This window comes from Ranitomeya imitator, chromosome 2 (genome assembly GCF_032444005.1).
Source record: "Ranitomeya imitator isolate aRanImi1 chromosome 2, aRanImi1.pri, whole genome shotgun sequence".
NCBI lineage: Eukaryota > Metazoa > Chordata > Amphibia > Anura > Dendrobatidae > Ranitomeya > Ranitomeya imitator.
The window spans coordinates 446,289,627-446,361,715 of NC_091283.1; the positions used below are offsets into that span (position 1 = coordinate 446,289,627).

Sequence of the window (72,089 nt, forward strand, 5' to 3'; positions counted from 1 at the left end):
CTAAAGAAGCTGGCTGTCATGCTGCTGCAATGCAGGTAGGTGCAGGCTTCACTAGATGGCAGTAGAGAGGAAGCAGGTCTGCACCTAAACAGAGCTAACCTGCAGTGCAACAGTGAGGCTACCAAATGTGGCAGCAGAATAGTCAAAACAAGCTGGGTCAAATCCTAGATTGTAGCGCAGTACCAAAGGAATAAGCAAACTCACGGTCAGAGACAAGCCAGGGGATCAGTAACTGTCAGGAGCGGATAAGCCAAAAGACAAAGGACAGAAACAGGTCAGGATACACGCCAAGTCAAACCAGGGAATCTGCACACTAAAAAGAAACACTGAGTCAAGACAGGAACAGGGGAAACAGAGCCACGGGTTCAGACAGCAAACGCAGCAGGACAAATCAGAGGAATCAGTCAGCTACAGCAGCACTAGGCAAAAGCTGTAACTGACATTATCTGCAGGACATAGCGGGGATAAATAGTAAACCTAAGACCAGACTGAGGCTAATAAATAATAATAATAATAATCTTTATTTATATAGCGCCAACATATTCCGCAGCGCTTTACAGTTTAACAGTTTCAAACACAACAGTCATAGGTAACAATGTTAACAATACAGTAATAAAGCAGAATAAGACGACCCTGCTCGTGAGAGCTTACAATCTACAATGAGGTGGGGGAGAAACAAAGTACAGGTGTGTATTTACAATGATGTATTTACAATGATGGTCCAGCCATCTTCAGGGGGGGTAAATAAAATTTAACCCCTGACATGATCAGACCAGGAAAAAAGACAGGATTCAAAACCCGGTCTGGATCATGACACTGGCTGTTCACAGAGTTCTGTATGCAGGCATATTAATGGAAAGTTGAGAGGAAGGAAAAAGTGTGGTAGAAAAAGGAGCATGAGCAACCGAGATAACTGCAGCCTTGAAAGGATTGTTAAGAAAAGGCCATTCAAAAATTTGGGGAGATTCACAAGGAGTGGACTGCTGCTGGAGTCATTGCTTCAAGAGCCACCACACACAGATGTATCTAGGACATGAAAATCCTATATAGAAAAGAAATACTAAATATTTGATAAATGACCAAAAGTAAATATTACCAATAAATATATACCCCCAAAAATATTTACTAACTAAATGAATCAATTAAATATTATTTTATTAACAATCAATTAAATATTATTTTATTAACATAAAAGGTGATATGACACAATACATAAATTAAAAAGCAATATTTTATTAAAAATAATAAAATTAATAACAATTGAATAAATTCGATATGTGGGGGGTGGGGCACGTCAGATTAATTGGTAAAAAATATATATTTTTTTTAAAATATACTAAATAATATATATAATATAATAAAGAATATAATAATTGTAAAAATTAATAAAATATAATGAATGTCACATGACTGGAATGAAAAAATAATGAGTAGAAAAAAACAATTGACAGCAAAATCCACTTAATATTTCATATCAAGATAAAATGCAAATGACAATAGTGCAATAAAGGTATATATTGGCAGCCAAATACATTCATTATTCCATATAAAAACAAAATCCAATCTTTAAAGTACAATGATAAATATAACCAAAGGAAAAAGGCAAATACTGTGCAAAAAATAATACTGTGCAAAAAAATAATAATATAATAAAGTGCAATGGCAATAGTGCAATAAAGGTATATATTGGTAGCCAAATACATTCAGTATTCCATATAAAAACAAAATCCAATCTCAAAAGTGCAATTGAAAAACCAAAATAAAAATGCAAATAGTACTGTGCAGAAAGTAATACTGAGCAAAAATATATATATAATACTGTGAAATTTATATATTAATGTTAGAGAGGTGAAAGTGATAGATTGTTATTGTAATTATTAAAAAAATATATATATGAAATATATATGGTGGGCACTGAATATATTACCGTATATGAAATATAAAGAATAATAAATGGATATACATTAATTTAAAAGTGGATATACATTAATTTAAAGTTGACCACTAAATATATTATATGAAATATAAAAAAATAAAAAATAATAAATGGATATACATTAATTTAAAAGTGCATAGTCCTGAAAAAATCAATAATGAAAATATGGTTAAAAGGTGAATCTATTAAAGCATGAATCAGTGAATGTAATTCATAGGTATAATAGTGTATGATATATGTAGATACATATATCCTGAAAAATTTTATCCATCAAAAATATATAAGGGCCAGAGGAAGAAATTAAATCAGTTAGAGATAAAAAAAAGCCAGTCATGTGTACCAACCAAAATGACGTGCCGCAACCCCTGCACACACCACACCAACGCACGTTTCGCAACCGCTTCGTCAGGGAGTGGTGTCATGTGACATTCATTATATTTTATTATTATTCTCTTTGTTATAATATATATATATATATATATATATATATATATATATATATATATATATATATATTTTATATATATTTTTTACCAATTAATCTGACGTGCCCCGCCCCCACATACAGAATTTTTTCAATTGTCATTAATTTTATTATTTTTAATAAAATATTGCTTTTTTATTTATGTATTGTGTCATATCGCCTTTTATGTTAATAAAATAATATGATTTAATTGATTCATTTATTTAGTAAATATTTTTTCGGTATGTATCTAGGAAATGGCCTACAAGTGTCGCATTCCTTGTGTCAAGCCACTCATGACCAATAGACAACGCCAGAAGCGTGTTACCTGGGCCAAGGAGAAAAAGAACCGGACTGTTGCTCAGTGGTCCAAGGTGTTTTCAGATTAAAGTAAATTTTGCATTTCATTTGGAAATCAAGGTCCCAGAGTCTGGAGTAAGAATGGAGAGGCCACAATCCAAGCTGCTTGAGGTCTAGTGTGAAGTTTCCACAATCAGTGATGGTTTGGGGAGCCATGTCATCTGCTGGTATAAGTCCACTGTGTTTTATCAAGATCAAAGTCAGCGCAGCCGTCTACCAGGAAATTTTAGAGCACTTCATGCTTGCCTCTGACGACAAGATTTTTGGAGATGGAAATTTCATTTTCCATCAGGACTTGGCACCTGTCCACACTGCCAAAAGTACCAATACCTGGTTTACAAACAACAGTACCACTGTGCTTGATTGGCCAGCAAACTCGACTGACCTTAGCCCCATAAAGAATCTATGGGGTATTGTCAAGAGAAAGATGAGAGACACCAGACCCAACAATGCAGACGAGCTGAAGGCTGTTATCAAAGCAACCTGGGCTTCCATAACCCCTCAGCAGTGTCACAGGCTGATCGCCTCCATACCACGCCACATTGATGCAAAAAGAGCCCTAAAGTATTAAGAGCATTTACTGAACATACGTTTCAGTAGGCCAATATTTCAGATTGTAAAATCATTTTTCAAGCTGGTGTTATAAAGTATTCTAATTTACTGAGATAATGACTTTTGAGTTTTCATTGGCTGTAAGTCATAATCATCAACATTAACAGAAATAAACACTTGAAATAGATCACGCTGTTTGTAATTACTCTATATAATATATGAGCTTCACTTTTTCCATTTGCAGAACTGCAATAAATTAACTTTTTGATCATATTCTAATTTTGTGAGACGCAACTGTCTTTAAAGTTATTTTGTCAGCTCGTTGCTCCTGCTGTGGCATGTATTTGTTTCAGAGGATTGTTATTTGGTCATATAGTATGTCGACCTCTGTGATTGCAGCTCAGATCCATTGAAGTAAACAGAGAGCTGCAATACCATACACAGCCTGTGGACAGGTGTGGCACTGTTCTTTGAAGACAACAGTTTTTCTTAATTGTGTAACACTCCTTTAAGACATGGCAACAATCAGTCAAAGTGGTGGAATAGGCAGAAGCAGGTCACACCCCATGACTGATCAGAGGCTGCACCACACTCCCCCTTCTGTCCTACACTCCAATCCTAACCCTATGTCTGTCTCGTGCAAATTATTAACTACAGCCTCAGGCCATTTTAGACATCCTTATATTCCTGGTTAAGAATTAGGATTGCAGTAGAAACTTTAGACAGCAAATGAGAAGAGACCCGGGGCAGTATAGAAGAGACCAGGGGCAGTAGAGAACAGACCTGGGCAGTGGAGAAGACATCAGGGGCAGTGGAGAAGAGACCCGGGGCAATAATGCACAGCAAGGAAGACCTCAGGTGAGACTTCTCCCCTAGGGGTAAAACATATGGTGATTTAAATGGAGGGAGGTAAATACTTATATCCCTGTCACTATACACACACACACATTATATATAGTGTAGGGTATAGAGTGTAGGGTATAGAGTGTAGGGGGTATATATATATATATATATATATATATATGTTCCAGATGAAGAGCTTTATAATATTTTCCTTGGGATTTCATCTAGAATGGTTGAGTGGTTCCAGTAGATCCGATCATTATCCAAGCTGTGAAAACATCCCAACAGGTGTCAGAATTTCCACTGCCCCAAATTTTTAGGGACCGATTCATGAAAGGGCCAGTACTTATGGAAATGTGCTTTAACGTGTAGTATTCATGGCAGATGGGGCGTTAACAGACAAAGTGGGATGGGGCTTAAAGGGGTTTTCCCAAGAACAAAGTGAATTTTAAAGTTGATTTTAATCAATAGATCTTGGAACAATAATTATTTCTACAATTGGATGTGTTTTAAAAAAATGTTCCTGTGCTGAGATTATCTTATAAATGTGCCCCTGCTGTGTACTGTGTAAGTGCTGTGTCTGACCGTGCAGGAACATGGTCTGATCAAACCACAGCTCCTGGGCGGGGGGGGGGGGGGGGGAACAGTATACAGACATTACAGTACGGGATCACAGCTGATTCTTTTTTTGAAATAGAACATTTCCCTGACCGTTTATTAAAAAAATATGTTTTACCTCAAAGAAAAAAATATTTGTGATCCCGTGCTGTAATGTCTGTATCCTATTTTGCTTCCTCCCCTGCCCAGGAGCTGTGGTATGATCAGACCATGTTCCTGCACGGTCAGACACGGCCATTACACAGTACACAGCAGGGGCACATGAATAAGATTATCTCAGCACAGGGACATTTTATTTACACACATACAATTGTGGAAATTACTATTATTCCAAGATCTATTGATTAAAATAAACTTAGCTAATGGGAAAAAATGCCTCAATCTGTGTTTTAAATGATATTACGTATGATAGTATAGTAGAAAGATTGGTGAAAGGGGCAGATGGGCCATAACCTGTGTACAGCGCTGTACCACAGGTTGGCGCTGAAAACAATAGTATATACAAAACTCTACTGTATTTTGCATAGAATACATTGAAATACTGTACCTTCTTCTTGTCATATGCTGACCCCTCCTGTGCGCGCTCTGTATATCCGATTGTCTCCTTCATTGGCTGTTCTGTTGTGATTGCTTCATTCTGCAACTTCTTTCCAAGGGTATTCCTTGTTCCATGAAATTGGCTGTAAAAGGGGCACAGACTAAGTAAATGTCCGAAATAGCGGTATGTACCTTATAATGTTCCACAAATGTTGTCGGGAGGTATTCAGCATTTATGTGACTGCAGAGAGGGGACAAGGATCCTCTGATGAGGTGGTAAGTATATGATATTAATACATATGATGTTCATGTGTAGGAATCAGGTAAAACTATGAAGATGTTACCCATTCCAACCATTCTCCAATTTTATACTCGCACATTTTCAGAATTTTCCCCCATAATTCCCAAACCTTCCGCCATGACGTCTGATCCTTTCTAACACTTACCCAACAGATATGAAGACTGTGAGGAGACGGCTCAGTGGCTCCTGGACCGGATCCATTGTCCTCCAGACATTGCCATCATCTGTGGTACTGGCTTGGGACTCCTGGCAGAGACATTAAGCAGCCACAAAACCTTTAACTACAGCCAGATCCCACATTTTCCAGAAAGTACAGGTGTGTAGCCGCCACATAGCCTGCGAGTGATTTATACATCACTATTAGGGCTCGTGCAGACAACCGTTTTAGGCGAATGAGTGATATCTGTGGTTTTGACGGATCGCACTCGTACCAATGTTATTCTATGGGGTTGTGAACACGTCTGATTTCTTCCTCAGACCAAGTGGCTAAAGAGAAAAAATAACAAAAATGGCAGCATGCACGATTTGCCTCTGACAATCAGATGGCACTCGCCCATTCATGTCTATAGGTCAGTGAAAAATAACAAAAGTCAGACTGGACCAGCATTTTATCCAAATGCGGTCCCAATTTCACGGCTTGACATCATGGAGAAGGTGGAAATTTTTATCTTTTCATGATTTCCACCTTCAAGAAAATAGGATCCGACTCTGAACAAACCGGAAATAGAGAGAGAAAAAGGTGGTCTGCACATGCCCTTAGGGGGTGTTCACATGTAGCAGATTATCTGCAGATATTCCATCTGGATTTTGTTAGGATATATTTGCAGTGTATGAGAAATTCCAACTACGGTAAGTGATTGCGATTTGCAAACTTTGCCAGGCTCTGTGTCTTTTTTTTAATGCCAATTTATGCAGTGTATTTTCTTCCGCCTTATTGCGGTTATCAGCACAGTGACTTTAATAAGTTAGTAAAATCCACAGTCTTATATTTATCAATCTTCCCAACGTTTTCAAGTATAAATTCGCAGTTTCCACCTTTTTTTTTCAATTAATTTTCTGTTGGCGTTCTCAGGGTTAATCAGCAGTTGGAATTTCTCATTGATTTTTGCACATATCTGTTGTAAAATCCAGAAGAAAATCTGCATAAAGTACTTCAGATAAGCAGCTGCAAAACTGGCACAAAACTGTGGAAGTGGCACTTAGACATTTTGCAACAAGTGGACAAAGGGAGGGGTACACATAGGTGGGAGCTGTATACAGCAATGTGCACCACATTTCAGGTTCCAACATTTTTACATTTCAATGAACATTTTACGTTTCTACTCTATTCTTTGACCCTTTTTGTCAGCAAAATTTGTGGTGCGTGGACAGTCCCAAATACGGCAAACTTTCCCAAAAAGTGATGTACCTGATGGATTTTCTTTCATTTCAGTGGTGGGACACTCGGGGCAGCTGGTGTTTGGCAATCTGCAGGGCAAGTCATGCGTCTGTATGAAAGGCCGATTCCATGTGTATGAAGGATATTCCTTGTGGAAGGTAAGACCAGAGTTCTCTGCATGTGACAACCACCTGATCTGCTGTGTGTTGTGCTGTTACCTGCTTGCCCTCAAGACCACACCTTCATAAAGGGCAGTTGTTGCGTGACCCCTGCCAAGCTGCTTGTCTCCCTCCTGCATGTGACAGCACGGGGTTAGATTGGCTGTCAGTCTGACTACAAGGGGTAAGATGCCTAACAAGCACCATGTGAAAGGGGTTTTCAGGTTGCACAACTCTAGCAACCTAAGGTCAAATAGGAGCAAGGAATTTTAGGAGGAATTTAGGCAACTCAGCTTTGGCAAGTTCCTGAACAGCTACAGTTTGGAGAACGCTGCACAATATCACGCCTTCTATTCTGCATACATGTATACTGCACAGTACCAATTCTCCTCCTTTATTCTGTATATATGGACACCGCAGAGTACCACTTCCATTATTCTGCATATATGCACACTGCACAGTACCACTTCTCCTATTCTCCTCCTTTATTCTGTATATATGGACACAGCACAGTACCACTTTTCTTATTCTGTATATATGGACACTGCACAGTACCACTTCTCCTATTCTGTATATATGGACACTGCACAGTACCACTTCTCCTATTCTGTATATATGGACACTGCACAGTACCACTTCTCCTATTCTGTATATATGGACACTGCACAGTACCACTTCTCCTATTCTCCTCCTTTATTCTGTATATATGGACACAGCACAGTACCACTTCTCTTATTCTGTATATATGGACACTGCACAGTACCACTTCTCTTATTCTGTATATATGGACACCGCACAGTACCACTTCTCTTATTCTGTATATATGGACACAGCACAGTACCACTTCTCCTATTCTGTATATATGGACACTGCACAGTACCACTTCTCTTATTCTGTATATATGGACCCTGCACAGTACCACTTCTCTTATTCTGTATATATGTACACAGCACAGTACCACTTCTCTTATTCTGTATATATGGACCCTGCACAGTACCACTTCTCTTATTCTGTATATATGGACACAGCACAGTACCACTTCTCTTATTCTGTATATATGGACACTGCACAGTACCACTTCTCTTATTCTGTATATATGGACACCGCACAGTACCACTTCTCTTATTCTGTATATATGGACACAGCACAGTACCACTTCTCCTATTCTGTATATATGGACACTGCACAGTACCACTTCTCTTATTCTGTATATATGGACCCTGCACAGTACCACTTCTCTTATTCTGTATATATGTACACAGCACAGTACCACTTCTCTTATTCTGTATATATGGACCCTGCACAGTACCACTTCTCTTATTCTGTATATATGGACACAGCACAGTACCACTTCTCTTATTCTGTATATATGGACCCTGCACAGTACCACTTCTCCTATTCTGTATATATGGACCCTGCACATTACCACTTCTCTTATTCTGTATATATGGACACAGCACAGTACCACTTCTCTTATTCTGTATATATGGACACAGCACAGTACCACTTCTCTTATTCTGTATATATGGACCCTGCACAGTACCACTTCTCTTATTCTGTATATATGGACACAGCACAGTACCACTTCTCTTATTCTGTATATATGGACCCTGCACAGTACCACTTCTCCTATTCTGTATATATGGACACTGCACAGTACCACTTCTCTTATTCTGTATATATGGATACTGCACAGTACCACTTCTCTTATTCTGTCTATATGGACACTGGACAGTAGCACTTCTCTTATTCTGTTTATATGGACACTGCACAGTACCACTTCTCTTATTCTCTATATAAGGACACTGCACAGTACCACTTCTCTTATTCTCTATATATGGACACTGCACAATACCACTTCTCTTATTCTCTATATATGGACACTGCACAATACCACTTCTCCTATTCTGTATATATGGACCCTGCACAGTACCACTTCTCCTATTCTGTATATATGGACACTGCACAGTACCACTTCTCTTATTCTGTATATATGGATACTGCACAGTACCACTTCTCTTATTCTGTCTATATGGACACTGGACAGTAGCACTTCTCTTATTCTGTTTATATGGACACTGCACAGTACCACTTCTCTTATTCTCTATATAAGGACACTGCACAGTACCACTTCTCTTATTCTCTATATATGGACACAGCACAGTACCACTTCTCTTATTCTCTATATATGGACACTGCACAGCACCACTTCTCCTATTCTGTATATATGGACACTGCACAGTACCACTTCTCTTATTCTGTATATATGGATACTGCACAGTACCACTTCTCTTATTCTGTCTATATGGACACTGGACAGTAGCACTTCTCTTATTCTGTTTATATGGACACTGCACAGTACCACTTCTCTTATTCTCTATATAAGGACACTGCACAGTACCACTTCTCTTATTCTCTATATATGGACACTGCACAATACCACTTCTCTTATTCTCTATATATGGACACTGCACAGCACCACTTCTCCTATTCTGTATATATGGACACTGCACAGTACCACTTCTCTTATTCTCTATATATGGACACTGCACAGCACCACTTCTCCTATTCTGTATATATGGACACTGCACAGTACCACTTCTCCTATTCTGTATATATGGACACTGCACAGTACCACTTCTCCTATTTTCTATATATGGACACTGCACAGTACCAATTCTCCTATTCTGTATATGTAGACACTGCACAGTACCACTTCTCTTATTCTGTATATATGGACACTGCACAGTACCGCTTCTCTTATTCTGTATATATGGACACCGCACAGTACCACTTCTCCTATTCTGTATATATGGACACTGCACAGTACCACTTCTCCTATTCTGTATATATGGACACTGCATAGTACCACTTCTCTTATTCTCTATATATGGACACTGCACAGTACCACTTCTCCTATTCTGTATATATGGACACTGCACAGTACCACTTCTCTTATTCTCTATATATGGACACTGCACAGTACCACTTCTCCTATTCTGTATATATGGACACTGCACAGTACCAATTCTCTTATTCTGTATATATGGACACTGCACAGTACCACTTCTCCTATTCTGTATATATGGACACTGCACAGTACCACTTCTCCTATTCTGTATATATGGATACTGCACAGTACCACTTCTCCTATTCTGTATATATGGACACTGCACAGTACCACTTCTCCTATTCTGTATATATGGACACTGCACAGTACCACTTCTCCTATTCTGTATATATGGACACTGCACAGTAACACTTCTCTTATTCTCTATATATGGACACTGCACAGCACCACTTCTCCTATTCTGTATATATGGACACTGCACAGTACCACTTCTCCTATTCTCTATATATGGACACTGCACAGCACCACTTCTCTTATTCTCTATATATGGACACTGCACAGTACCAATTCTCCTATTCTGTATATGTAGACACTGCACAGTACCACTTCTCTTATTCTGTATATATGGACACTGCACAGTACCGCTTCTCTTATTCTGTATATATGGACACCGCACAGTACCACTTCTCCTATTCTGTATATATGGACACTGCACAGTACCACTTCTCCTATTCTGTATATATGGACACTGCATAGTACCACTTCTCTTATTCTCTATATATGGACACTGCACAGTACCACTTCTCCTATTCTGTATATATGGACACTGCACAGTACCACTTCTCTTATTCTCTATATATGGACACTGCACAGTACCACTTCTCCTATTCTGTATATATGGACACTGCACAGTACCAATTCTCTTATTCTGTATATATGGACACTGCACAGTACCACTTCTCCTATTCTGTATATATGGACACTGCACAGTACCACTTCTCCTATTCTGTATATATGGATACTGCACAGTACCACTTCTCCTATTCTGTATATATGGACACTGCACAGTACCACTTCTCCTATTCTGTATATATGGACACTGCACAGTACCACTTCTCCTATTCTGTATATATGGACACTGCACAGTACCACTTCTCTTATTCTCTATATATGGACACTGCACAGCACCACTTCTCCTATTCTGTATATATGGACACTGCACAGTACCACTTCTCCTATTCTCTATATATGGACACTGCACAGCACCACTTCTCTTATTCTCTATATATGGACACTGCACAGTACCAATTCTCCTATTCTGTATATGTAGACACTGCACAGTACCACTTCTCTTATTCTGTATATATGGACACTGCACAGTACCGCTTCTCTTATTCTGTATATATGGACACCGCACAGTACCACTTCTCCTATTCTGTATATATGGACACTGCACAGTACCACTTCTCCTATTCTGTATATATGGACACTGCATAGTACCACTTCTCTTATTCTCTATATATGGACACTGCACAGTACCACTTCTCCTATTCTGTATATATGGACACTGCACAGTACCACTTCTCTTATTCTCTATATATGGACACTGCACAGTACCACTTCTCCTATTCTGTATATATGGACACTGCACAGTACCAATTCTCTTATTCTGTATATATGGACACTGCACAGTACCACTTCTCCTATTCTGTATATATGGACACTGCACAGTACCACTTCTCCTATTCTGTATATATGGATACTGCACAGTACCACTTCTCCTATTCTGTATATATGGACACTGCACAGTACCACTTCTCCTATTCTGTATATATGGACACTGCACAGTACCACTTCTCCTATTCTGTATATATGGACACTGCACAGTACCAATTCTCTTATTCTGTATATATGGACACAGCACAGTACCACTTCTCCTATTCTGTATATATGGATACTGCACAGTACCACTTCTCCTATTCTGTATATATGGACACTGCACAGTACCAATTCTCCTATTCTGTATATATGAACACTGCACAGTACCACTTCTCTTATTCTGTATATATGGATACTGCACAGTACCAATTCTCCTATTCTGTATATATGGATACTGCACAGTACCACTTCTCTTATTCTGTATATATGGACACTGCACAGTACCACTTCTCCTATTCTGTATATATGGACACTGCACAGTACCAATTCTCTTATTCTGTATATATGGACACAGCACAGTACCACTTCTCCTATTCTGTATATATGGATACTGCACAGTACCACTTCTCCTATTCTGTATATATGGACACTGCACAGTACCAATTCTCCTATTCTGTATATATGGACACTGCACAGTACCACTTCTCCTATTCTGTATATATGGACACTGCACAGTACCACTTCTCCTATTCTGTATATATGGATACTGCACAGTACCACTTCTCCTATTCTGTATATATGGACACTGCACAGTACCACTTCTCTTATTCTGTATATATGGACACTGCACAGTACCACTTCTCCTATTCTGTATATATGGACACTGCACAGTACCAATTCTCTTATTCTGTATATATGGACACAGCACAGTACCACTTCTCCTATTCTGTATATATGGATACTGCACAGTACCACTTCTCCTATTCTGTATATATGGACACTGCACAGTACCAATTCTCCTATTCCGTATATATGAACACTGCACAGTACCACTTCTCTTATTCTGTATATATGGATACTGCACAGTACCACTTCTCTTATTCTGTCTATATGGACACTGGACAGTAGCACTTCTCCTATTCTGTTTATATGGACACTGCACAGTACCAATTCTCCTATTCTGTATATGTAGACACTGCACAGTACCACTTCTCTTATTCTCTATATATGGACACTGCACAGTACCACTTCTCTTATTCTCTATATATGGACACTGCACAGTACCACTTCTCCTATTCTGTATATATGGACACTGCACAGTACCAAATCTCTTATTCTGTATATATGGACACTGCACAGTACCACTTCTCCTATTCTGTATATATGGACACTGCACAGTACCACTTCTCCTATTCTGTATATATGGACACTGCACAGTACCAATTCTCTTATTCTGTATATATGGACACTGCACAGTACCACTTCTCCTATTCTGTATATATGGACACTGCACAGTACCACTTCTCCTATTCTGTATATATGGACACAGCACAGTACCGCTTCTCTTATTCTCTATATATGGACACTGCACAGTACCACTTCTCCTATTCTGTATATATGGACACTGCACAGTACCACTTCTCCTATTCTGTATATATGGACACTGCACAGTACCACTTCTCCTATTCTGTATATATGGACACTGCACAGTACCACTTCTCTCATCCTGTATGCATGGACACAGCACAGTACCACTTCTCCTATTCTGTATATATGGACACAGCACAGTACCACTTCTCTTATTCTGTATATATGGACACAGCACAGTACCACTTCTCTTATTCTGTATATATGGACACAGCACAGTACCACTTCTCTTATTCTGTATATATGGACACAGCACAGTACCACTTCTCTTATTCTGTATATATGGACACTGCACAGTACCACTTCTCTTATTCTGTATATATGGACACTGCACAGTACCACTTCTCCTATTCTGTATATATGGACACTGCACAGTACCACTTCTCCTATTCTGTATATATGGACACTGCACAGTACCACTTCTCCTATTCTGTATATATGGACACTGCACAGTACCACTTCTCTCATCCTGTATGTATGGACACAGCACAGTACCACTTCTCCTATTCTGTATATATGGACACAGCACAGTACCACTTCTCTTATTCTGTATATATGGACACAGCACAGTACCACTTCTCTTATTCTGTATATATGGACACTGCACAGTACCGCTTCTCTTATTCTGTATATATGGACACTGCACAGTACCACTTCTCTTATTCTGCATATATGGACACAGCACAGTACCACTTCTCTTATTCTGTATATATGGACACTGCACAGTACCACTTCTCTTATTCTGTATATATGGACACCGCACAGTACCACTTCTCCTATTCTGTATATATGGACACAGCACAGTACCACTTCTCTTATTCTGTATATATGGACACTGCACAGTACCACTTCTCTTATCCTGTATATATGGACCCTGCACAGTACCACTTCTCTTATTCTGTATATATGGACACAGCACAGTACCACTTCTCTTATTTTGTATATATGGACACTGCACAGTACCACTTCTCTCATCCTGTATGTATGGACACAGAACAGTACCACTTCTCTCATCCTGTATGTATGGACACCGCACAGTACCACTTCTCTCATCCTGTATGTATGGACAAAGCACAGTACCACTTCTCTTATCCTGTATGTATGGACACTTATCACTTCCAAGATACTGTTTATTCCTTGAATGTACAGAAAGGTTCACAGTATCATTACTATTAACCTGTATATACAGACACAGGTCAATATCACGTCTGTTATTCTGTATATCTGGACACTGCACGGTACCAATTGTCTCATTCTGTTCATGCATCTTCAGGTAATATTGTGGACTGTTCAGTGCCACTTAAGAAAGATGTGGTGCTTAGTTTACCTATTTTTAATATGAATTACACAGTGCTGCTTCCTTATAATTACGGGTACAGGTATGAATTCTCAGGATTTGCACAGATAATTGCACAGCACAGTACGATTTATAAGATACAGTTTATTCCCTGAATGTAAAGGAAGGATCAGCACTGTACTTATTACCATTACCCTCTAAGTCCGTGACATTCTGGCATTCTCGCTCCAGGTCACTTTCCCAATCAGAGTGTTTAAGTTGCTGGGAGTAAAGGTCCTGATGGTGACAAATGCGGCAGGGTCGCTCTGTGAGACGTACAGACCGGGAGACCTGATGATAATCCGGGATCATATCAACATGCCGGGACTGGCAGCTCTGAACCCTCTAAGAGGACCCAACGATGAGAGGTGACCACCAAGAGGGTGATCTAAACTAGTAATGAACTACAAGTTCCAGCACACCTATACAGCATTTGCTTGGCACTATTCAAAACCTGGAGAGTAAAAATAAAATGTCTAGATAAGATCTACAGATACATGGCACTTTATATATGTAACTTATAATAATATCTTGATATTGTATAGAGATTCAGAAGCAACAAAGGTAAAGGTATCGTGCTGTGAATCACAGCTGCTGCAGAATTTTTCATATTTATTCTTTTGTTAAAATTAGGCAGCACCTGCCGTGTATATGTACCATATACTTGTAAGAAATATGTATTATATATTGGATGTATAGTACACGGACACAGCTGCTGCTTCAGAACCTCTTTGAGAACAATATTTCCTTCAAGCATGGTCTATTGAGGCGCAAGATATTTTTTAAATTCTCTTGCAGGTTTGGCCCACGATTTCCCTCCCTCTGGGACACGTATGACCGTGACCTGCGCATCACTGCTCTCCAGATCGCACAAAAGCTCGGTCAAGCGGATATCACTCATGAAGGCGTTTACTGCATGGTGGGAGGGCCAAACTTTGAGTCAGTTGCAGAAGCCAAATTTCTACAGAGACTGGGGGCAGATGCTGTAGGTAAGTGTAGTAAGGATGGGAACTGGGAAGCATTGCAAGTATGTTTATTATACTACCGTCCCTATGTACAAGAATATAACTCCTATAATACTGCTCCTATGTACAAGAATATAACTACTATAATACTGCTCCTATGTACAGGAATATAACTACTATAATACTGTCCCTATGTACAAGAATATAACTACTATAATACTACTCCTATGTACAAGAATATAACTACTATAATACTGCCTCCCTATGTACAAGAATATAACTACTATAATACTGCCCCTTATGTTCAAGAATATAACTACTATAATACTGCCCCTTATGTACAAGAATATAACTACTATAATGCTGCTCCTATGTACAAGAATATAACTACTATAATACTGCCCCTATGTACAAGAATATAACTACTATAATACTGCCCCTATGTACAAGAATATAACTACTATAATACTGTCCCCTATGTACAAGAATATAACTACTATTATACTGCGCCTATGTACAAAAATATAACTACTATAATACCGCCCCCTATGTACAAGAATATACCTACTATAATACTGCCCCCTATGTACAAGAATATAACTACTATAATACTGCCCCCTATGTACAAGAATATACCTACTATAATACTGCATCCTATGTACAAGAATATAGCTACTATAATACTTCCCCTATGCAGAAGAATATAACTACTATAATACAACTCCTATGTACAAGAATATACAGTTATATGAAAAAGTTTGGGCACCTCTAGTAATCTTAAGCTTAATGATTTATAAAAATTGTTTTTTTTGCAACAGCTATTTCAGTTTCATATATCTAATAACTGTTGGACACAGTAATGTTTCTGCCTTGAAATGAGGATTATTGTACTAACAGAAAATGTGCAATCTGCATTCAAACAAAATTTGACAGGTGCATAAGTATGTGCACCCCACCAGAAAAGTGACATTAATATTTAGTAGATCCTCCTTTTGCAAAAATAACAGCCTCTAGTCGCTTCCTGTAGCTTTTAATGAGTTCCTGGATCCTGGATGAAGGTATTTTTGACCATTCCTCTTTACAAAACAATTCCAGTTCAGTTAAGTTTGATGGTCGCCGAGCATGGACAGCCCTCTTCAAATGATCCCACAGATGTTCAATGATATTCAAGTCTGGGGACTGGGATGGCCATTCCAGAACAGTGTAATTGTTCCTCTGCATGAATGCCTGAGTAGATTTGGAGCGGTGTTTTGGATCATTGTCTTGCTGAAAGATCCATCCCCTGCGTAACTTCAACTTTGTCACTGATTCATGAACATTATTGTCAAGAATCTGCTGATACTGAGAGGAATCCATGCATCCCTCAACTTTAACAAGATTCCCGGTGCCGGCATTGGTCACACAGCCCCAAAGCATGATGGAACCTCCACCAAATTTTACTGTGGGTAGCAAGTGTTTTTCTTGGAATGCTGTGTTTTTTGGCCGCCATGCATAACGCCTTTTTGTGTGACCAAACAACTCAATCTTGGTTTCATCAGTCCACAGGACCTTCTTCCAAAAAGAAATTGGCTTCTCCAAATGTGCTTTTGCATACCTCAGCCGACTGTTTGTGGCGTGCTTGCAGAAACGGCTTCTTTCGCATCACTCTCCCATATAGCTTCTCCTTGTGCAAAGTGCGTTGTATAGTTGACCGATGCACAGTGACACCATCTGCAGCAAGTTGATGCTGCAGCTCTCTGGAGGTGGTCTGAGGATTGTCCTTGACTGATCTCACCATTCTTCTCTGCCTTTCTGATGTTTTTCTTGGCCTGCCACTTCTGGCCTTAACAAGAACTGTACCTGTGTTCTCCCATTTCCTTACTATGTTCATCACAGTGGAAATTGACAAGTTAAATCTCTGAGACAGCTTTTTGTATCCTTCCCCTGAACAACTATGTTGAATAATCTTTGTTTTCAGATCATTAGACAGTTGTTTTGAGGAGCCCATGATGCCACTCTTCAGAGGAGATTCAAACAGGAGAACAACTTGCAAGTGGCCACTTTAAGTACCATATATACTCGAGTATAAGCCGAGATTTTCAGCCCAAATTTTTGGGCTGAAAGTGCCCCTCTCGGCTTATACTCGAGTCAAGGTGGGCGGCAGGGTCGGCGGGTGAGGGCGCTGAGGTATACTTACCTAGTCCCAGCGATCCTGGCGCTGTCCCTGCCGTCCCACGGTCTTCGGTGCTGCAGTTCTTCCCCTCTTCAGCGGTCACGTGGGACTGCTCATTAGAAAAATGAATAGGTGGCTCCACCTCCCATAGGGGTGGAGCCGCGTATTCATTTCTCTAATCAGCGGTGCCGGTGACCGCTGATAGAGAAAGAGGCTGCGGCACCAAAGACCAGCTGTGACAGGCAGAGTGAGCGTCAGGATCGCTGGGACTAGGTAAGTATGTAATATTCACCTGTCCGCGTTCCAGCCGCCGGGCGTCGCTCCATCTTCCCGGCGCCTCCATCTTCCCGGCGTCTGCGCTCTGACTGTTCAGGTCAGAGGGCGCGATGACGCATATAGTGTGCGCGGCGCCCTCTGCCTGATCAGTCAGAGCGGAGAGAGACGCCGGGAAGATGGAGGCGCCGGGACCGGACGCCGGGAGCTGCAAGCAAGAAAGGTGAGTATGTGTTTTTTTTTTTATTGCAGCAGCAGCGGCCATGGCACAGATTTATGTGGAGCATCTATGGGACAAAATGAACGGTGCAGAGCATATATGGGGCACAGATATGGGACAATAATGAACGGTGCCGAGCACAGTATGGGGCACAGCTATGGGGCAGTATGAACGGTGTAGAGCATTGTATATGGGGCACAGATATGGGGCAATAATGAACGGTGCCGAGCACAGTATGGGGCACAGCTATGGGGCAATAATGAACGGTGCCGAGCACAGTATGGGGCACAGCTATGGGACAAAATGAACGGTGCAGAGCATATATGGGGCACAGATATGGGGCAATAATGAACGGTGCCGAGCACTATATGGGGCACAGATATGGGACAATAATGAACGGTGCAGAGCATATATGGGGCACAGATATGGGGCAATAATGAACGGTGCAAAGCATATATGGGGCACAGATATGGGACAATAATGAACGGTGCAGAGCACTGTATGGGGCAGAGCTATGGGACAAAATGAATGGTGCAGAGCATTGTATATGGGGCACAGCTATGGGACAAATGAACGGTGCAGAGCACTGTATGGGGCACAGCTATGGGGAAATAATGATCTATTTTTATTTTTGAAATTCACCGGTAAATGCTGCATTTCCACCCTAGGCTTATACTCGAGTCAATAAGTTTTCCCAGTTTTTTGTGGCAAAATTAGGGGGGTCGGCTTATACTCGGGTCGGCTTATACTCGAGTATATACGGTAGCTTTTCTCATGATTGCATACACCTGGCTATGAAGTTCAAAGCTGAATGAGCTTAGAAAACCAAAAAAAGTGCTTTAGTAAGTCAGTGAAAAGTAGGTAGGAGTATTTAAAACAAGAAAATGCTCAGGGTGCCCATACTTATGCACCTGTCAAATTTTGTTTGAATGCAGATTGCACATTTTCTGTTAGTACAATAAACCTCATTTCAAGGCAGAAACATTACTGTGTCCAACAGTTATTAGATATATGAAACTGAAATAGCTGTAGCAAAAAAAACAAACAATTTTTTATAAAACATTAAGCTTAAGATTAATAGGGGTGCCCAAACTTTTTCATATAACTGTAACTCCTATAATACTGTCCCTATGTACAAGAATGATACTGCCCCTATATACAATATAACTACTATAATACTGCCCCTATGTACAAGAATATAACTACTATAATACTGCCCTATTTACAAGAATATAACTACAATAATACTGCCCCTATGTACAAGAATATAACTACTATAATACTGCCCCTATGTACAAGAATATAACTACTATAATACTGCTCTTATGTACAAGAATATAACTACTATAATACTGCCCCTATGTACAAGAATATAACTACTATAATACTGCCCCTATGTACAAGAATATAACTACTATAATACTGCCCTATTTACAAGAATATAACTACTATAATACTGCCCTATTTACAAGAATATAACTACTATAATACTGCCCCCTATGTACAAGAATATAACTACTATAATACTGCCCCTATGTACAAGAATATAACTACTATAATACTGCCCCTATGTACAAGAATATAACTACTATAATACTGCCCCTATGTACAAGAATATAACTACTATAATACTGCCCCCTATGTACAAGAATATAACTACTATAATACTGCCCCTATGTACAAGAATATAACTACTATAATACTGCCCCTATGTACAAGAATATAACTACTATAATACTGCCCCCTATGTACAAGAATATAACTACTATAATACTGCCCCTATGTACAAGAATATAACTACTATAATACTGCCCCTATGTACAAGAATATAACTACTATAATACTGCCCCTATGTACAAGAATATAACTACTATAATACTGCCCCCTATGTACAAGAATATAACTACTATAATACTGCTCCTATGTACAAGAATATAACTACTATAATACTGCCCCCTATGTACAAGAATAACTACTATAATACTGCCCCTATGTACAAGAATATAACTACTATAATACTGCCCCTATGTACAAGAATATAACTACTATAATACTGCCCCCTATGTACAAGAATATAACTACTATAATACTGCCCCTATGTACAAGAATATAACTACTATAATACTGTCCCTATGTACAAGAATATAACTACTATAATACTGCTCTTATGTACAAGAATATAACTACTATAATACTGCCCCTATGTACAAGAATATAACTACTATAATACTGCCCCTATGTACAAGAATATAACTACTATAATACTGCCCCTATGTACAAGAATATATCTACTATAATACTGCCCCCTATGTACAAGAATATAACTACTATAATACTGCCCCTATGTACAAGAATATAACTACTATAATACTGCCCCTATGTACAAGAATATAACTACTATAATACTGCCCCCTATGTACAAGAATATAACTACTATAATACTGCCCCTATGTACAAGAATATAACTAATATAATACTGCCCCTATGTACAAGAATATAACTACTATAATACTGCCCCTATGTACAAGAATATAACTACTATAATACTGCCCCCTATGTACAAGAATATAACTACTATAATACTGCCCCTATGTACAAGAATATAACTACTATAATACTGCCCCCTATGTACAAGAATAACTACTATAATACTGCCCCTATGTACAAGAATATAACTACTATAATACTGCCCCTATGTACAAGAATATAACTACTATAATACTGCCCCCTATGTACAAGAATATAACTACTATAATACTGCCCCTATGTACAAGAATATAACTACTATAATACTGTCCCTATGTACAAGAATATAACTACTATAATACTGCTCTTATGTACAAGAATATAACTACTATAATACTGCCCCTATGTACAAGAATATAACTACTATAATACTGCCCCTATGTACAAGAATATAACTACTATAATACTGCCCCTATGTACAAGAATATAACTACTATAATACTGTCCCTATGTACAAGAATATAACTACTATAATACTGCCCCTATGTACAAGAATATAACTACTATAATACTGCTCCTATGTACAAGAATATAACTACTATAATACTGCCCCCTATGTACAAGAATAACTACTATAATACTGCCCCTATGTACAAGAATATAACTACTATAATACTGCCCCTATGTACAAGAATATAACTACTATAATACTGCCCCCTATGTACAAGAATATAACTACTATAATACTGCCCCTATGTACAAGAATATAACTACTATAATACTGTCCCTATGTACAAGAATATAACTACTATAATACTGCTCTTATGTACAAGAATATAACTACTATAATACTGCCCCTATGTACAAGAATATAACTACTATAATACTGCCCCTATGTACAAGAATATAACTACTATAATACTGCCCCTATGTACAAGAATATAACTACTATAATACTGTCCCTATGTACAAGAATATAACTACTATAATACTGCCCCTATGTACAAGAATATAACTACTATAATACTGCTCCTATGTACAAGAATATAACTACTATAATACTGCTCCTATGTACAAGAATATAACTACTATAACACTGCCCCTACGTACAAGAATGTAAAAACTGTAATACTGCCATCTATGTACAAGAAATATTTCCAATAATACTAACCAACTGGGTATAAGAATACAACTACTATAAGGCTCTTTTCATACGTTGCGTTTTTGCTGCGTTTTTTATATAAATTAAAAGCTGCTTTTTACAGTACCAGTAAAATCTATGAGATTTCAGAAATCTTGTGCACACATTTTTTATTTCCTGACTGAATTGGAAAACTGCAGCATATCACTTCTTTCAGTGTTTTTTCACTCATAGGAAGCGATGAATAAGAGCAAAAAACGTTGCCATCAGTTTACGATACCTATTACCATACTGTTCCCCATTGGAGTATCACAGCTGTGTACACAAGAACATTGCTCAGCTTTATGACTTCTTATAGGGAAGCTCCATGATTTATGCTCAGGGTGGTGTGACAGATAACACAGCTTCCAGTTAAAGAGGCAGAGCTGTTTTGTACAAGGGTTTCCCTGGGACACCCCATATCCATCTGCACAGAGGCACATCAGGAATATCTGTGTGACCTGGCTTCCCAAATCATTCTGCAGGGACTCATTCACTTTGGTGTCTCTTTTGAGAACTCTCTCCTCTGGACAGCGTGGTCTGATGTCAAGGCTAAACATAATAAACAGTGTGCGTGGACAATGACCCTGTACAGTGCAGAAAGAGAAAGTACCATTATCGGTCACTGTTATGTGGGTCCAGTATAGATGACGCTGTTATGGAGGCACTCTGGTGATCGTTGTTAATGGTGCTATATAATGGCAGCACCGTGACTGCAATTGTTATGGGGGGCACTGTAGTACCCAATGATTATGTGGGTACTGTGGCTGGCTTGGTTATTAATTTTTTTGTGATGAGCGTGTTATGGTGGCACTGTTATAGCTGTAATATAGAGTCAATGTATGGGGTATGGCTGGCTTTACAACGGCATTATTGGGCAGTGTGGATGGCACCGTTATGACTTAGGCATATGTTCAGTCTTTTGAGGCTCTTTTAACCTCTTCAAGACTCCAAAGCCGTGAAGTGACTAAAAGAAGTGACTGGTAAATTCTTCAGGTGGCTACTGACTGGTAGCCGCTCACTAGTGTGCACATACAGTTTTAGAAAAAATTAAAGGGACACTGTCACCTGAATTTGGAGGGAACAATCTTCAGCCATGGAGGCGGGGTTTTGGGGTTTTTGATTCACCCTTTCCTTACCTGCTGGCTGCATGCTGGCTGCAATATTGGATTGAAGTTCATTCTCTGTCCTCCGTAGTACATACCTGCACAAGGCAATCTTGCACAGCGCAGGCGTGTACTATGGAGGACAGAGAATGAACTTCAATCAAATATTGCAGCCAGCGGGTAAGGAAAGGGTGAATCAAAAACCCCCAAACCCCGCCTCCATGGCTGAAGATTGTTCCCTCCAAATTCAGGTGACAGTGTCCCTTTAAGCACTGTTGGAAAAATGACCAAAAAGATGCGAAAGAAGACACTTCAGGAAAAAGACAGCCGGCATTTTCTTGAAGCATCTTCCACTTCAAAATTTCTAGGGGTGTCTAAAACAGGGGTGCCAAACTGCATTCCTCGAGGGCTGCAAACAGGTCATGTTTTCAGGATTTCCTTGTACTGCACAGGTGATAATTTAATCACCAACTCATTATTTGTGTAGGTGATTAAATTATCACCTGTGCAGTACAAGGAAATCCTGAAAACATGACCTGTTTGCAGCCTTTCGAGGAATGCAGTTTGACACTCCTGGTCTAAAAGATGCTGCGAGAACATACCCTTAAGGGGGCACTGTGCTGGTACGTGGATACTGTAGCAGGCTTAGTATGGGAAGAGGGCTCTCAAACGCCAGTCTGCAATAGTAAATTTACAATTTTAAACCATTTTTTGTTAAAAATTCATTCAAGAATCTGGGAGAGATATAGCAATCATATATAAAAGCCACAAATTCTAAAAAGTGCAATCACTGCATCGACACAACAGCCCTGCATTATAGCATAGCAGTGTACCCCAGATAGTGAAACTAATGAGCGCCCCCTACAGCTGGCACACGATTGCTGCACACTAGTATACAGCATATACCAGGATGGCAGCATCAGTCCATAATACACTGGGATTGTGGGACTATTTGTGGGTACAGTGGATTCCTTATAGATGACACTGAGCGCTATGTATCGGGAAGGGGGCCTAAAAGATCAATTCTGGCAGAGGAAAACCTTCATGTCTGAAGGTTTGATACATTGTATCCGGCCTGGATAATCCATCAGACTGATACATTGGAGCAAACACTACAGGAGAGGAGTGGAGAAATTGGTGCTGCTTATGTGTCTGGACAGGATGCAATTGTAACAAACCCTCAGCTGTGAGAAGTCAGATCTTTACTCTTCTCCACCCCAGGTATGAGTACGGCCCCAGAAGTGGTGGTGGCGAAGCATTGTGGGATGCGAGTATTCGGTCTCTCGCTGATAACTAACCGGGTGGCGCAGGCGTACGAGATGCAGGAGCCGGTGAATCACAGCAGCGTCCTGGAGGTGGGGAAGCAGCGCTCGCAGCTCCTGCAGATGCTCATCACCGACCTGGTCAGAAGCATCCAAATCCAGGAGAACCAAGAACCGGCGACCTAAAGGGCACCGAGTACTGCCACCCTGGTGACGCCTGAACGATCAGTACCCACCAGGGACTACAGCACCCATCATGTCATACTCTGCTGTATAATCATCCAGAAATAAAAGGTGCTGATCAGAAAGTATACTGTGATTTCTATAAATCAGCGACACACTACAACCCCCATCAGGAGCCTCTGTCTCTACCTCTATCATAGAAACACTACAACCCCCATCAGGAGCCTCTGTGACTACCTCTATCATAGAAACACTACAACCCTCATCAGGAGCCTCTGTGACTACCTCTATCATAGAAACACTACAACCCCCATCAGGAGCCTCTGTCTCTACCTCTATCATAGAAACACTACAACCCCCATCAGGAGCCTCTGTGACTACCTTTATGATAGAAACACTACAACTCCCATCAGGAGCCTCTGTGTCTACCTCTATAATAGAAACACTACAACCTCCATCAGGAGCCTCTGTGACTACCTCTATCATAGAAACACTACAACCCCCATCAGGAGCCTCTGTGACTACCTCTATGATAGAAACACTACAACCCCCATCAGGAGCCTCTATGACTACCTCTATCATAGAAACACTACAATCCCCATGAGGAGCCTCTGTGTCTACCTCTATCATAGAAACACTACAATCCCCATCAGGAGCCTCTGTGACTACCTCTATAATAGAAACACTACAACCCCCATCAGGAGCCTCTGTGACTACCTCTATCATAGAAACACTACAACCCCCATCAGGAGCCTCTGTGACTACCTCTCTGATAGAAACACTACAACCCCCATCAGGAGCCTCTGTGTCTACCTCTATAATAGAAACACTACAACCTCCATCAGGAGCCTCTGTGACTACCTCTATCATAGAAACACTACAACCCCCATCAGGAGCCTCTGTCTCTACCTCTATGATAGAAACACTACAACCCCCATCAGGAGCCTCTGTGTCTACCTCTATAATAGAAACAATACAACCCCCATCAGGAGCCTCTGTGACTACCTCTATCATAGAAACACTACAACCCCCATCAGGAGCCTCTGTGACTACCTCTCTGATAGAAACACTACAACCCCCATCAGGAGCCTCTGTGACTACCTCTATGATAGAAACACTACAACCCCCATCAGGAGCCTCTGTGACTACCTCTATCATAGAAACACTACAACCCCCATCAGGAGCCTCTGTGACTACCTCTATCATAGAAACACTACAACCCCCATCAGGAGCCTCTGTGACTACCTCTATCATAGAAACACTACAACCTCCATCAGGAGCCTCTGTGACTACCTCTATCATAGAAACACTACAACCCCCATCAGGAGCCTCTGTGACTACCTCTATCATAGAAACACTACAACCCCCATCAGGAGCCTCTGTGACTACCTCTATCATAGAAACACTACAACCCCCATCAGGAACCTCTGTCTCTACCTCTATGATAGAAACACTACAACCCCCATCAGGAGCCTCTGTGACTACCTCTATCATAGAAACACTACAACCCTCATCAGGAGCCTCTGTGACTACCTCTATCATAGAAACACTACAACCCCCATCAGGAGCCTCTGTGAATACCTCTACCATAGAAACACTACAACCCCCATCAGGAGCCTCTGTGTCTACCTCTATCATAGAAACACTACAACCCCCATCAGGAGCCTCTGTGTCTACCTCTATAATAGAAAAACTACGACCCCCATCAGGAGCCTCTGTGACTACCTCTATCATAGAAACACTACAACCCCCATCAGGAGCCTCTGTCTCTACCTCTATCATAGAAACACTACAACCCCCATCAGGAGCCTCTGTGACTACCTCTATCATAGAAACACTACAACCCCCATCAGGAGCCTCTGTGACTACCTCTATCATAGAAACACTACAACCTCCATCAGGAGCCTCTGTGACTACCTCTATCATAGAAACACTACAACCCCCATCAGGAGCCTCTGTGACTACCTCTATCATAGAAACACTACAACCCCCATCAGGAGCCTCTGTGACTACCTCTATCATAGAAACACTACAACCCCCATCAGGAGCCTCTGTCTCTACCTCTATCATAGAAACACTACAACCCCCATCAGGAGCCTCTGTGACTACCTCTATCATAGAAACACTACAACCCCCATCAGGAGCCTCTGTGTCTACCTCTATAATAGAAACACTACAACCTCCATCAGGAGCCTCTGTGACTACCTCTATCATAGAAACACTACAACCCCCATCAGGAGCCTCTGTGACTACCTCTATGATAGAAACACTACAACCTCCATCAGGAGCCTCTGTGACTACCTCTATCATAGAAACACTACAACCCCCATCAGGAGCCTCTGTGTCTACCTCTATCATAGAAACACTACAACCCCCATCAGGAGCCTCTGTGACTACCTCTATAATAGAAACACTACAACCCCCATCAGGAGCCTCTGTGACTACCTCTATCATAGAAACACTACAACCTCCATCAGGAGCCTCTGTGACTACCTCTATCATAGAAACACTACAACCCCCATCAGGAGCCTCTGTGTCTACCTCTATCATAGAAACACTACAACCCCCATCAGGAGCCTCTGTGACTACCTCTATCATAGAAACACTACAACCACCATCAGGAACCTCTGTCTCTACCTCTATGATAGAAACACTACAACCCCCATCAGGAGCCTCTGTGACTACCTCTATCATAGAAACACTACAATCCCCATCAGGAGCCCCTATGACTACCTCTATCATAGAAACACTACAATCCCCATCAGGAGCCTCTGTGAATACCTCTATCATAGAACACTACAATTCCCATCAGGAGCCTCTGTGAATACCTCTATCATAGAAACACTACAACCCCCATCAGGAGCCTCTGTGAATACCTCTATGATAGAAACACTACAACCCCCATCAGGAGCCTCTGTGTCTACCTCTATAATAGAAAAACTACGACCCCCATCAGGAGCCTCTGTGACTACCTCTATAATAGAAACACTACAACCCCCATCAGGAACCTCTGTCTCTACCTCTATCATAGAAACACTACAACCCCCATCAGGAGCCTCTGTGAATACCTCTATGATAGAAACACTACAACCCCCATCAGGAGCCTCTGTCTCTACCTCTATCATAGAAACACTACAACCCTCATCAGGAGCCTCTGTGACTACCTCTATCATAGAAACACTACAACCCCCATCAGGAGCCTCTGTCTCTACCTCTATCATAGAAACACTACAACCCCCATCAGGAGCCTCTGTGACTACCTCTATGATAGAAACACTACAACCCCCATCAGGAGCCTCTGTGTCTACCTCTATAATAGAAACACTACAACCTCCATCAGGAGCCTCTGTGACTACCTCTATCATAGAAACACTACAACCCCCATCAGGAGCCTCTGTGTCTACCTCTATCATAGAAACACTACAACCCCCATCAGGAGCCCCTGTGACTACCTCTATAATAGAAACACTACGACCCCCATCAGGAGCCTCTGTGACTACCTCTATGATAGAAACACTACAACCTCCATCAGGAGCCTCTGTGACTACCTCTATAATAGAAACACTACAACCCCCATCAGGAGCCTCTGTGTCTACCTCTATCATAGAAACACTACAACCCCCATCAGGAGCCTCTGTGACTACCTCTATAATAGAAACACTACAACCTCCATCAGGAGCCTCTGTGACTACCTCTATAATAGAAACACTACAACCCCCATCAGGAGCCTCTGTGTCTACCTCTATCATAGAAACACTACAACCCCCATCAGGAGCCTCTGTGTCTACCTCTATGATAGAAACACTACAACCTCCATCAGGAGCCTCTGTGACTACCTCTATCATAGAAACACTACAACCCCCATCAGGAGCCTCTGTGTCTACCTCTATCATAGAAACACTACAACCCCCATCAGGAGCCTCTGTGACTACCTCTATAATAGAAACACTACAACCCCCATCAGGAGCCTCTGTGACTACCTCTATCATAGAAACACTACAACCTCCATCAGGAGCCTCTGTGACTACCTCTATCATAGAAACACTACAACCCCCATCAGGAGCCTCTGTGTCTACCTCTATCATAGAAACACTACAACCCCCATCAGGAGCCTCTGTGACTACCTCTATCATAGAAACACTACAACCCCCATCAGGAGCCTCTGTGACTACCTCTATCATAGAAACACTACAACCACCATCAGGAACCTCTGTCTCTACCTCTATGATAGAAACACTACAACCCCCATCAGGAGCCTCTGTGACTACCTCTATCATAGAAACACTACAATCCCCATCAGGAGCCCCTATGACTACCTCTATCATAAAAACACTACAATCCCCATCAGGAGCCTCTGTGTCTACCTCTATAATAGAAACACTACAACCCCCATCAGGAGCCTCTGTGACTACCTCTATCATAGAAACACTACAACCCCCATCAGGAGCCTCTGTGACTACCTCTATCATAGAAACACTACAATTCCCATCAGGAGCCTCTGTGAATACCTCTATCATAGAAACACTACAACCCCCATCAGGAGCCTCTGTGAATACCTCTATGATAGAAACACTACAACCCCCATCAGGAGCCTCTGTGTCTACCTCTATAATAGAAAAACTACGACCCCCATCAGGAGCCTCTGTGACTACCTCTATAATAGAAACACTACAACCCCCATCAGGAGCCTCTGTCTCTACCTCTATCATAGAAACACTACAACCCCCATCAGGAGCCTCTGTGAATACCTCTATGATAGAAACACTACAACCCCCATCAGGAGCCTCTGTCTCTACCTCTATCATAGAAACACTACAACCCTCATCAGGAGCCTCTGTGACTACCTCTATCATAGAAACACTACAACCCCCATCAGGAGCCTCTGTCTCTACCTCTATCATAGAAACACTACAACCCCCATCAGGAGCCTCTGTGACTACCTCTATGATAGAAACACTACAACTCCCATCAGGAGCCTCTGTGTCTACCTCTATAATAGAAACACTACAACCTCCATCAGGAGCCTCTGTGACTACCTCTATCATAGAAACACTACAACCCCCATCAGGAGCCTCTGTGACTACCTCTATCATAGAAACACTACAACCTCCATCAGGAGCCTCTGTGACTACCTCTATGATAGAAACACTACAACCCCCATCAGGAGCCTCTATGACTACCTCTATCATAGAAACACTACAATCCCCATGAGGAGCCTCTGTGTCTACCTCTATCATAGAAACACTACAATCCCCATCAGGAGCCTCTGTGACTACCTCTATAATAGAAACACTACAACCCCCATCAGGAGCCTCTGTGACTACCTCTATCATAGAAACACTACAACCCCCATCAGGAGCCTCTGTGACTACCTCTCTGATAGAAACACTACAACCCCCATCAGGAGCCTCTGTGTCTACCTCTATAATAGAAACACTACAACCTCCATCAGGAGCCTCTGTGACTACCTCTATCATAGAAACACTACAACCCCCATCAGGAGCCTCTGTCTCTACCTCTATGATAGAAACACTACAACCCCCATCAGGAGCCTCTGTGTCTACCTCTATAATAGAAACACTACAACCCCCATCAGGAGCCTCTGTGACTACCTCTATCATAGAAACACTACAACCCCCATCAGGAGCCTCTGTGTCTACCTCTATAATAGAAACACTACAACCTCCATCAGGAGCCTCTGTGACTACCTGTTCCATAGAAACACTACAACCCCCATCAGGAGCCTCTGTCTCTACCTCTATGATAGAAACACTACAACCCCCATCAGGAGCCTCTGTGACTACCTCTATCATAGAAACACTACAACCCCTATCAGGAGCCTCTGTGACTACCTCTATCATAGAAACACTACAACCCCCATCAGGAGCCTCTGTGACTACCTCTATCATAGAAACACTACAACCTCCATCAGGAGCCTCTGTGACTACCTCTATCATAGAAACACTACAACCCCCATCAGGAGCCTCTGTGACTACCTCTATCATAGAAACACTACAACCCCCATCAGGAGCCTCTGTGACTACCTCTATCATAGAAACACTACAACCCCCATCAGGAACCTCTGTCTCTACCTCTATGATAGAAACACTACAACCCCCATCAGGAGCCTCTGTGACTACCTCTATCATAGAAACACTACAACCCTCATCAGGAGCCTCTGTGACTACCTCTATCATAGAAACACTACAACCCCCATCAGGAGCCTCTGTGAATACCTCTACCATAGAAACACTACAACCCCCATCAGGAGCCTCTGTGTCTACCTCTATCATAGAAACACTACAATCCCCATCAGGAGCCTCTGTGTCTACCTCTATAATAGAAAAACTACGACCCCCATCAGGAGCCTCTGTGTCTACCTCTATAATAGAAACACTACAACCCCCATCAGGAGCCTCTGTGACTACCTCCATCATAAAAACACTACAACCCCATCAGGAGCCTCTGTCTCTACCTCTATGATAGTAACACTACAACCCCCATCAGGAGCCTCTGTGACTACCTCTATCATAGAAACACTACAACCCCCATCAGGAGCCTCTGTCTCTACCTCTATGATAGTAACACTACAACCCCCATCAGGAGCCTCTGTGACTACCTCTATCATAGAAACACTACAACCCCCATCAGGAGCCTCTGTGACTACCTCTATCATAGAAACACTACAACCCCCATCAGGAGCCTCTGTGTCTACCTCTATAATAGAAACACTACAACCCCCATCAGGAGCCTCTGTGACTACCTCTATCATAGAAACACTACAACCCCCATCAGGAGCCTCTGTGACTACCTCTATGATAGAAACACTACAACCCCCATCAGGAGCCTGTGTGTCTACCTCTATCATAGAAACACTACAACCCCCATCAGGAGCCTCTACCTGTCAAAGAATCACAGGGAAATGTACAACACTACAACCCCCATCATGAACTACTAAATCTATTAAGTGAGATACTGTCAGTTGAGATGAGTATATAAGCCTATTGTGTGATACTGTCTGCTAAGCTGCTGTATCTAAGTCTATCGTGCTTGATGCTTTAAGCCAACCTTTCCATCTAAGCCTCATGTGCCTAATAATGTCTCCCGAGCAGTGTATCTAAGCCTGTCATGTGTGGTAGCAATTCCTGGGGCAGTATATCTAAGCCTGTCATGTCTGGTACTCTTTACTACGCAGTGTATCTCAGCTTGTCATGTGTAGTACTTCTATGCTGAGCTCTGTATCTCAGCCTGTCATGTGTGGTATTCCTTGCCAGGGTGTCTCAGCTTGTCATGTGGGGTTCTCAATTCTGAGAATTGTATCTCAGCCTTTTACATATGGGGTACTTTCTGATGATAAATGTATCTCAGCCTATTATGGGTGGTACTCCCTGCTGAGTAGTGTGTGGCAAACCTTGTCATGTGTGGCACTCTCTGCTGAACAGTGTATCGCAGCACTTTTCATGTGTGGTAATGTCTGCTGAGCAGTGTCTCTCAGCCTCCTCTGCGTGATACTCGATGCTGGTGTATCTCAGCCCTTGTCCTGTATGGTACATTCTGCCGAGCAGTGTATCTCAGCCCCTCCTGTGTGGTACATTCTGGTGAACAGTGTATCTCATCACCTCATGTGTGGTAAGCTCAGATAAGTAGTATATCTCAGCCTCTATCATGTGTGATACACCCTGGAGAACAAGATATCTCGTCCTCCCATGTGTGATACTTCCTGCAGGGCCTCTTCTGTGTGGTACTCCCTGCTGAGGAACGTATCGCAGCCCGCCAGTGTGCTATCTCCTGCACAGCAGTGTATCGCAGCCCGTCAGTGTGGTACCTCCTGCACAGCAGTGTATCGCAGCCCGTCAGTGTGGTACCTCCTGCACAGCAGTGTATCGCAGCCCGTCAGTGTGGTACCTCCTGCACAGCAGTGTATCGCAGCCGGGCAGTACTAGTGGCAGCAGAGCCGTAGCTCAAGTTCTTCACTCCATCAATATTCCCGCGGCTTCAGAAAGAATCTGCGGCTCCGCGCTGCTCCCTCTGCCGGCTAGTCTGGTATTACACGTCATCGAGGAAGTTTCTGGCAGCGCCGTATCATGGAAGGATAAGTCGCCATGTTGGAACACCTACATGTGAGAGTGGTAACATGTCGGTGGCTGATGACGTCAGTTTGTTTCCTTGGTAACGGATTAACACTGGTAAGGATAAAGCGGAGAATAAAAAGTGCAAACTACAGAGAAATCAGACACAAAGCGAGCGAGAAGGGCGAGAGGCCAGCTGGCGGGTACAGTCTACAGACATCTAACTGTAACTATTCCCAAGAGACAGTCTAACACAGATAAATATCCACAGAGACAGTCTGACAGACATAACTACCCCCAGAGACAGTCTGACACACATAACTACCCCCAGAGACAGTCTCACAGACATAACTACCCCCAGAGGCAGTCTGACAGACATAACTACCCCCAGAGACAGTCTGACAGACATAACTACCCCCAGAGGCAGTCTGACAGACATAACTACCCCCAGAGACAGTCTGACAGACATAACTACCCCCAGAGACAGTCTGACAGACATAACTACCCCCAGAGACAGTCTAAGACATATAACTGCCCCCAGAGGCAGTCTGACACACATAACTACCCCCAGAGGCAGTCTGACACACATAACTACCCCCAGAGACAGTCTGACACACATAACTACCCCCAGAGACAGTCTGACAGACATAACTACCCCCAGAGGCAGTCTGACAGACATAACTACCCCCAGAGACAGTCTGACAGACATAACTACCCCCAGAGGCAGTCTGACAGACATAACTACCCCCAGAGACAGTCTGACAGACATAACTACCCCCAGAGACAGTCTAAGACATATAACTGCCCCCAGAGGCAGTCTGACACACATAACTACCCCCAGAGGCAGTCTGACAGACATAACTACCCCCAGAGACAGTCTGACACACATAACTACCCCCAGAGACAGTCTGACACACATAACTACCCCCAGAGACAGTCTAAGACATATAACTGCCCCCAGAGGCAGTCTGACACACATAACTACCCCCAGAGGCAGTCTGACACACATAACTACCCCCAGAGGCAGTCTGACAGACATAACTACCCCCAGAGACAGTTTGACAGACATTTACCCCCAGAGACAGTCTAAGACATATAACTGCCCCCAGAGGCAGTCTGACAGACATAACTACCCCCAGAGACAGTCTGACATATATAACTACCCCCAGAGACAGTCTGACACACATAACTACCCCCAGAGACAGTCTGACACACATAACTACCCTCAGAAACAGTCTGATACACATAACTATCCCCAGAGACAGTCTGGCAGTCATAACTACCCCCAGAGACAGTCTGACATACATAACTACTCTGAGACAGCCTGACACACATAACTACCCCCAGAGACAGTCTGACACACAACTATCACTAGAGACAGTCTGACACACATAACTGCCCCCAGAGACAGTCTGACATACATAACTACCCCCAGAGACAGTCTGACATATATAACTACCCCCAGAGACAGTCTGACACCCATAACTACCCCAAAGACAGTCTGACATATATATCTACCCCCAGAAACAGTCTGACACACATAACTACCCCCAGAGAAAGTCTGACACACATAACTATCCCCAGAGACAGTCTGGCAGTCATAACAACCTCCAGAGACAGTCTGACTTATATAACTACCCCCAGAGACAGTCGGACACACATAACTACCACCAGAGACAGTCTGACACACATGACTATCCCCAGAGAGTCTGACACACATAAAAATCCCCAGAGACAGTCTGACATACATAACTACCCCCAGAGACAGTCTGACATATATAACTACCCCCAGAGACAGTCTGACACCCATAACTACCCCAAAGACAGTCTGACATATATATCTACCCCCAGAAACAGTCTGACACACATAACTACCCCCAGAGAAAGTCTGACACACATAACTATCCCCAGAGACAGTCTGACACACATAACTATCCCCAGAGACAGTCTGGCAGTCATAACTACCTCCAGAGACAGTCTGACTTATATAACTACCCCCAGAGACAGTCTGACACACATAACTACCCCCAGAGACAGTCTGACACACATAACTATCCCCAGACACAGTCTGACACACATAACTATCCCCAGAGACAGTCTGGCAGTCATAACTACCCCCAGAGACAGTCTGACATACTGTATATAACTACCCCCAGAGACAGTCGGACACACATAACTACCCCCAGAGACAGTCTGACACACATAACTATCCCCGGAGACAGTCTGGCAGTCATAACTACCCCAGAGACAGTCTGACATATATAACTACCCCCAGAGACAGTCTGACACACATAACTATTCCCAGAGAAAGTCTGACAGACATACCTACCCCCAGAGACAGTCTGGCAGTCATAACTACCCCCAGAGACAGTCTGACACACATAACTATCCCCAGAGAAAGTCTGACAGACATAACTACCCCCAGAGACAGTCTGGCAGTCATAACTACCTCCAGAGACAGTCTGACATACATAACTACTCCCAGAGACAGTATGAGACAAAACTACCCTCAGAGACAGTCTGACATACATAACTACTCCCAGAGACAGTCTGGCACATATATCCTCCCCCAGAGACAGTGTGACAGACATACCTACCCCCAGAGACAGTCTGACAGATATTAATATCTCCAGTGACAGTTTGAGGCACATAACTATCCCCAAGATAGCCTGACATGCATAACTACTTCCAGAGACAGTCCGAGAGACATATCTATCATCTTGAGACAGTCTAAGAGACATAAATATCCCCAAAGGCAGTCTGACAGCCATACCTACCCCCCCTCCTGAGACAGTCTTACAAACATAACTACCACCAGAGACAGTCTGACAGACATATCTAACCCCAGTGACAGCCTGAGAAACATAACTACCCCTAGAGGCAGTCTGTCAGACATAATGACCACCAGAGACAGTCTGAGACATATAACTACCCCCAGAGACAGTCTGACCTACATAAATACATACTCCTAGCCGCAGTCTTGGGCTGTGTTCACATCTGTTTGTTTTTTATCCATTTAAGGAGAAAAAAAAATCAAAAATATAACATTACTTTACAGGAGTCATGGTTTTTTTGCTCTCCCTAAAATCCTTTCTGTCAACTATCCATTTTTTAGATGAAGCGAAAAAAACCTGTGCTTCACAACTTATTTTTCTGTACAAAGAAATAGAGGGGACCCTTTTTTAACATTAAATACGATGGGAAATAAATCATATTGGAAAGTCACCTGTGCTGCTTTTTGATTAACATCTGTTTTTCAGCAGTGTCCTTCCCAGAGCACCAGAGGTCAAAGAGACGCCCCTAGTAAAAACGAATAACGGAACAGAAAGAGATAAGAGACATAAACGAAACTTTCCATTATTACACATATCTATGACACAGATCCGCTTTACAGCGGACACTCTGGTTTCCATATGGTGTATGTTTTTGTACCCACCTGGATCCATTACAAGCTACCGTAATTCAAAATGGAAATGAATATAACGTGGCAGAACTTTCCCTAGAGACCATCCTAGTGGCATAAGTACCCCCAGAAACAGTCATACTTAACCACCTTAAAGTGTGCCATATATATACATGGCTGTTGGCTGAATGATGCTTTGACCAACAGCTGACTCTATATACAGGAGCGCTCATTGGGCCGAGCCCCCCTGTGATCTCTATAAGAAAACCAAGAGGCAATCCGACTGATACCCCAATAGACAGCTTAACCGAACTGATAGAGATACCCTCAGAGATAAACTGTTTGAAAATACTACCCCTAAGGACAGTATAGTATAAAAAAATTGCATGGACTGATATAACTAACCCTTTAGGGTATGTGCACACGTCAGGATTTCTTGCAGAAATTTTCCTGACAAAAACCGGACATTTCTGCCAGAAATCCGCATGCGTTTTTTTTTGCGTTTTTGATGCGTTTTTTGTGCGTTTTTTCCCAAATGCATAGAATTGCGGGAAAAACGCAGAAAATCCGCAAAAATAATGAACATGATCATTTTTTTACCGCAATGCGTTTTTTTCGCGGAAAAAAACGCATCCATGTGCACAAAACATGCAGAATGCATTCTAAATGATAGAATGCATAATGTATGCGTTTTTAATGAGTTTTTATAGCGTTTTTAGCGCGAAAAAAAAACGTGAAAAAACCTGAACGTGTGTACATGGCCTTAGACTGCACAATCAACATATCTACCCCCCATGTGACAGTTTGACTGACATGTCTACCCCTACACACATTCTGAAACTTACCTCTACAGACAGTCTGACTGACACAGCTCCAGAAATAGTCTGACAATTAACCCTGGAGACAGTCTGACTGACATATCTACAACTAAAAACAATCTGACATAATTACGCCACAGAGACAGTCTGATATTTACCCCTAGAGACAGTCTGACTGGCATATCTACCACTAGCGGCAGTCTGACTGACATACAGTGGGGGAAATAAGTATTTAATCCCTTGCTGATTTTGTAAGTTTGCCCACTGACAAAGACATGAACAGTCTATAATTTTAAGGGTAGGTTAATTTTAACGTTGAGAGATAGAATATCAAAAATAAAATCCAGAAAATCACATTGTATAAATTATATAAAAAACTAGCTGAAGAGCCCAGTGTTGCCTGGGCAAAGTAAATATCTGTGATTAGTTATAGCACGTCACTTCTCTTATTTTCCCATCACGCCTCTCATTTTTCCCCTCACATCTCTCATTTTCTCCCTCACACCTCTCATTTTCTCCCTCACTCCTCTCATTCCCCCCTAACACTTGTCATTTCGACCTCACATCTGTCATTTTCCTATCACTACACTATTTTCCCTCACTCCTCTCATTTTGCACTCACACCTTTTCATTTTCACCTCACACCTTTCATTTTCACCTCAGTATATACATGTTTGTAATCTCCCTTATATATAGTATACACCTGTATGTCATCTCCTGTATATAGTATATACCTGTATGTCATCTCCCCTGTATATAGTATATACCTGCTGTGTGTCATCTCCCCTGTATATAGTATGTACCTGTATGTCATCTCCTATATATAGTATATACCTGTATGTCATCTCCTCCTATATATAGTATATACCTGTATGTCATCTCCTCCTGTATATAGTATATACCTGTAGGTATTCTGCTCCTGTATGTAGTATATACCTGTGTGTCATCTCCTCCTGCATTTAGTATATACCTGTATGTCATCTCCTCCTGTATATAGTATGTACCTGTATGTCATCTCCTCCTCTATATAGTATATACCTGTGTGTTATCTCTCCTGTGTATAGTATATATCTGTGTGTCATCTCCCCTGTATATAGTATATACCTGTGTGATCTCCTGTATTAGACCGCGGTCACACGTTATTTGGTCAGTATTTTTACCTCAGTATTTGTAAGCTAAATTGGCAGCCTGATATATCCCCAGCCAACAGGAAGCCCTCCCCCTGGCAGTATATATTAGCTCACACATACACATAATAGACAGGTCATGTGACTGACAGCTGCTGTCTTTCCTATATGGTACATTTGTTGCTCTTGTAGTTTGTCTGCTTATTAATCAGATTTTTATTTTTGAAGGCTAATACCAGACTTGTGTGTGTTTTAGGGCGAGTTTCGTTTGTCAAGTTGTGTGTGTTGAGTTGTGTGTGGCGACATGCATGTAGCGACTTTTGTGAGATGAGTTTTGTGTGGCAACATGCGTGTAGCAACTTTTTGTGTGTCGAGTTGCATGTAACAGGTTAGTGTAGCAAGTTGTGTGCAGCAAGTTTTGCGCATGGCGAGTTTTGCGCGTGGTGAGTTTTATGTCTGGTGCCTTTTGAGTATGTGCAAGTTTTGTGTGAGGCAACTTTTGCATGTGTTGCAAATTTTGTGCATATGGCAATTTTTCCGCGTGTGCAAGTTTTGCGTGTGGCGAGTTTTCCATGAGGTGAGTTTTGCACTTGTGGCGAGTTTTGCGTGAGCCTATTTTTTGCATGTGGCGAGTTTTGCGCGTGGCGAGTTTTGAGTGGCGACTTTTGTGTTTCGACTTTTATGTGGCGAGGTTGGTGTATGTGTGGTGAAATGTGTGCTGAGGGTGGTATATGTGTTCAAGCACGTGGTAGTGTGTGGCGCATTTTGTGTGTGTGTTCATATCCCCATGTGTGGTGAGTATCTCATGTCAGGGCCCCACCTTAGCAACTGATCGGTATATACTCTTTTGCGCCATCGCTCTCATTCTTTAAGTCCCCCTTGTTCACATCTGGCAGCTGTCAATTTGCCTCCAACACTTTTCCTTTCACTTTTTTCCCCATTATGTAGATAGGGGCAAAATTGTTTGGTGAATTGGAACGCGCGGGGTTAAAATTTCGCCTCACAACGTAGCCTATGACGCTCTCGGGGTCCAGACGTGTGACCGTGCAAAATTTTGTGGCTGTAGCTGCGACGGTGCAGATGCCAATCCCGGACATACACACATACACACACACATTCAGCTTTATATAGTAGATTTTGCATTTTGCAGTGAGAAATAAGTATTTGATCCCTCTGGCAAACAAGACTTAATACTTGGTGGCAAAACCCTTGTTGGCAAGCACAGCAGTCAGATGTTTTTTGTAGTTGATGATGAGGTTTGTGCACGTCAGGAGGAATTTTGGTCCACTCCTCTTTGCAGATCATCTCTAAATCATCAAGATTTTGAGGCTGGCGCTTGGCAACTCGGAGCTTCAACTCCCTCCAGTTTTCTATGGGATTAAGGTCTGGAGACTGGCTAGGCCACTCCATGACCTTAATGTGCTTCTGTTTGAGCTACTCCTTTGTTGCCTTGGCTATATGTTTTGGGTCATTGTGTTGCTGGAAGACCCAGCCATGACCCATTTTTAATGTCCTGGTGGAGGGAAGGAGGTTGTCTCTCAGGATTTTACGGTATGTGGCTCCATTCATTCTCCCATTGATGCGGTAAAGTAGTCATGTGTCCTTAGCAGAGAACCCCCCCTCCCCAAAACATCATGTTTCCACCTCCATGCTTGACAGTGGGGACTGTGTTCTTTGGGTCATAGGCAGCATTTCTCTTCCTCCAAACACAGCGAGTTGAGTTAATGCCAAAGACCTCAATTTTTGTCTCATCTGACCACAGCACCTTCTCCAAATCACTCACAGAATCATTCAGGTGTTTATTGGCAAACTTCAGATGGGCCTGCACATGAGCCTTCTTGAGCAGGGGGACCTTGCGGGCACTGCAGGATTTCAAACCTTTACGGCGTAATGTGTTACCAATGGTTTTCTTGGTGACTGTTGTCCCAGCTTTCTTAAGATCATTAACAAGTTCCCCCTGTGTAGTTTTAGGCTGATCTCCCACCTTCCTCATGATCAAGGATACCCCACAAGGTGAGATTTTGCATGGTGCCCCAGATCGATGTCGATTGACAGTCATTTTGTGTTTCTTCCTATTGCACCAACAGTTGTCTCCTTCTCACCCAGCGTCTTACTTATGGTTTTGTAGCCCATTCCAGCTTTGTGCAGGTCTATGATCTTGTCTCTGACATCCTTATAAAGCTCTTTGGTCTTGCCCATGTTGTAGAGGTTAGATTCTGACTGATAATTGAGTCTGTGGATAGGAGTTTTTTTTCATAAAGGTGACTATGTAAAGGTACCTTCACACATAACGATATTGTTAACGATATCGTTGCTATTTGTGACGTAGCAACGATATCGTTAATGAAATCGTTCTGTGTGACAGCGACCAACGATCAGGCCCCTGCTGGGAGATCGTTGGTCGCTGAGGAAAGTCCAGAACTTTATTTCGTCGCTGGACTCCCTGGAGACATCGCTGGATCGGTGTGTGTGACACCGATCCAGCGATGTCTTCACTGGTAACCAGGGTAAACATCGGGTAACTAAGCGCAGGGCCGCGCTTACTAACCCGATGTTTACCCTGGTTACCATGCTAAAAGTAAAAAAAAACAAACACTAGATACTTACCTACAGCCGTCTGTCCTCCAGCGCTGCGCTCTGCACTCCTCCTGTACTGGCTGTGAGCCGGAAAGCAGAGCGGTGACGTCACCGCTCTGCTTTCCGGCTCCCAGCCTGTACAGGAGGAGAGCAGAGAAGCAGAGCGCAGCGCTTGAGGACAGACGGCTGTAGGTAAGTATCTAGTGTTTGTTTTTTTTTACTTTTAGCATGGTAACCAGGGTAAACATCTGGTTACTAAGCGCGGCCCTGCGCTTAGTTACCCGATGTTTACCCTGGTTACCGGCATAGTTGGTCGCTGGAGAGCGGTCTGTGTGACAGCTCTCCAGCGACCAAACAGCGACGCTGCAGCGATCCGGATCGTTGTCGGTATCGCTGCAGCGTCGCTAAATGTGAAGGGGCCTTAAGACAGCTGTCTTTAATGCAGGTAACAAGTTGATTAGGAGAATCTAACTGGTCTGTAGGAGCCAGAACACTTAATGGTTGGTAGGGGATCAAATACTTATTTCTCACTGCAAAATGCAAATAAATTTATATAATTTATACAATGTGATTTTCTGGATTTTATTTTTGATGTTCTATCTCTCAATGTTAAAATTAACCTACCCTTAAAATTATAGACTGTTCATGTCTTTGTCAGTGGGCAAACTTACAAAATTAGCAAGGGATCAAATACTTATTTCCCCCACTGTATCTATCCCCAGATAGAGTCTGACATTTACCCCTATAGACAGTCACACTGACATAGCTATCAACTAGAGACAGTGTGACTGACATATCTACCAATAAAGGCAATCTGACTTGACATACTTCCCCAGAGACAGTCTGGTATTCACCCCTAGAGACAGTCAGACTGACATATCTACCACTAGAGACAGTCTGATATTTACCCCTTTATACAGTCTGACCGACATAGCTATCCTCTAGAGACACTCTGACTTACATAGCTAACACTATATACAGTCTGACTGACATAGCTAACACTAGAGACAGTATGACTGACATAACTAACACTAGAGACAGTATGACTGACATAACTAACACTATATACAGTCTGACTGACATATCTAACACTAGAGACAGTATGACTGACATAACTAACACTATATACACTCTGACTGACATATCTAACACTAGAGACAGTATGACTGACATAACTAACACTAGAGACAGTATGACTGACATAACTAACACTAGAGACAGTCTGACTGACATAACTAACACTAGAGACAGTCTGACTGACATAACTAACACTAGAGACAGTATGACTGACATAACTACCCCCAGAGACAGTCTGACATTTACTTGCTACATGTCCAAGACAATCTGATATAATCACCCCAGAGATACTCTGACTAATGTGCACTGTGTTCCAAATTATTATGCAAATTGGATTTAAGTGTCATAAAGATTTAATTGTTTTGTTTTTCAAATAAACTTGTGGATGGTATTGTGTCTCAGGGCTCAATAGATAACTGAAATCAATCTTAAACACATGTGATAATTAGTTTTCCAGGTGATTCTAGTTAAAGGAAAACTACTTAAAAATGATGTTCCACATTATTAAGCAGGCCAAAGGTTTCAAGCAATATGAGAAATAAAAAGGATCTCTCTGCTGCTGAAAAGCGTTAAATAGTGCAATGCCTTGGACAAGGTATGAAAAAATTAGATACTTCACAAAAATTTTGAGATCATCATACTGTGAAGAGATTTGTGACTGAAACAGAGCACAGACAGAGTTCATGCAGATATTGGCATAATGAGGAAGGTTTCTGCCAGACAAATTCATGGGATTAAGAGAGCAGCTGCCAAAATACCATTACAAAGCAGCAAACAGTTATTTGAAGCTGCTGGTGCCTCTGGAATCCCTCGAACCTCAAGGTGTAGGATCCTTCAAAGGCTTGCTGGGGTTCATAAACCTACTATTCGGCCACCCTAAACAGTGTTCATGAGCAGAAACGGTTGCAGTGGGCCCAGACATACATGAAGACTAATTTTCAAACCAGTCTTGTTTACTGATGAGTGTCGAGCAACCCAGGATGGTCCAGATGGATGGATTGGTGAATGGTTGGTGGATGGCCACCATGTCCCAACAAGGCTGCGACGTCAGTAAGGAGGTGGAGGAGTCATGTTTTGGGCCGGAATCATGGGGAAACAGCTGGTGGGGCCCTTTAAGGTTCCTGAAGGTGTGAAAATGACCTCTGCAATGTAAATAGCATTTCTGACTGACAACTTTCTTCCATGGTATAAAAAGCAGAAATGTGCCTTCAGGAGGAAAATCATCTTCATGCATGACAATGCACCATCTCATGCTGCTCTGAGTCATTGGCTGCTATGGGCATAAAAGGAGATAAACTCATGGTGTGGCCACCATCTTCTCATGACCTCAACCCTATAGAGAACCTTTGGAGAGTATCATCAAGCAAAAGATCTATGAGGGTGGGAGGCAGTTCACATCCAAACAGCAGCTCTGGGAGGCTATTCTGACTTCATGCAAAGAAATACAAGCAGAAACTCTCCAAAAACTCAACAATGCAAGAATTGTGAAGGTGATATCAAAGAAGGGTTCCTATGTTAACATGTAACTTGGCCTGTTAGGAAGTTTTGGAGTTGAATAGCTGTTTTGTTCAGTGAATGTGACCTCATAATACTGCAAATTCCACAAATGAGCATTTTTAGTTCTTTAAAACAGATCAAATGTTTAGGAATTCTACTGTGCCTAATAATTTGGAACAGTGCATTCTGAGCTTTTATTCATTTTGGAGATTATACTGTTATCATTGGGAGGTTTCTTCAATAAAATTCGATGTATAATCTAACGGGTGATGACTTATTAGACTGACTGTCATTTGCACCGACCATTTAGGAAAATCCCAGAAAAATGTCATCTGCATAATAATTTGGAACACAGTGTAAGTCCCCCAAGTGACAGTCTGACTGATGGAGCTACCCTCAGCGACGCTTTGCACACAGGGTTGTGCTGTAGTGCAGGATTAGATATCCGACATCCAGAATGTTAATTGAAGTATAGTTCTTTATTTAACATCCATTAACCACTACAACCTCCTATCAATATAGTTGATTCCTATGACCCATTTCTTCAGATATAACACCCCCAGAGACGGTCTTAGTGACATAGAACTGTCTTTGTTGCCAACAGCAACCAATTGCAGAGCCAAATGCAAAATTAAGGCTGTGATTGGTTACTATGGGCAATAATATATATATTTTCATTTAGACAGTTCCATACGTCTCCCCCATGATGACAGAATGATATTTGAGAACAAATTGAAATAAAATTTCCTGTCTTGACTGCCTGAGACACACGGAGATTGAGAGTGATGTAATGCCACAAGTATCCACTGGATGGGGCACCTCACCACAAGGACACATTACACATCGCCAGCCTTCGGCCAGAGGGGAACATGGAGTTATGTAACATTGCAGATCTGCAAATCACTGATGTGTCAGCTTCTCTTATGTCTGATGGGCGACAGCCTAGAACTTCAGCCAAACGTTTCCTGTTATCAGACTACAACTCCCTCAGTCCTCAGCTGCCTATAAACTGTTTAGCAGACAGGGATATAAAAATATAATCTTTAGTTGGTAGTCAGGGTTATTGGATGTGATCCCATGTACTGAATGATCCAGTGTATGATTCTTTATCTTCAGGATCACAGCATGTCTCAGCGGCTGATGGCAAGTGGACATCACTGTGCGGACTGTACAAAGAACGCAGCCTTCCACAATGTCACTCTCCCCAATCACGCCACAGGTAATATTACAGATCATACTGGGCTATCTGGATAGTATAGTGCTTCTATATAACCCTTGCACTCAGCAGTATCATAAGACTAGTGCTGATCTCGGTCACACAAGTGGATGGGATTTTTCTGTAGGATCTCTTCTGGAAAGCCTTTCTGCAAGATTTTGGGAATTTTTGTCCTTTCATCCAGAAGAGCATTTGTGAGGTCAGACCTTGATGTTGGAGGAGACGGCCGGGATCATTATCTCCATTCTAGTTCATCCCAAAGGTTTTGGATGGTTTTGAGGTCAGGACTTTGTGCAGCCAGTCATGTTCTTCTACACCAAACTCCCCCAACCATGCCTTTATGGAGCTTGTGCACTGGGCACGGTCATGGGGAACATAGAAGAGGGTTCCCACCAAGTTGGAGGCATACAATTATCTAAAATGTCTTGGGTGCAGATGAAGTAATATTTCCCTTCACTAAAACTAAGGGGCCTACACTGACCCCTGAAAGTAAAGCCCATAGCATTACCCCTCCACCAGCAAATTTGCAGCTGGCATTATGCACGCAGGTAACGTTATCGTACACTCACCAAACCTAGACTTGTCCATCAGATGCCAGATAGAGAAGTGTGATCCGTCACTCCTTAGAACATGTTTCCACTGCTACAGAGTCTGGTGGCGGCTGCTTTACACCACTCCATCCGATGCTCAGAATTGTGCTTGGTGATGTAAGGATGCATACGAAGCTCATGGCGGGGGGCACAGTTTTTGATATAAGAGGAGGTCTGGACTCTGTGGTTATGGAGTCTGCAGAGCGTTGGTGACTTATCTGCTCCTCAGCACTCGGTGACTCCGCTCTGTAACTGCATTGTTGAGGTTCCTACCACTTCTCAGTGATATCACTCACAGGTGATGGGGGAATATTTAGGAGGGAAGAAATGTCATGAGCTGACGTGTTACACATAGTACAGGACCAGGCTGGTATCAGGGAGCTCTGTACCACCAGCCATTCTGCCATAAATATTAGTTATGGCAGATGACAAAGTGAGGAGCAGGATGTCATACAGCAGGGGCGATGGTGCACAGCCAAAAGCCTGAAATCAATTATTAAGACATGTGTCCCAATACATTTACTCCACACAGGTGCTAAGGGTCCTACAAAAGTGACCGCCCGACAAAAGACTGCAAACTATCAGCTGAACAAGAATTGTGTTACGGCCAAAGACAGACTGAAAAGAGGTGGCCCCATTTTGCTGGTATGATGTGTCCATCTATCTGTTATGTATATAGCAGTGGCTCCTCTACTCTTCTTTCTAACAACTCCCCTATGTGTGCCCATTATCAGCCTGTTTGGCTTTGTGCATGCAGTATGAATGTCAGCCACTAGGGGGCAGCAGAACAACAGAAAATATTCTCTCTATCACATACAGGTGTATGGTAATCACCAAATGGCAGCAAAAAGCTATTCAGGACCCTGGGACTAGAGCAATGCAAACTGCCTTGGCCGGCACTTGAGTACCAGCATCCTGGGTGCTTCTTGTGATTACTAGGCTATTGCAATGTCATGACAAAAGAAATGCGAGGTGCTTTAGTCTTGAAAGTGATTTTGCTTAACTCTAATAATTAGTCATTATTGTGTGTGATAGGTCTTATTTCCATCATATTTCCTATACATTGAGGTGGAGATCTTCTGTTAAAATATAATTAATAAAGGAGCTGATATCTGGCTCCATCTATAATATATCATCAAATAATTGGTCTAATAAGGGCTTCAGGGTGCGGATACAATCCTAAGGAATGGAAACGGGATGGCCAAGGCTTAGCTGCAATGCATCTAAAAACCTCACCACTGATTGATATAAAATTATTGCTAATGTCCGCTAGGTTACACACAAAACTGCGCAGCCATGGACAATCAATTCTCAGCAATCAATCTGAAAACTGCTGTGACCTGTACGCCGTCTCCGCAGCCTTCGCTCTGTGGGGCCGTACCTTGAGGGTATGTGCACACGCTGCGGAAAGGTGTGCGGATTTACTGCGGAATTACCGCGGTTTTTGTGCGGATTCCACCTGCGGTTGTACACCTGCGGATTCCTATTATGGAGCAGGTGTAAACTGCTGCAGAATCCGCACAAAGAATTGACATGCTGCGGAATAAACAATGCAGCGTTTCCGCACGTTTTTTTCCTCAGCATGGGCACTGCGGATTTTGCTTTCCATAGGTTTATATGGTACTGTAAACTCATGGAAAACTGCCGCAGATCCGCAGCAAAATCCGCAACGTGTGCACATAGCCTGACACTATACCAGTGTGCAGGTTTATTGCGTTTCTCTAAATGTCTATATCAGTATTTCACATCCAATTCCAGACATATACTACACAGTCGTTGTCTAGCTTGAATTCCCAGTGCAAGCGCCTAGAGGAGGAGAATGCATCCATGATGAGACGAATCATAGCGATCGAAGATGAGGCTATGAAGAGCGCCACCCAACACCTTCAGCAGTATAACAGGGCAGGGGTAAGTGTGAGAGCTGCTTTTTTTTTAGCATTATCACTACATCTTGAGCTGTACATTGAGCATTATTTTGCTTTTGCGTGGGGGCTTTACAGCCCCTATATTATTGCAGAAACAAGATAAATATCTTCTGTGTGTGTGTGAGGCAGTGACCGGTGTTACATGTGAGGGTCGCTGTGTGTTCCATCCAGAATGTGCACAGAGGGGTATTGAGGCCATGGGAGTGCAGTGCAGTCACAGGTGTAGCTGTGATTGCAATGCGGAATGAAAGGAAGTGTTAATCTTGGGGAAACTGTTTGTCCAAGGCAGATTTTAGAAAACCTGCTGGGCTTTTATTTTTGAAATGGACTACAGGATGGTAGTGGTGCAGTCCATTTAATTCCCGGCCCGGGTTTTCCATGTGGCTGAAGGCCACAGAGTCAAGTTAAAAGACCTGCAGTAAAGGGTTTGGGTGTGTATGGTTCAGAGTCAGTGTCAGTTTGGTGTTTGCTAGAGTGCAGACCAGAAGGCTCTGCAGAGCTCCACTTGTGAGAGGCAACACAGGCAAGCAGAACCAAACAGCCAAGGGAGCGGAAAGGCCTAGCACCCACAGCATGCACAGCGGTGCAGTTGCCCACAACAGTCTCGGAAGTGGACTGGCATGTTTATTGGCTACATTCTAGAGGATTTGGTTCCCAGCTGCGATCCGGAGGATATCATGTGCTGTGTTTTTGTGAGTTGAACATTAAAGAGACATTTTGCTTTGAACTTTGCTGGGTCACTGCCTCATCACTGCACAGCGCGGATACCGCTGCACTACATATGTAAATAGGACCTAAGTCTAAATATGGTTTCTTTATCTCCCTTTAGAGTAATGTCCACGCAGTACAGATATGGACAGAACATCAAACTCGAGAGTCTCAACGGGATCTGGAGATAACCAGGGAAATGAGCGAGGAGCGTGTGAATGGTGAGGGTCCGCTAAGTCCTGTATTTTCAATATAAATAGCAATAAATGTACAGGAAAAAAATCCTTTATCTGTCAACATTGAGATCTGATAAGTGCTGGATTACTAGAACAGGTAAAAAGGTTTAAAAGTCACTTACCTGCGAGGGCAGAAGATGGTCATGTAACATACCCTGGTTATGGAGGTTTTACCCTATTACGTGCTGATCGCTGCACTTATGTGGTTTTACACAGCGAGAGGACTCCATCTTTTAGCCCATTGTTACCCAATGTTATGTGAATGCCGGATGCTGATAGATTACCATGGCAGCCACGGGCATAACAATGGCCTCCGAGTCTGTAATACTGACAGATAAATGAACTACAATATAAAAGGAATCAAAGGAGGATTAGTGGGACTAATTAAAACTAATGTATGGACAAAAAAATCCGATATTTTCTTTAAAAATATATATATATTTACTTTTTTTTAGTTATGCAAAAGTGGTAAGAGATAACAAAAACTTTACCCCTTCCCGCAGCACAAACAATTAAAAATGGATTAACCCCTCAATAACTTCCATTGAATATGTACAATGGTTGTGCTCACTCAATATACGGACTATAGCTGAGCGTGCTCTGTACAGTACAGGTGCCAGCTGTGTTATACAGCCATACCCAAGAGTAACTTCTTGCTAGCTCCGATCACAATCTTTTTGGTGCTGTTGTTAATTGTGACATCGGCATTTTAGGGGTTAGGAACAAGGGATTGTTTTGGACACCCATCGCTCTCTTTTTCCCCGTGACTCAATCGCATGAGCTGATTGGTAGTCATTGCAGCACAGGGGACTTCTGAAGGCTACCGTGTCTGCCGTGTCTGTATAACTATGATGACAAGCCTGTGGCTGGGCTTCATTGTTAATAACCAATGTCACAATACACTTCAGTATTACAGTGCATTGTATAGGTGATCACACGTTCAAGTCCCAAAGGGTTACAAAATGATGAAAAAAATTGAATATCATAAAAACAAAACATGGAATTTCTTGGATTTTCTTTCAATTCCACCCCAATTTTATATTTTTTCCCCATTTTTCTGTACATCATGTGATAAAGTGAATGGTATCATTCAAATCTAAAAATTCATCCTGCAATAACAAAGTTCTCACATGATTATGTTGACAGAAAAAGATTTTAAAAGTTATGGATCTTAATAAAATGATAATAAAGAAAGCATAAAAAGTGAGGTTAAATATTTTTCGATACAGTATTATGTACTTCAAAGTGGTGCCCAAAAAAGCTGTTTTATTAAGAGGTTAAAACAAAAGTTTGAAAACATCTAAAACGACCATCTGTAAGAAACTCGCGCATCAATACCTGGTACCTGGCACTGCCACCGGCACTCGGGCCGGAGCGTGTGGCTACATGTATTTCTATGCAGCCGCACGCTCTGGTCCCTACTGCCGGCAGCAGTGCCGGGTATTGATGCGAGAGACTTGCGCGAGTTTCTCGCATTGAACTCGCAAGTGTGACCCCGACCTATGACTAAGAAACACATAGCCATGACAGAATTCCTTGATTTGTAAGTGCCCATTAAACGAGCCTCTGTTATCGGAGTGCTGTGACTGTGGCAGGTCGGTGAGATGAGTGTTCGCCACCTACCAGGACTGTTGTTATTACAGCTCAGGACCTCTCAAGGAATCAGCGCTTGGCAGCCATCTGTAAACTGTAAACCTTTCTCAAAAACCTAAACTGAGCTCATTCCCTAAACGGTTGTAAACACAGTAACATGAGCCTTTGCAAAATGGGGGATTTCAGCTCCGCAACACAGTGTTTGTTGAAGGAAGAATTCACTGCACTCAGTAAATGTAGAGTGTTCACTACTAGAGGTATGGTCATATGTAGCTGCTCGTGAGTGGCTGTATCCACAGAGTTGAAGCAGCTGTCAAATATGGGATAGGAGATAACTTGCTGATTGCTGGGGGCCCAATCACTAGGACCTCCAACTAACCCAATATTGGGGCTCTGAAACCACTAGAATATGGCACTGCAACCAGGGCTGTGGTGTCAGTAAGCCAAACCTCCGATCCCACAATTTCCCTGACTCCTGACTTCACAGAACTGGTCACTACTGAGAAGGTACATAAAGTGCAGCACAGATTCATCTCAACTCCGACTCCAGAGCACTGGTCACTACTGGGAATGTACATAAAGTGCAGCACAGATTCATCTCCACAGCACTGGTCACTACTGAGCATGTACATAAAGTGCAGCACAGATTCATCTCCACAGCACTGGTCACTACTGAGCATGTACATAAAGTGCAGCACAGATTCATCTCCACAGCACTGGTCACTACTGAGCATGTACATAAAGTGCAGCACAGATTCATCTCCACAGCACTGGTCAGTACTGAGCATGTACATAAAGTGCAGCACAGATTCATCTCCACAGCACTGGTCACTACTGAGCATGTACATAAAGTGCAGCACAGATTCATCTCCACAGCACTGGTCACTACTGAGCATGTACATAGAGTGCAGCAGAGATTCATCTCCACAGCACTGGTCACTACTGAGCATGTACATAAAGTGCAGCACAGATTCATCTCCAGAGCACTGGTCACTACCGAGCATGTACATAAAGTGCAGCACAGATTCATCTCCACAGCACTGGTCACTACTGAGCATGTACATAAAGTGCAGCACAGATTAATCTCCAGAGCACTGGTCACTACCGAGAATGTACATAAAGTGCAGCAGAGATTCATCTCCACAGCACTGGTCACTACTGAGCATGTACATAAAGTGCAGCACAGATTCATCTCCACAGCACTGGTCACTACTGAGCATGTACATAAAGTGCAGCGCAGATTCATCTCCACAGCACTGGTCACTACTGAGCATGTACATAAAGTGCAGCGCAGATTCATCTCCACAGCACTGGTCACTACTGAGCATGTACATAAAGCGCAGCACAGATTCATCTCCACAGCACTGGTCACTACTGAGCATGTACATAAAGTGCAGCACAGATTCATCTCCACAGCACTGGTCACTACTGAGCATGTACATAAAGTGCAGCACAGATTCATCTTCTCGGCACTGGTCACTACTGAGCATGTACATAAAGTGCAGCACAGATTCATCTCCACAGCACTGGTCACTACTGAGCATGTACATAAAGTGCAGCACAGATTCATCATCTCGGCACTGGTCACTACTGAGCATGTGCATAAAGTGCAGCACAGATTCATCTCCACAGCACTGGTCACTACTGAGCATGTACATAAAGTGCAGCACAGATTCATCTCCACAGCACTGGTCACTACTGAGCATGTACATAAAGTGCAGCACAGATTCAGCTCAACTAAAAGCCCAGATCCTTAGATCAGGAACACAACAGATATTTATAGGACATTTCATCACTTTCCCAAACACTTATGGAAAAACTTGCAACACATCCTGCACTGAACTTCTGTGGCCAATTTATTATATATTTTAGGAGTCGGACCGGTTCCATTTTATACCTACTCCAACTCCACCAAAATGGACACCGACTCCACAGCCCTGAAACTCCATCTTGAACAGAGCATGGGCTCCATCCATTCTCAATGGGACTGTTTGAAATAGTTGAGTGCGGTACTCCAGTCTCTCCGGCAGTCCAACAAATAATCAAAGGGAATCTGTCAGCAGGTTTTTGCTACCTCATTTGAGAGCAGCCTGATGTAGGCAAAGAGAAGATGAATCCAACGATGTATCACTTACACTATTGGGTGCAGCCGTTCTGACACAATCAGAGCTTTTAAATTTAGCATGCAGAAGAGCTGAGAAAGCTGCCCCCGCCCACACCAAGCTCTGTATATACAATGTACATAGACAGTAAGCTGCTTATCACAGGAGGGGGTGTGTTGGAACAGCTAGCTGGTAGTCAGTAATGGTAAGCTCCTGATGCTAAAACAATCATTGTAAGCAAACAAAAGCTCTAAGCTTCATAAGAGAGGCATTGCTGAAATCTGTGTTTTAACCCCTACCTCATGCTGTCTTCAGCTTACATAGCAAAAACCTGCTGACAGATTCCCTTTAATAGAGCAGAGGCTGAGCATACACACCTCTGCTCCATTCAGCTGGGTCCTGCAGTACCACGTTCTTGTAGAGCTCAGATCTCAGAATCTCTAGGGGTCCCGAAGTCGGACACCCAGCGATCAGCAAGTTATTCCCTATCCTGAGGATATGGAATAATTTGGGAATAACCCTTTAATGTCTATTCTTCTACATTTAACTGCACATCCAGATGTTCTTAAAGTGACACTACTTATTTTCTGTCTTCTTTCCATTCGCACTTTACACCAATAGTAATAATGTGATTATTTTTTTGCATTGCCATTACAGGCAGCATTTTTCCTTCCATTCTTTCCAACGCTTTCTTACCACACCATTTATTGCCAAGTCATCAATAGGAAAATGTTGTATTTGTGCATTTCTACTTGTATAGATCCAACATGTTGTATGTAGGACTTTTTTCCTACGTGTCTTTCTATAAACTTACTCATAGGATTAAAAAAAAACAACACATGACATTCACTTTTTTTCTACCAGTAACAAAAGGCTGACAAAAACAGTATAAAAGTAGCCTTAAAGAATGAAATCTGTCAATTACAGTAGTGCGTCGTCAGCTGCAGAACTGTGAAGAGAAGATTCAAGAAGCCCAGAAAGATCTTCAACAACTGCGAGATTACCGAGACCGGGGCCATTCAATGAAAACCCTTGAGGCTGCTGAGCTGGAGAGACAGATACGTCTGTTATGTGATCTGCATCAGGTGAGAAGCATTAGATTTAGGCCGGCGTCACACTTGCGAGTTTTACGGACGTAAGAGCGCAGAAACTACGTCCGTAAAACTCGCAAAAAATACGGCACAATTATTCTCTATGCCCCTGCTCCTATCTGCCGTATTAAACTGATCAGTATTATACGGCTTTCTACGGCCGTAGAAAATCGCAGCATGCTGCGTTTGTCACCGTATTGCGCAAATTAAACGTCAATAAAAGTCTATGGAAGCCCCAAAAATACGGATTACACACGGACCAGCAGTGTGACTTGCGAGGAATACGCAGCGGTGTTAGAGAGAAAAGCCGGCAATTCAGTGCGGTGTACAGTATAATCACACTGACAGCTTACAGTAGAATAGGTAGAATAAATGTGTACACATAGAATAGGTATATACAGTATATATATATATATATATATACATATATGTCATTGAGACACATATACAGTGGGGCAAAAAAGTATTTAGTCAGTCAGCAATAGTGCAAGTTCCACAGATCGAGGGTCTTCAGGTGAATTGAGAGTAGAATAAATTAATAAAACAACCTTTGTGTTTTTTTCATTAAATTAATTTTTAATAATGTGTGTGTGTGTTTTTTTTTTACCCTTTACTAGTATTGGATTAATAATGGATAGGTGTCATAATTGACGCCTCTCCATTATTAATTTGGCTTAATGTCACCTTACAATAGCAAGGTGGCATTAACCCTTCATTACCCCATATCCCACCGCTACACGGGAATGGGAAGAGAGTGGCCAAGTGCCAGAATAGGCGCATCTTCCAGATGTGCCTTTTCTGGGGTGGCTGGGGGCAGATGTTTTTAGCCGGGGGGGGGCAATAACCATGGACCCTCTCCAGGCTATTAATATCTGCCCTCCGTCACTGGCTTTACCACTCTGGCAGAGAAAATTGTGCGGGAGCCCACACCAATTTTTTCCGCCATTTAATCCCTTAATTTACTAGCTAGAACGGCCAAATTTTGCATAGACACACTACTAACAGTAGTGTGGAATATGCAAAAAAAATGGGGATATGAGATGGTTTACTGTATGTAAACCAGGTCTCATATCATGTCGGGTTTTAGGAAGGAGAAAGCAAAAGCCGGTAATTGAATTACCGGCTTTCTGCTATATCGCGCTGGATGAAATATTAATATATATACATATCTATAGACAGTATATATGGGTTTTTGGTTTTTTTTTACACATGGATCCCTTGTATAGCCGTATGTCGGTTTTGCAAGCCTGCGATAAAAATACGCATTACGGCTGCCATACGGATTACATACGGAGGATGCCATGCGCAAAAAACGGTGACACACCCTGCCTACGGAGGAGCTGCGGACCACTATTTTCGGGACTTTTCAGCGTATTACGGCCGTAATATACGGACCGTATTTTCATACGCTGTGTGTGACGCCGGCCTTAATGTTCAGCTATCCAACCTCACCATGTGATTTTTACTGTAGTCAACCCCCCCCCCCTCCCTTACTCTATGTGCATTGGTCTGCTCTGCAGTGATGCATCAGTGGAACAGACCACTGCACATAAAATGGGGGATTCTAACTTCACAAAGAAATACTAAATACTCTGAGATAAATGATTACTTATGGTCACATGCGAACACAGCAGTTAGTCTTTGACACCTCGTTACTATAGGCTAGGATACAAAGAAAATGAAAGCAAACCTTGCCATTGGAGTGCCCACAGCATATGGATAAGGTTTCTTAAAACCCTCATCCATGCCCTCATCATCTCCCGCCTCGACTACTGTAACCTCCTGCTCTGTGGCCTCCCCTCTAACACTCTCGCACCCCTCCAATCTATTCTAAACTTTGCTGCCCGACTAATCAACCTGTCCCCCCGCTATTTCCCAGTTTCTCCCCTCTGTCAATCCCTTCACTGGCTCCCCATTGCCCAGAGACTCCAGTACAAAACCCTAACGATGTCATACAAAGCCATCCACAACCTGTCTCCTCCATACATCTGTGACCTCATCTCCTGGTACTTACCTACACGCAACCTCCGATCCTCACAAGATCTCCTTCTCTACTCCCCTCTTATTTCGTCTTCCCACAATCGCATACAAGATTTCTCCCGCGTATCACCCCTACTCTGGAACGCTCTACCCCAACATATCAGACTCTCACCTACCGTGGAAACCTTCAAAAAGAACCTCTTCCGACAAGCCTACAACCTGCAGTAACCACCGATTCACCAAACCGCTACACGACCAGCTCTACCCTCGCCTACTGTATTCTCACCCATCCCTTGTAGATTGTGAGCCCTCATGGGCAGGGTCCTCTCTCCTCCTGTACCAGTCGTGACTTGTATTGTTTAAGATTATTGTACTTGTTTTTATTATGTATACCCCTCCTTACATGTAAAGCGACATGGAATAAGTGGAGCTATAATAATAAATAATAATAATAATGTCACCCATTATGGATTTTTTGCTCCTTTAAGCCTTTGTCCTTTCTGACTTCTGGCTTTCATGTCCTTCACCAGGATCAGGCGGCTGATGTGTCTGCGCTGGCTCAGACAGAGATTGAAAAGTTGTTGGAAAGCCATCAGAAAGTGAAGGACGGTATTCTGAAGGGTGTAGTAGAGGTGAGTGATAACATTTCTGGGCTTGGATGTTTTTCTTTGTAAACTAAAACTCTTACATCTTGCCACCTTACCCTGCAGACAAGACATATAAAGAATATTGGAGGTTGTTGTCACATTCAGTAAACAACCAGTACCTTATCAGAAATTCCTGCAGCTCCTGTATTGTTGCTGTAGGCCTCTTGGCAGTCTGCCGGACCAATTTCCTTCTTGTGTTTGCATTAGTTTTTGAGGGGTGTCCAGTCTAGGTAATATCACTGTAGTGCCAAACCTAAGCCACTTTTTGATGACCGTCTTCACAGTGCTCCATGGTAAATCTATTGCTTTGGAAAAGTTTTGTACCTTTCTCCTGACTGATAACGTTAATCAATTAGATCCCTTTGCTGTGTTGTAAGCTGTTTATGGACCATGGCTTTGATGTAAAATACAACTAAGAAAATGTTAGAAAATTTTCCCTAGCAAAAGTGATGGACGCTGTGTACTGACTACTATGTAACACAGGTATAAATGTTAATGGCTAATTCTGAACACATCCATATCCCTAATTATAAGCAGGTGTTCACATTTATGCGACATGATTATTTTACTTTTGTTATTTTTAGGTTACCCCTCAAAATGATTTCAGTTTGTTTTTCAATGGATTTGTACAGATGGGTGACATTTTAAGTTGTGAAATGATTCTTCGTGGTATGTGTGACCAGGGGTGTGTAGACATTATATCTACTTTATATACATATATTCCTACATCAATGCAGCTTGACACATCTCTCGATTAAGGGGGATATGGACGGATCCTAGCGTTGTATAGGCAGTGTAATCACTATGACAGTATGTGTCGTGCTTGATTCCTAAACATCGGGGGTTCGGTGATGGATTTCTAGAAAAGCCGAGTAGTGAAAGCACTGGAGTTCCCAACACGACAGGAAAGACTCTGTTGTCGCTGCTGATACCAGGGGATCTCCTCTGTTCCCGGAGCTATGTCTGGCATGCACCATGCTGGGTCCGTGCTGAGTCTGTTCTTTAAGCTGCATTCTTCCCTTGTGTAAATCTTCCAGAAAGACTCCAAAAAAGGAGCCAAATCATTTCTCTCAATTGGTCAGTAAAGTTTACCCCCGCTCACAGATGCGCCATTGCCATTTGCACTGCAATACAAACTGACACCCCATAGGGGCGAGATTGCAGAAGATGACAATAGATACATGGGAGGTGAATACATGAAAACACATACACGTTATTAGAACTATTTCCATACATGATAGCGGTTCACCAGTTATAGGCATTTCATTGTGATCTATTACATGATTATCACTATGATACTACAAATATACCTCTGAATGGAGCTGTGCATACAGAAGTAAATACAGCACCTCTACTCTAGGCCGGAGGGAGGTCATCACTTCTCCTAAATGGCTATCTAGGGCACGTGCTGGAGTGTCTGCTCATGTGCAGCTTCTCGGCTGGTAATGTGACATATAGGTAATCCTGCATGGCCATTATACGGGAAATCCTCTCCGCCAAGCAGTGAAGGTATGGGGGGAAATAATATAGAAAATAAGGTGACCCCAAGCTTTGGATTGCTGGACACTCCACTCACTGATGGGTTCTTATTAAATATTTACCAGTTTGCAGATGGGATTTGACAGTTTGCGTCTCAGTATAATCTTTCTATATTGTTGAGTATAACTTTACAAACACTTTCACTGACTTGTCCTGTTCTGATCTTGGGTTACATCACGTATTATTCTTTAATTGCATCCTGAGCTGCACTCCTAATTCTCCTGAATTCAGGTGTCGCGCTCAGAAACGGGTGAGTCTAGTGGACGACACAACATATAAATACAACGCTGCCGCACCTCTCCTAGCGTTGCTCAGGTACCTGGCCTGAATCTGTACTTCTTCTGTCAGTGAAGATGGCCACGTGACCGCTGCAACCACCAACCGCAACGGTGACCAAGTCACACGTCTACATGGATAGAAAAAGATAAAAAGAAACGGGCAGGGAGCAGGGCAGCACTAGGAGAGGTGCCAGGCGGTATGGGTAAGTGAATATACACATTATATATTGGGGTTTTTTTTTAATAGGGGGTAGACAAACCCTATAAGACTTATCAATTTGTAAAGCGCTGCGGAATATGTTGGCACTGTATAAATAAAATTATTATTATTATAGTAGCTGCTTGTTCAGTGTCTGGTCAGCATATTGTATCTTGATTTCCTAGCAACTTCTGCTTGTTCAGTGTCTGGTCAACATATTGTATCTTGATTTCCTAGCAACTCCTGCTTGTTCAGTATCTGGTCAGCATGTTTTATCTTGATTTCCTAGCAACTCCTGCTTGTTCAGTGTCTGGTCAGCATGTTTTATCTTGATTTCCTAGCAACTCCTGCTTGTTCAGTGTCTGGTTAGCATATTGTATCTTGATTTCCTAGCAACTTCTGCTTGTTCTGTGTCTGGTCAGCATGTTTTATCTTGATTTCCTAGCAACTCCTGCTTGTTCAGTGTCTGGTTAGCATATTGTATCTTGATTTCCTAGCAACTTCTGCTTGTTCTGTGTCTGGTCAGCATGTTTTATCTTGATTTCCTAGCAACTCCTGCTTGTTCAGTGTCTGGTTAGCATATTGTATCTTGATTTCCTAGCAACTCCTGCTTGTTCAGTGTCTGGTCAGCATGTTTTATCTTGATTTCCTAGCAACTCCTGCTTGTTCAGTGTCTGGTTAGCATATTGTATCTTGATTTCCTAGCAACTTCTGCTTGTTCTGTGTCTGGTCAGCATGTTTTATCTTGATTTCCTAGCAACTCCTGCTTGTTCAGTGTCTGGTTAGCATATTGTATCTTGATTTCCTAGCAACTTCTGCTTGTTCTGTGTCTGGTCAGCATGTTTTATCTTGATTTCCTAGTAACTCCTGCTTGTTCAGTGTCTGGTCAGCATATTGCATCTTGATTTCCTAGCAACTCCTGCTTGTTCCTTGTCTGGTCAGTATATTTTATCTTGATCTCATAGCAACTCCCTCTTGTTCAATGTCTGGTCGGTATATTTGTTCCTGATTTGCACACTAGAAAATATTCTGTAACTTTTTTGTTGTTATTCCCAGCAAAATCTGGAGTCTCTACCTCTGTCAGTGAAGAGGATGTGTCTTCAAAACCAGGAGATGAGGAGTGAAATTAAAGCGTATCATCAGGTGACTGTCTCGCTCATGGTAATTGGTGCCATCTGATCTCTGTGTTACAGTTCAATGGGTCATTCTACATAAGACAAGTAATGTTGGACAACACTGATCATGGTGCAAACATTTAAGACGAACAGTGAAAGAAATGTCTGGAGTCCTCCCGTCCAGCTTTACATGCTAATAATGATATGCAATATCCATTTAGTCTTAGTTTTGAACCCATAGATAATAAATAAAAGGGGTTTTTTTCTTTTGCAGAGGAGATATTCTTTTTTTATCTTCAGCTTTACCTCTATTAATCTCTTCCCTCAGATGATACCAGGACTTCAGGATGACATTAAGCAGCTGTTGGAAACTGGAGAATCTCTTCGTAAGTCATGGAACGAGGAGACGGACAGACTGTGCAGAGATCTCCTGCTTAATAGACCTAAGTGAGTGCACTGTATGCATAAGATCAATGCACACATACATTTTTTTGGTACAGTATTTTTCATCCATTTTTTGTGCAAAAATAATAAAAAGATGACTTGTACCCTCTAAAAAATGCATGAAAACTGTATGTTTAAAGGGACTCTGTCACCTGAATTTGGAGGGAACAATTTTCAGCCATAGAGGCGGGGTTTTCAGGTGTTTGATTCACCCTTTCCTTACCCGCTGGCTGTAATATTGGATTGAAGTTCATCCTCTGTCCTCCGTAGTACATGCCTGCACAAGGCAATCTTGCCTTGTGCAGGCGTGTACTATGGAGGACAGAGAATGAACTTCAATCCAATATTGCAGCCAGCATGCAGCCAGCGGGTAAGGAAAGGGTGAATCAAACACCCGAAAACCCCGCCCCTATGGCTGAAGATTGTTCCCTCCAAATTCAGGTGACAGTGTCCCTTTAAATTCTGCCAATCTCAGAGGTGAAACGGAGGAAGTGTATATAACGTAAGATTATGACCATGCAGAAGGTCTCCTCCTCTTCTCCATTAATTTATGAAAATGGCACATGTATCTCCAGCAAACAGGTCGTCCACATCATTTTTTTTCACCTCATAAGCAGAGATTGAGTAAATCTGGTCTTTGAACATTGACATGGATGAGAGTCATTCTGATTGGCTGCGAAGGAGATCTAAGAAATGGGAGAGGGAGAAAGTCTTTATTAGGCCAGTCTCACACGTCCAGATAATTCCGGTACCGGAAAAATCGGTACCGGAATTATCCGTGTCCGTGAGCTCACGTAGGCCATCCGTGTGGCACCCGTGTGCCGACTGGGTACCACACGGTGCGTGCAGGTGACAGCGCTAGAGATAAGCGCTGTCCCCTGCATCTGGTGCTGAAGCCGCCATTCATATCTTCTCTCAAGCAGCGTTCGCTGGAGAGAAGATATGAAAAATCCTTTTTTTTTTTTTTTCGTGTTTAAAATAAAGATCCCTGTCCCCTCCCACCCCCTGACTGTAATCGGCGGCACCACGTGACCGCTCATACAGGAGAAGCTGGCGCTGAGAGGAAGCTGCGAGGGAGCCGGGTGAGTATTTTATTAACAGCGGGCGGGCGCACAGGGGGTGGGAGGGGGGAGGGGACAGGGATCTTTATTTTAAACACGAAAAAAAAAGGATTTTTCATATCTTCTCCCCAGCAAACTGCTGGAGAGAAGATATAAATGGCGGCTTCAGCACCACGCTGGGGGGACAGCGCTTACTGTAGCGCTGTCTCCTGCACGGCACGCGGACTGCACACGGACAGCGTCCGTGTGCGGTACGTGTTTTACACGGACCCATTGACTTTAATGGGTCCGTGTAATCCGTGCGCTCCCACGAACACTGACATGTCTCCGTGTTTTGCACACGGACACACGGTCCGTGAAAACACGCTGACATGTGTAGAGACACATTGATTTCAATGTGTCTACATGAGTCAGTGTCTCCGGTACGGGAGGAAACTGTCACCTCACATACCGGAGCCACTGACGTGTGAAACCGGCCTTACAAATGTTTGACCCCTGTCCTTTACCTCAGTAGCTGTTCTGCAGGATCTGACACAAATCCTTCAGAGATCTGCTCCTGGATCCCACCTTCTTCTGACCGCCCCTGTCTTGTCTCAGTGTGAACCATAGGGGCAGCAAGGTGAAGGGTGTGCTGCACATGGCAGACAAAAGAGACGGGGAAAGCATTTATAGTTATTATGGAGGGCAGCTCGCTCAGGATGTACAAAGGGAGAAAGTGGCCGATTCATTCATCAGTTTTCTCCATAATTCTGGTATAAAATTGTTTTGAAAAGTTGCAAAATGTATTACTCAACTCAAATTTAATGAATTTTGTTGTTTTTACCCATTTTTTTTTTAAGCTTGCAGAGCTTATCCTGGAGGCGGCAGTGCTGAGAAATTCATCATAATTTACACTATGTGCACACGTTAAGTATTTGGTGCAGAAATCTCTGCACCATCTCTGCATTAATTAGCAAAAAAATCACTGCATATATAGGTGCGTTATGCGTTTTTTAAATACGTTTTTGATGCAGATTTTTCCCCATTTATTAGTATGAAAAAATGCTGAAAGAATTAACACCAAATCTGCAAAAATAAAGCAACGTGTGCATGAGACTTCAGGATTCTCACTTACTTTGCCGGGACCAGGAAACCCTTCAGGTCTGGTGACAAAGTCCCCAAAGGAAAATGCTGAAAATTGCGCCAAATTTATAAAAAGATGAACGTTTTAATGAATTTCTCCAGTCTACACTTCATCAAGGCTGGCGGACAAAATACCCCTATTGATGATTTGGGGCAATAATTGATCATGGGCAGTAGGAAATGTAATCACTGAAAGTATAAAGTTATAGAAGGCAGAAGCATCCTTGAGAAAAAGGGGGCAATTTTTCCAGGGCTGGCGCATCATATACAACTTACTATGAGGCATTTAATTTAGTACATTTTCGTGCAGTGATAGATGCTTTTGATAAGACCCACATGATTTTAAGAAAAGTGAACATCTTTGTGGAATGCCATTTGTAAGTAATTTTGTAACTGTTTGAGACCAAAAGTGGCGTAGAAAAAAGGATGCTTTGCATGGTGACTTCATTGTGTCGTTCTAATGCTAGATCCATTCATAAAGCGAATATTGATTAAGATCCTCTCACTTTCCTGTAGGTGTCCGGCTGATGAAGATGTGGTCCTGGATATTCCCCTGAACCAGCCCATGTATATCTAGTGCCTGGTACAGGACACAGTCTGTCAAATTAAATCCCTTACATCCGTCTCTCACAGTTACTTCTTAGGCTAAATTCACACAGGCATAGAAAAAAAATCGTCTGATTTTCAGCCAGAAAAAAACATAACATTTTTCATCTTTATTGTCATCCATATGATATCCATTTCTATAAATCAGTGGTTATTAAAATGTACAAGACCAAAGACAGTTTCCTATGTTACAGAATTGCAATGTATGTCAATCCTAATAGGATTTTTTTTTTTGCTTTTTGTGCACCCATAGACTTGAATGGGTAAATCTCATCCAAACTGCAGAGCAGACTAGTGCCTGCTGCGATTATTTCAAGCGGACATTCAGTCTGTGAAAAAAAAAATGGCCATCTTATCAGCCCTACTGAATAACATTAGTCTGAGCGCCATCAGTTTGTTTTACTGACATCGCGGTCATGTGGATGTAGCCTTTAACTGAGCAAACCTTCCTCAGTAGAAAAGGACCTTGTCTCTGTAGTCAGGATATGATGCCAAATGGCCCGGTGTGGTGTATGTAAGGGTAGCAGCATCCCATAAAGCCGGTTTCACACGTTAGTGGCTCCGGTACGTGAGGTGTCAGTTTCCTCACGTACCGGAGACACTGACTCACGTAGACACATTGATATCAATGTGTCTCTGCACATGTCAGCGTGTTTTCACGGACCGTGTGTCCGTGTGCAAAATACGGAGACATGTCAGTGTTCGTGGGAGCGCACGGATTACACGGACCCATTAAAGTCAATGGGTCCGTGTAAAAAACACGTACCGCACACGGACGCTGTCCGTGTGCAGTCCGTGTGCCGTGCAGGAGACAGCGCTACAGTAAGCGCTGTCCCCCCAGCCTATTGCTGAAGCCGCCATATCTTCTCTGCAGCAGCGTTTGCTGGAGAGAAGATATGAAAAATCCTTTTTTTTTTTTTTTTTTCGTGTTTAAAATAAAGATCCCTGTCCCCACCCCCCTCCCACCCCCTGTGCGCCCGCCCGCTGTTAATAAAATACTCACCCGGCTCCCTCGCAACTTCCTCTCAGCGCCAGCTTCTCCTGTATGAGCGGTCACGTGGTGCCGCTGATTACAGTCATGAATATGCGGCTCCACCTCCCATAGGGGTGAGCCACATATTCATGACTAATGGGCGGCACCACGTGACCGCTCATACAGGAGAAGGTGCGGCGCGGAGAGGACGCTTTGAGGGAGCCGGGTGAGTATTTTAGTAACAGTGGGCGGGTGCACAGGGGGTGGGAGGGGGGTGGGGACAGGGATCTTTATTTTAAACACGAAAAAAAAAAAAAAAAAAAGGATTTTTCATATCTTCTCTCCAGCAAACGCTGCTGCAGAGAAGATATGAATGGCGGCTTCAGCACCGGATGCAGGGGACAGCGCTTATCTCTAGCGTTGTCTCCTGCACGCTCCGTGTGGTACCCAGTCGGCACACGGGTGGCACACGGCTGCCGCACGTGTGCCACACGGATGGCCTGCGTGAGCTCACGGACACGGATAATTCCGGTACCGGAATTATCTGGACGTGTGAGACTGGCCTAAGGTGGTATATTAACCCCTTAGCATGTCATTACGATTATAGCGATACTCTATTTATATTTGTTTTGTTGATGTTTTACTGATTTTGCAAAAAAAAAATATTCTTTGAAAAAAATGATTATTTAGAGACTTATTTTTTTCGTTTTTCTGAATATAGAGCTTGATTTTTGTGGAATGAACTGACTGTAGATTTGATCAATACCACTTTGGGATGCATATGATTTTTTTTTATCACTTTTTATTTCTTTTTGTGAGGCAAGATGAATAGAAGCAACAATTCTTGGAGATAGTTTCTTTTTTTGTTTTGGCATTGAACGTGCATAATACTTAATATGATATTCTTATAGTGCAGGTCGTTACAAACGCGGCGATACCAGGTATGTGTTGCTTTTGCCGGGGTTTAATTACCATATATTATAATGAAACATTTTTTTTACTGTAAACTGGATTTTTTTGGGGAGGGGGTGGGGTAATCTTTTTTTTTTTTTACACTTACATTTTTTTTATATCTTTTTCATTTTTTTTACAGTATTTATTGGATATATATATAAGGAGTCTTGGAACTGCAATCTTTTGATCACATTGATAATACTCTGTAATACTAATGCACTATAGTGCGTTATCTCCAATGTCTCTTTGACTGACACTTACTAGAAAACGGCAGCACTACCTGTGAGTGTCTCTGCTTTTCTCTCACTTTGCATCCCCTCTTTCCATAGAGTTTAATAGGCAGCTGTAACCTGACCACTCACTGTGCTGTCAGTCTGTCTTGACTTGAGTAGCACAGATTTTAGCAGTTATTCACAATGGATGGTGAGTATAAGGCCAGCGTCACACTAGGCGCAAGTAAATACGGTCCGTTTTTTATGGCCGTAATACGCAGTAATTGTCCCAAAACACTGTTCCGTATTCAATGCGAGGATGCGATTTTTACGCACAAATTTATCCGTATGGCTTCCGTACGGTGATTTTTTTTCTCGCAGGCTGGCAAAATGGACATATCATGGATCCATCGGGTCAAATATTCTTAAAAACATATATATATATATATATATATATATGTCAGTGAGACACACATATATATATACCGTATATATATATACATTATACATATATAATTGAATTACCGGCTTTTCTGCTATCTAGCGCTGAACTAAATATATATATATATATATATATATATATATAATATAACGCTGGGAGCATCACTCTGTCCGAAGCCTTTATAGACTGCGCAAGCGCCGGCGCAGTTTGGACCCCACAGAGTGACGCTCCCAGGAGATCGCGGTATGCGTAAGCACTGAACACACACCGCGATCTCCAACGGAGAAGCGGGAACGTGCCAGGAGGGTGAGTATAAGCTATATTCACCTGTCCCGTTCCAGCGCTGCCCGCCGCTCTGTCCTCCGGGTCCTCTGTCTGTGACGTTCACAGTTCGGAGGGCGCGATGACGCACTTAATGCGCGCCGCCCTCTGACTGGACAGTCACAGCCAGAGGACCCGGAAGAAGCGGCACGCAGCGCTGGATCAGGGCCAGGTGACTATAGCAAGTGTCGGGGGCCTGAGCTAGCGGCGACTCTGGCACCTGACCCCCACAGCGCGCCGGTGTCCCCGCCTGCTCAGGCCCCCCAGCACTCGGCGCCCAGCGACGATAGGTGAGTATGTTTTTTTTTTATATATATATATATATATATATATATATCGCAGCAGCATACGGGGCATATAATACTATGGAGCATTTTATGGGGCCATCAACATTTATGGAGCAGTATACGGGGCATACAATACAATGGAGCATCTTATGGGGGCCATCAACATTTATGGAGCAGTATACGGGGCATACAATACAATGGAGCATCTTATGGGGACCATCAACATTTATGGAGCAGTATACAGGGCATACAATACAATGGAGCATCTTATGGGGGCCATCAACATTCATGGAGCAGTATACGGGGCATACAATACAATGGAGCATCTTATGGGGGCCATCAACATTTATGGAGCAGTATACGGGGCATATACTATGGAGCATCTTATGGGGGCCATCAACCATAATGGAGCAGCATACGGGGCATACACTATGGAGCATCTTATGGGGGCCATGAACCATAATGGAGCAGCATACGGGGCATATACTATGGAGCATCTTATGGGGGCCATCAACCATAATGGAGCAGCATACGGAGCATATACTATGGAGCATCTTATGGGGGCCATCAACCATAATGGAGCAGCATACGGGGCATATACTATGGAGCATCTTATGGAGGCCATCAACCATAATGGAGCAGCATACGGGGCATATACTATGGAGCATCTTATGGGGGCCATCAACCATAATGGAGCAGCATATGAGGCATGTACTATGGAGCATCTTATGGGGGCCATCAACCTTTATGGAGCAGCGTATGGGGCATATGGATGGGAGCAGCACATGACAGGATGGGGGCGCAAGATGGTAGCAGCACATGACAAGATTAGGGCGCAGGATGGAAGCAACACATACCAGGATGGAGACCATATACCAATATAAATGCTCGCCACACGGGCATAGAACGGGTTCAATTGCTAGTATATATATATATGTGTGTGTGTGTCTCACTGACATATAAATATATATATATATATATATACCCCTATACTATGTGTACACATTTATTCTACCTATTCTATTCTAACCTGTCAGTGTGATTTTTATGTACACCGCACTGAATTGCCGACTTTTCTATAGATCACCGCTGCGTATTTCTCGCAAGTCACACGCATGGTCCGTGTGTAATCCGTAATTTTCTCGCCCCCATAGACTTTCATTAGTGTATTTTTTGCGCAGTACGCTGACAAACGCAGCATGCTGCGATTTTCTACGCCCGTAACATACCGTATATTGCCGATGCGTAATATACGGCAGATAGGAGCTGGGCCATAGAGAATCATTGGGCCGTGTGCAATGCGTATTTTCTGGATATAGTTTCTGTAAAACTCGCTAGTGTGACGCCGGCCTTAGAGACTTAGGGCGGAGAAAAGAAGTGGTTGAAAAGTGGAGAAAAAAGCAAATTTCTCTGATAAAATATATTACAAAGTTTCTTATATTTACTTGTACTATTGATTTATGCTGAAACGACATTGATAAAATCCTGGGTGACTGGAGTCACAACTATGGGGAGCTCAGTGAATACATATCTATATAGTAATAAATCTGTTTTGCTGAAAGCTTAAGGTGATGATATTATCGTTTTATATACGGTTTATATAAAAGTGCCGTTCAAAAGTTTTAAGCAGGTGTGTAGAAAAAATGCTGCAAAATAAGAATGATGTCAAAAATATAACTGTTTATATCAGTTTTTAATCAATTAACAAAATGAATGAACAACAGAGAAATCTGTCTTTATATGTAATCCCATAGAAATGCTAAAAAAGAAAATCAGGGGGAGACAAGGGTGCTTGTATGTGTGGTACTGTTATAGCGGATAGAGGTGGTGCTGCCGGCTCCTATGCAGATCACCTCCTTGGTATGTGGACTAGGGTAGTAGATAGGAAGTCCAATGGCTCTGTCTGAGTAAAACCACTTTTATTGTTACTGTATTGTATTACTGTATGTAATCCCAGACAGACTGGATGATGTGAGGTCAGGGCTCTGTGGGGCCGTATCTTCACTTCCAGGACTTCTTGTTCCTCCTTACATTTTCACAGTGGCTGTATGTTTGGGGTTGTTATTGGGCCTTGTTTCCATGTCCACATTAATGCTTTTTGGCCCTATTTCTTCCATGTGGATCACTTCTGGACTCACTTCTTCCAACAGCAGATGGGTGTAGCTGGTCCCGCTTGTTGACAGGTCTGAGATGATGGCACTGCTGGACATCTTCTGACTGAGATGTAAGCATGATATGTGTTTCATATGCTGCACTAAGTTTCCTTAGGTGCCCACTATGTCTACAGTCTTCAACGTTCCCTATTTCTTAGTGTCCTGAATGCTAAGAAATACAGTCAGAAACTTACCCACCAAGTAATACCATCAGGGAGGCAACTGATTGGCTCCTAAAGGTACCTTCACACATAACAATTTCGTTAACGATATCGTTGCAACGTCACGCTTTTTGTGACGTAGCAACGATCCCGCTAACGATCTCGTTATGTGTGACAGCGACCAACGATCAGGCCCCTGCTGGGAGATCGTTGGTCGCTGGGGAATGATCAGGACCTTTTTTTGGTCGCTGATCACCCGCTGTCATCGCTGGATCGGTGTGTGTGACGCCGATCCAGCGATGTGTTCACTGGTAACCAGGGTAAATATCGGGTTACTAAGCGCAGGGCCGCGCTTAGTAACCTGATATTTACCCTGGTTACCATTGTAAAAGTTAAAAAAAAAAAAACAGTACATACTCACATTCCGATGTCTGTCACGTCCCCCGGCGTCAGCTTCCCGCACTGACTGTCAGCGCCGGCCGTAAAGCAGAGCACAGCGGTGACGTCACTGCGCTTAGTAACCCGATATTTACCCTGGTTACCCGGGGACTTCGGCATTGTTGAAGACAGTTTCAACTATGCCGAAGTCGTTCCCCTGATCGTTGGTCGCTGGAGAGCTGTCTGTGTGACAGCTCCCCAGCGACCACACAACGACTTACCAACGATCACGGCCAGGTCGTATCGCTGGTCGTGATCGTTGGTAAGTCGTTTAGTGTAACGGTACCTTAAGTTATTCTGTAGCAGGACAACGTCCCCAAACACACAGCCAATGTCATTAAGAACAATCTTCGGTGTAATGAAGAAAAAGGGTCCTGGAAGTGAAGATACGGCCCCACAGAGCCCTGATCTCACATCATCCAGTCTATCTGGGATTACATGAGGAGACAGAAGGATTTACACAAGCGACATCCACAGAAGATCTGTGGTTAGTTCTCCAAGATGTTTTGAACAACTTCCCTGCCGAGCGCCTTCAACAACTGTGTACAAGTGACAAGTGTACCTAGAAGAAGTGATGAAGGTAAAGAGCGGTCACACCAAATATTGGTTTAATTTACTTTCTCTTTGATTTCTTCACTTTGCATTTTGTTAATTGATAGAAATAAACTACTAACACTTCTATTTTTGAAAGCATCTTTATTTTGCAGCATGTTGTCCATATCTGCCTAAATCTTTTGCACAGTACTCTATATTTGTTCCATTCTGTCATTGTTAGTTTTTGCACTGTAATTTCTATTTGTATTTTGTATGTAAATCCTTTTCACATGTACAGCACCATGGAATCAAACGTGCTCTAAAAAGAAATGATCATAATCAGGTCAAGTAATTTAGTAAAAAAAAAAATGGTACTAAATATGGAAAAAGACATCTTCAATATATAAAATGATAAACTAACTGTTACTAATTCAATGTTATATGATATTAAATTAATTTTACAGGATTTCCTGAGGGTGCTAAGAAAACACAGCCCAAGTATTTATAATAACATATTACAGGTACCCAACCTTTCTGATTCACTCCTGCTCTTTCCTGGCACAGTCTGATAACCTATCAGTTATGGGGAAAATATGAATACCTAGGTTAATACGATTAATCCCCAATCCCCACAGTTTTAAGCGTGCCCTAAAAACTCATTTGTTCAGACTGGCCTACCGCCTCAATGCATTAACCTAACGATCCCTGTGTGGCCTATTTATAATAAAAAAAAAAAGGTTCCTCGCATCATGTTCTCATACACTTTATGCAGTATTAGCCCTCTGTGTCTGTACTGCTACATACTTAGGCAGGTAACTGGTTCATGCAGCTTTACATGAACACCTGAGCCTTACACTATGGCTGGTCCGAATAACTAAAGCAATTGTTACCATCCACCTCTCGTGTCTCCCCTTTTCCTCATAGTTTGTAAGCTTACGAGCAGGGCCCTCACTCCTCCTGGTATCTGTTTTGAACTGTATTTCTGTTATGCTGTAATGTCTATTGTCTGTACAAGTCCCCTCTATAATTTGTAAAGCGCTGTGGAATATGTTGGCGCTATATAAATAAAAATTATTATTATTATTAATACGTTTATCTACTTAGGGCGAAGACGTTTGCCATCAGGGACCGGTAAGCAAAGACCCCAGTACTAGACTGTCAGATTATTTCATAGGTCCTGGATTAAAGGAACATTGTTGTGTTAAGTACAATTCTGTTAACCCCTTACCGACCTCCACCGTACTAGTACTGTGGAGGTCGGATCCCCTGCTTTGATGCGGGCTCCGGCGGTGAGCCTACATCAAAGCCAGGACATGTCAGCTGTTTTGAACAGCAGACATGTGCCCGCAATAGCGGCTGGCGGATTCATGATTCACCCGCCGCTATTAACTAGTTAAATGCTACTGTCAAACGCTGACAGCGGCATTTAACTACGGCTTCCGGCCACCGGGCCGGAAATGAGCGCATCGCTGATCCTGTCACATGATCGTGGGTCAGCGATGCGTCGACATGACAACCTGAGGTTTCCTTGAGACCTCTATGGCTGTTGATGCCAAATTGCTATGAGCGCCACCCTGTGGTCGGCGCTCATAGCAATGCAGTAAATCTACTACATAGGGGCGATCTGACGATCGCTGCTATGTAGCTGAGCCGATCGAGTTGTGCCAGCTTCTAGCCTCCCATGGAGGCTATGCCAGCTTGAAAAAAGTAAAAAAAAATGTTTTAAAAAATATGAAAAAAATAAAAAATATATAAAAGTTTAAATCACCCCCCTTTCACCCGATTCAAAATAAAACAATAAAAAAAAAATCAAACCTACACATATTTGGTATCACTGCGTTCAAAATCACCCAATCTATCAGGAAAAAGAAAAGGATTAACCTAATCGCTAAACGGCACAGCGAGAAAAAAATTTGAAACCCCATAATTACGTTTTTTTGGTCGCCATGACATTGCATTAAAATGTAATAACGGGCGATCAAAAGAACGTGTCTGCACCTCTATGGTATCATTAAAAATGCCAGCTCGGCACGCAAAAAATAAGCCCTCACCTGACCCCAGATCACCAAAAATGGAGACGCTACGGTATCGGAAAATTGCGCAATTTTTTTTTTAAGCAAAGTTTGAAATTTTTTTTACCACTTAGATAAAAGAGAACCTAGACATGTTAGGTGTCTATGAACTTGTACTGACCTGGAGAACCATAATGGCAGGTCAGTTTTAGCATTTAGTGAACCTAGCAAAAAAGCCAAACAAAAAACAAGTGTGGGATTGCACTTTTTTTGCATTCGCACTTGGAGTTTATTTATCGGTTTCTAGTACATGACATGGTAAAACTAATGATGTCATTCATAAGTACAACTTGTCCCGCAAAAAAACAAGCCCTCACATGGCCATATTGACGGAAAAATAAAAAAGTTATGGGTCTGGGAAGGAGGGGAGCGAAAAACGAAAACGCAAAACCGAAAAAGGGCAAGGTCTTGAAGGGGTTAATCCAGCATGCATTAAATGGGTTGTCACATCATTAATGAGCAAAATTGCAGAGGTTTTACAATCAACTTTGTTGTTTATTGCTTAATAAAAATCCTCTATTCTCAGGAATGTAAGGATTTTAATGCCTAGTGTATAGTTCGTTGCCTAGATTACTAATCACCTATGCCTACCAGAGGTGGCTGGTTACCTAGGCAAAGAGAATGGGCTTGTAAGCACTGATCTGAATCTGGGCAATGTCTTGATCTGGCCACCTTCAGTTCCCCTGCACTCTTCCGATTTATAGGCAAAGCTGCCTCTGTTAGTAACATTGGGGAGCGTTCAGTTTGGCCGGAGGCTCAACCATGCCGCTGGCCATAACTATTTGCCATCAAGCGTCACCGATCCACCCCCACAGAGCTGGGAGGCAGGGGACTGGTGCGCTCCTGAACATTGAAGCTGTGCATTTATAGCAGTCCCCTAAATTATCTATTAGAGAGATTCTATAAAGTGCTGCTAAAGATCAAAGTTCCCTCCAGTCTGCAGGTCAGATGGCCATTTGTCAGTGCATACTGAGAGTTGTAGTTTTACAGCAGCTGGCGATCCCTGCCCTAATACAGAAGTTGAGGCTTGCAGAAACAAAACTACGAAGCCCTTAGGGTACGTGCCCATGATCTGGAATAGCAGCGCTTTGGCCACAGCTCACCTGCGCTGCGTTCTCCGATACAAGCATAGTAGATGGGATTTATAGAACTCCCATGCCCACTGTGCTTCTATTTACCGCTGCATAATAAACTCACCCACGGTGCAGGTTTACGTACCGCAACATGTTAATTTCTGTTGCGAAGACGCAACAGAAATTTCCACAATAGAATATATTGGATGCGGTAGATCTGCGTTGATCAATGAGCACAAATATGGATTTAACTGCGTAATTGAAGGCAGCAATAATACCCTATGTCCAAAGCGCTGCTATTTCCTGATCCTGGGCACGCACCCTAAAAGGCTCACCCAGCTTCCTGAACATCAAAGTTCTGCAACTTTCATTTTGTGCTTCAATCTATTTCCACTACAAGACCTCTACTTGCTGTCAGTCACTTGGAATCATCTTCTTTACATTGAGAGGTAGGAAACCTGTACAGACTGAAAGACCACCCATATGCAATAGATAGATGAAAGTCAGCAAAACCCCCTAATGTCAAGGGGACCAGCTAACCGCCTGATATGGGGGCCTCCCCGCTCCCTCTCAATAGGTAATGTTGTGGATCAGGCAGTGATGGCAAGCAGACGTCACGTAATGGTGAGGCATTGGAAGCACAAAGTATATTAGAAAGTTGCAGAAGTTTCCGTTACGCAGACCTTCTATATAAATCTGCGGGAGCCTTGGGACGGTCCTGATTTTCTGACTTGCGCGTGCTGCGGTGTCGCTTCTCTAGTTTAACCCTTTGCTTCCAGCGCTGCTTCGGTTTATATTAGGCAATCCATACAATCCAGCTGCCGGGGTACATTCAGGAGGTGTGGTTCCATCGCTGCCGTCATATAAAGCACAGCTGTCCCATGCTTGGCTGCGAGAGAGCTGGATGCTACAGGAGGGAACATCACAGTCGGAGAATATTCCAGGGCGTCCAGAAACCATCAGCAAGAGGAGTACGAAGAAGCGCAGGACGTCAAAGGAGTCA

General features: G+C 42.5%; 3 protein-coding genes across 4 annotated transcripts in view; all 3 read left to right on the forward strand.

The window, feature by feature from the left end:
- The first annotated feature begins 4,011 nt into the window (after nucleotides 1-4,011).
- LOC138664359 (purine nucleoside phosphorylase-like) lies at nucleotides 4,012-24,574 on the forward strand. The gene is made up of 6 exons (XM_069750996.1): nucleotides 4,012-4,169; nucleotides 5,763-5,926; nucleotides 7,043-7,146; nucleotides 14,832-15,007; nucleotides 15,438-15,628; nucleotides 24,223-24,574. Exons 1-6 carry the CDS (start codon nucleotides 4,147-4,149, stop codon nucleotides 24,447-24,449), a joined length of 885 nt encoding a protein of 294 aa, XP_069607097.1. The 5' UTR covers nucleotides 4,012-4,146; the 3' UTR covers nucleotides 24,450-24,574.
- Nucleotides 24,575-44,048: 19,474 nt separating this feature from the next.
- Nucleotides 44,049-62,215, forward strand: C2H20orf96 (chromosome 2 C20orf96 homolog). 2 transcript variants are annotated; one of them, XM_069750997.1, is made up of 9 exons: nucleotides 44,049-44,233; nucleotides 45,353-45,465; nucleotides 46,579-46,728; nucleotides 47,575-47,674; nucleotides 52,312-52,469; nucleotides 54,986-55,087; nucleotides 58,175-58,261; nucleotides 58,562-58,680; nucleotides 61,377-62,214. In XM_069750997.1, the coding sequence occupies exons 1-9, from the start codon at nucleotides 44,101-44,103 to the stop codon at nucleotides 61,435-61,437; spliced, it is 1,023 nt and encodes a 340-aa protein (XP_069607098.1). In that variant the 5' UTR covers nucleotides 44,049-44,100; the 3' UTR covers nucleotides 61,438-62,214. The 2 variants fall into 2 exon arrangements, with proteins under 2 accessions (XP_069607098.1, XP_069607099.1); XM_069750998.1 differs by lacking the exon at nucleotides 45,353-45,465 and having other exon boundaries at nucleotides 46,559-46,728; nucleotides 61,377-62,215.
- A 9,748-nt stretch (nucleotides 62,216-71,963) lies between these two features.
- REM1 (RRAD and GEM like GTPase 1) overlaps nucleotides 71,964-72,089 on the forward strand; it is a 12,708-nt gene continuing 12,582 nt past the window's right edge. The window contains exon 1 of the mRNA XM_069750999.1: nucleotides 71,964-72,089. This exon is cut by the window's right edge and continues 26 nt beyond it. The gene's annotated coding sequence lies outside the window, so the exon portion shown is untranslated.

What these genes read in the sequence shown, in the direction of transcription:
- LOC138664359 (XM_069750996.1), top strand. Translation starts at nt 4,147, where the DNA reads ATGCACAGCAAGGAAGACCTCAG. An exon ending in CACAGCAAGGAAGACCTCAG is followed by an intron (nt 4,170 to 5,762) that starts GTGAGACTTCTC and finishes CTTACCCAACAG; the next exon opens with ATATGAAGACTGTGAGGAGA. An exon ending in AAGGATATTCCTTGTGGAAG is followed by an intron (nt 7,147 to 14,831) that starts GTAAGACCAGAG and finishes TTCTCGCTCCAG; the next exon opens with GTCACTTTCCCAATCAGAGT.
- C2H20orf96 (XM_069750997.1), top strand. Translation starts at nt 44,101, where the DNA reads ATGATCCAGTGTATGATTCTTTATCTTCAGGATCACAGCATGTCTCAG. An exon ending in GAGCGAGGAGCGTGTGAATG is followed by an intron (nt 47,675 to 52,311) that starts GTGAGGGTCCGC and finishes TGTCAATTACAG; the next exon opens with TAGTGCGTCGTCAGCTGCAG. An exon ending in TGTTATGTGATCTGCATCAG is followed by an intron (nt 52,470 to 54,985) that starts GTGAGAAGCATT and finishes GTCCTTCACCAG; the next exon opens with GATCAGGCGGCTGATGTGTC.